Raw genomic sequence first — 72089 nt, forward strand, 5'->3', positions numbered from 1 at the left:
CGATAAATAGTACTAGGGTCGCCTTCTTAAAAGATTTCCATCATCTTACTTCACGACAAAGAATTCTTCGACTTAATATGATCCGAAGGAAACCGATGCTAGAGTTATGGAATCATGTGTAGGGACGGGTATTCTATATATGTATATATACACGTATGTAGTAGGATGATGTAGTAGAATTCTAGTAAGCTAATGGCCACAGTACCGTTATTAGCCCAAAAATATGAAGGGGCGGTGATTATGTCTACAATATATTTAAGGAGATTCAAGCCCACAATTGAAAAATCTGCGGATGTCAAAGTGGGAGATCTTAACAAGCCATTTCGGATCAACGGGGACTCATTTTAAGAGATGGAAGGGTAAAGTACTTTTCTACTTAAGTCTTCTCAATGTTTCTTATGTGTTAAGTGAAAAAAATCCAAATAAAGTAGACAACTCTTCCATGAATGATGAAGAACTTATTTCTCTTCAAGAAAAAATTTAAAAGTACGATGAAGATTCATACAAGTGTCGGTATTATTTACTTAATTGTCTATCAGATAATTTTTATGATTATTATGATAGAACTTACTCTACTGCAAAGAAAATTTGGAAAGCGTTGCAAAGTAAATATGATATCGAGGAGGCTGGAGCGAAAAAATATGCTGCTACTAGATTTTTTCATTTCCAAATGGTGAACAACAAATCAGTGGTAGACCAAGCTCAAGACTTTATAGTGATTGTTGGAGAGCTTAGGTCCGAGGAGATAAAAATTGGAGATAACCTTATTGTTTGTAGCATAATAGATAATCTTCCACCTTCATGGAAGGAATTTCAAAAAACTATGCGCCACAAACAAAAGGAAACCTCTCTTGAGACGTTGATTATGCGAATCCGCATGGAAGAAGAGGCAAGGGGCCAAGATGCACTTTTGCAAACGGAAGAAAGCAACTTACAACCCGTCACAAACAAGGTAAATTTAATTACTTCAAATAATGCTGCTCCTAATGCTAACAAAAATACCTCTATGAAGCCTAAGAAGAAAATATTCAAGAAATATAATGGTAGACCTCTCAAGAAAAATAATGGTGGTAACAACCAAGCACAAAATCAACAAGCACAAAATAGAGGACCATGCTTTGTGTGTGGCAAGAGTGGGCATATTGCTTGATTTTGCAAGTTTCGGAAACGTGGTCCTGCACCTCAGGCGAACGTTACCGAAGAGCCACTTGTGGCAGCGATAACAGACATAAATATGGTTGAAAATGTTGATGGATGGTGAGCTGATTCTGGTGCAAACCATCATGTCTGCTATGATAAAGATTGGTTCAAAGTGTATACTCCATTTGAGGAGCCCAAAACCATCATGCTTGGTAATTCTCACACTACTCAAGTGTTTGGAAAGGGAGATATCGAGTTGAGCTTTACCTCAGGAAGGGTGTTAACTTTAAAAGAGGTACTTTTTACTCCTTCCATGAGAAAAAATTTGATGTCTAGTTTTTTTCTTAATAAAGCAGGATTCAAACAAATTATTGAGTCTGATCAATATGTAATAGTGAAAAAAAGGTATTTTTGTGGGAAAGGGGTATGCTTGTGATGGGATGTTCAAGTTGAATGTTGAGATGAATAAAGTTACTAGTTCTGTTTACATGCTTTCTTCCACTAATTTTTGGCATGCTCGTTTGTGTCATATTAATAATCGTTATGTGGGAATCATGAGTAGTTTAGGATTAATCCCAATGATTAATAAGGATTTTGAAAAATGTGAAGCTTGTAGTAAAGCCAAAATCACAAAAAGACCTCATTTTCAAGTTGAAAGAAAAACTGAATTGTTAGAGTTAATTCATACTGATATTTGTGAACTTGGAGGAATTTTGACTCGTGGAGGAAATAAATATTTTATTACTTTTATTGATGATTTTTCTAAGTATACATATGTTTTCTGGATGAAAAATAAAAGTGATGCTTTTGAAAATTTTAAAAGTTATCTCCATGAAGTTGAAAATCAGTTTGGAAGAAAAATAAAAAGAATTAGAAGTGATAGAGGCCGTGAATATGAGTCTAATGAGTTTAATTGTTTAGTGAGATCATTGGGAATAAATCATGAAACTACTCCACCTTATTCTCCTGCGTCTAATGGTGTAGCGGAGAGAAAAAATAGAACTTTAGTTAAGTTGACAATTGTCATGCTTATTGAGTCTAGTGCACCTCTAAATTTTTGGAGTGAAGATATTTTAACTGCGTGTTATGTGTTGAATCGTGTGCCTCATAAAAAGACTAAATTAACACCATTTGAGTTATGAAAAGGTCACAAGCCAAATTTTGGATATCTAAGAGTTTGGGTTTGTCTAGCTTATGTAAGGTTAATGGATCCCAAAATAAGTAAATTGAGTAAAAAAGTTACTACTTGTGCTTTTTCTTGGTTATGCTTCAAATAGTACAGCTTATAGATTTTTTTAATCTGGAAGATAATATAATAATAGAATCAGGTGATGCTATTTTTCATGAAAATAAATTTTCATTTTATTCTAAAAATAGTGGGGGTCATAGGACTGAAGAAAATATTTTATCACTACCTAGTTCTTCTACTTCTGTTTTGAAAAATAAAGAAAGTGATGATTTTGAGTTAAGAAGAAGTAAAAGAGCTAGAGTAGAAAAAGATTTTGGTTTTGATTTTTATATTTTTAATGTTGGAGGTGACCTTCTCAATTTACAAGAAGGTTTATCTTCACATGATGCTATTTTTTAGAAAGAGGCTATAAATGATGAAATGGAATCACTTATTTCCAATAAAACTTGGAAGTTAGTTGATTTACCACCGGGTTATAAAACAATTGGGTGTAAATGGGTCCTTAGAAAAAAGTTAAAACCGGATGGCTCTGTTGATAAATATAAGGCTAGACTAGTTGTTAAAGGTTTTAAACAATTGGAAGGCCTAGAATTTTTTGATACTTTTTCTCCGGTAACTAGAATTACATCCATAAGGCTTTTAATTGCTACTGCTGCAATTTTTTATTTTCATATTCACCAAATGGATGTAAAAACTGCTTTTTTAAATGAGGACCTAAATGAGTAAATTTATATGGAACAACCTGAAGGTTTTGTTGAAGCAGGCCAAGAAAGCAAAGTATGTAAACTTACTAAATCCCTATATGGCTTGAAATAGGCACCAAAGCAATGGCATGAGAAATTTGATTCCTGCATGATTGAGAATGGTTTTAAAACAAACGAGTGTGATAAGTGCATCTATCATAAGTCTTGGAATAATTCACATGTTATTGTTTGCCTCTATGTTGATGATTTATTGATCTTTGGCTCTAACATGAATGTTATTGGTGAAACTAAAAATATTCTTAGAAGCCATTTTAACATGAAAGATCTTGGTGAGGCAAATTTTATTCTTGGAATAAAAATTACTAAAACATGTGATGGAATTTTCCTTGACCAGTCACATTATGTTGAGAAAATTTTGAAAAAAATATAACTTTCTTGATTGCAAGCATGTTGTAACTCCTTTTGATTCAAGTGTTCACTTGTTTCCTGTTCAAAGTGAAAATGATGTGATAAATCAAAAGGAATATGCTAGCTTAATTGGAAGTTTGAGATATGTGACTAATTGCACTAGGCCTGATATTGCGTATGCAGTTGGAGTACTTAGCAGGTTTACAAGCAAGCCAGGTAGTGAACATTGGCATGCCATAACGAGAGTTATGAAATATTTAGTGGGTACAAAAACTTATGGCTTGTTTTATAAAAAATATCCTGCTGTGCTTGAAGGCTTTTCTGATGCAGATTGGAACACTCTATCTGGTGATTCCTGTTCTACCACTGGTTATATTTTTACATTGGCAGGTGGTGCTATTTGTTGGAAATCAAAAAAGCAAACTATTATTGCTAACTCTACCATGGAGGCTGAATTAATTGCTTTAGCTTCAGCTAGTGAAGAAACGAATTGGTTAAGGGATTTATTATTTCAAATTCCTTATTTTGAAAAACCAATTCCTCTTATTTTAATTCACTGTGATAGCACCGCTGCGATTGGTAGAGTTCAAAACCGTTATTACAACGGTAAATCCAGACCTATAAGAAGAAAACACAGTACTGTGAGATCATATTTGACAAGTGGTACCACCAACGTTGATTATGTCAAATCTTGTGATAATCTTGCAGATCCACTAACCAAGGCCTTGGCAAGAGAAAAGGTCTGGAGCACATCAAGGGGGATGGGATTGAAGCCCATAAATTCATGAGTCGTATATGAGGAAACCCAACCTGGAGACTAGAGATCCTATAACCAGGTTCAATGGGAAAAACGAATCATATGATGACTTTTTGAGAAAATGCACTATTTTATTTATTCCCTCCCTATGGTGTGGGTGCATTATTCTGTAACAGTTTGTGGAGGTTGAGTTTATAAACTCATAATGAAATTCTGTAACTCGTATGAGTGGGGTGTTAAGTTACAGAAGCACCCTTGACAGATTTCACCTGTGTGAGTGTGGAAGTAGGCCGCTTCCTATGAGAATTGGGCTCGTTCTCAAAAGCACTCATGAAACCGGGATAGCACAAGGCCGTAATGTGTTGGCTGTGAAAGCTCATGTCAACACCTTGATTATTATGTGTGAGCAATAATTCTTTATTTCCCTTAAGCAGTCATAGTTCAAGTCTGAAACCACTACGGCTCTGGAGTAAATATTATTGTTTTACTAAGTGAAGGTTCAATGCAGAGCACACCTTCATTAAGCATAATAATCTACCTTCAACTGATATACTCTCTTATTTTTTTATTAAAATGAGTGGGGAATTGATGGCGTTTTAAAGAATTTTTATATTAAAATATATCGTATGCAAGTTCATTGGTCAAATGCAACATTCTGCATTCATTTCTCGTTGTGGTTAGTGGCCATAAAGAGGCAGAGAAATGTTTCATTTTCTCTCACGTTTTGGAGCCTGCCTTTACTCTTTATTCGCTCCAAATTGGCCTTTACTATTTATTCTTCCAACTATCTCATTACTCACCCACATTCATTCTCTTTATATGTGTAACTTATGTAACCTCTAAATAATAATTCTTACATTTATCTACCTACTTTACTATCCTATTCATGTCAAATTAATTCAAGGATGAATTTTTTAACTATAAATAGTTAGTCATCCTTAACTTGTGGGATGTAGAGAAAAATATATACTTTGGAGAGTTCTTGAAAGTGAGCAAACTAAAAGAGAGTTTATTAATTGAAGGAATGTGTTCTTCTTTTTGGTAGAGCTTTGAACTCAACATCTTGTCCAGAATTTGTTGAGTTGTACGACGTGATCGGGCTGTTATATCCTGAAGGGGACAAGTCAGAAAGATTACTGCTGGACCGGTAGATTTGTTGCAGTGGGCTTGAATCTCCTTAAAGAGAGCGAGATATTCGCGTCTCAGCCGAAGATATTTTATTTCTTCATTTTATTTTTCAATTATAATTGTAATTTTATTATATTATCACCAACAATATATATCAGCATACCTGTTGTAACGTGGGTGAGGTGCGACCCCACCTTTATGATACATATACAATATAATATACTACATATGCTAACATGATAATGTAGGAAATCATGTAAATATTAGTCCAAAACATCAGCAACGTGTCCTACTAGTTAAGCCATAAAATATTGCATGCATTAATTCCATTACTTATCCATTAAAGATTCTAGAACCTAGTACTATAGGGCATCATTCATGTTGCTGGAATGTTTCTTTTAATGCAACAAAAACTAAACCTTCCACCTAGCCACAAAAAGACAATGGTAATAAAGGTATTCTATTAACTCATATAATAATTGATCTAGGTGGTGGAACAGATAAGAACGGGATATTCTCTAATATATATAAACGGCCAATCTGTAAGAACACTGCAGTGTCAAGTGTACAAATAGCTAGGTAAATTGTATAAAAGGGTGGGACCAACAGGGCCAAATTTGGAAATATAAAGTTGCTCTCGAACCTTTGCACTCTGCCCATCTACTGTTGGAACTTCTTCCCTTAACCTCCTTAATTATTGAGTACACTTGCTCTTTGGAGATGGGACACATGTCCATATTACCAATGCACTATTGAATATAGATCATTTGTTTCCTTGTTTTTTGCCATTGTTTAAAAGTTTTGATTCCTCCCTAATTTATCATCTTCGTTTTTCTTTTTCGTATATATTTCCTCCGTCCCCAATTTAAGTATCTTAGTTTAAGTAGACACAAAATTTAAAAATAAAAGGAAATGTTTAAATTTTATGATCCTAAATTAAAAATATATATAATGTAGTCATGTACTAAAATATTCTTTAAATCTTGTGTTTTTAAACTTGTCAGATATGATATTTGAATTGTCAACTTACTAAATATACAAAGTGATACTTTTTTTGAGACAACTAAAAAGAAAGATAAGACACTTAAATTGTGACGGAGAGAGTACTACTTTTGAGTCCATTTCATTTTCTTTTATAAAAAACAAAGTGAAGGTCATGCCAATAAAACTGATAGGTAGAAAAAGGTAGTTGTATATGAATATAATTCCTTGTGAGATTTTCTATTTGTATCAAACAGGACAAATTGAATTTTGAAAAATCATATTCGTTGATTCACCAAGTAAATTGTGCAATAATATACGCTTTTTTTTTCAAATCAGAAATAGATAATATCATGTATTTATAATTCATCCTTCTGATATGTTTTTTGCTTATTTTAAAAATAAATTAATTATAGGAAAACAAATTGATTTCCTCTTTTGAGATCAAAAAATTAAATGTGAATTTGTTGAAATTCACTTGACAAATATGTGTGTAAGAGCTAATATTTTCCGGTCCTGTACATTGGAGAATTACTTCATGAGGCTCAAATTACAAGATTCATGCTAAATTATTGGGAAGAAAAAGAGATTCACAATAAAATTTATACACCATAAGTACAATTAAAATAAAATATCAACAACAAGAACAACAACAACTCAGTATGATTCTACAAGTAGGGTTTGGAGAGGATGGGTGTACGCAGACCTTACCCGTACCTTAAAGGACAAACACATATACAACAAAGAAAATCGTAATGTATTTAGTTATCATGTTTCTTTTGATTTAAATTTTAATTTACATATTTATATTTAGCTTAGATAACAGGCTAAAACCTCTTGTGTTGGACTATGTCACACTAGACTACTAGGTATTATGGTGAAAATGCTTTAATTAGCCAGGATTCACAAAGATGGTACTGAGGTCAGGTAGAGAATAACCCAGGCGGACTGTTCAAATTTAGGTGGTGGTCCTGTTTGTGTGCCCGCTGAGCCGAGGTGGCGTTAGGGCTGTTTTTGGACTTGTTCTAAATTGGACAACCCCTTTGCCAGGGTTATTAACCTAGTAAAAGTTCCTTTGTAGTGTCATCTCACCGTGCGATCCGTGACGATTGCCCTAACGCCACCTCGGCTAAATTTGAACAGTCTACCTGGGTTATTCTCTGTCTGACCTCAGTACCATATTTGGTGAATCCTAGCTAATTAAAGCATTTTCACCATAATACCTAGTAGTCTAGTGTGATATACTCCAACACAAGAGGTTTTAGCCTGTCATCTAGGCTAAATATAAATATGTAAATTAAAATTTAAATCAGAATAAAATAAAAGAAAATTACCTAGAAATGGAAGTTGTGCTCAGAGATAGAGATAATAAATAGCAAACTTTTATTAGAGAGTATTGCATGAAAGCCAAATACAATTCTTTCCATCTCAAAGACTTTCATCATATATGTTTGAGATTACAAAAGAAAATAGTTTAAAATGGATGAAACTCACTAGCATTAACGTTAATGTTAGTAGATGTATTTAATTTTTAAACTCCATTTTTAATTATAACTAAAATGATCATGATACATAAGGTACATTTTGTATATGTTGCTATATATAGCAGTAACAATTAGGATGTTATTAAAAGTTGTTTACAAAATACAAACCTTAAAGACGAGCTAAAGTGAATAACCAAATTAATCATATTGAGCTCTGTGCATCTTATAGGCATACTTTTCTAGTAAATAATATAAAATGTTATGCCTTATATTGCAAACTGCTTATTAATTCCAACTCATTAGCAAAATAACACTCATAACTACTTATTGACACCTACGTAATTTTATCATATTCCAATTTTTCAACCTTATATCCAGAGTACAAATTTTGTACCATTAATTCTCAAAACGGTAAAGTTCTTTTCTTGTGAGAAAATAATTTCTACCTTTATAAATAAGAAAATCTCATTTATATACTTCCACATATCATGTGTATAACTTAAAGCATATCCGGTAATAGTAATAATAGTAACTACTTGAAATCATACTTATCAAATATTTACTAAAAAGGAATTTACTTAAAGGAAAATATATATACCATATCAAAATAATATCTACCGGTATCAAGGTTGTCAAACTTACGGGTCTTACAATAATACTGTCATAAACCCTCTATAATCTCTTGAATGACTTAATCCCTTTAAGCTCATATGAATTTATTACGAGATGTAACACAAACCATCCCCCAATCATTTACTCCTTCAAAGCAAGTGCAGAATTTAAATACCTTGAAAACACTAAATAACAGTTAAGTAATAAATAAACAGATGCGGAAGAATAAACTTAACCATTGAAATTCAAAACCTGGTCTTAACTTGTACAAGAGCTTTTAAAAGGAATACATAGTTTGAAAATGAAATACAGACTCACCATTTAAATATATACTGTCTATAGAAAAGAAATAGACAGATTGCATAAGAACAGACTCTGGGCTACAGGTCCGGCTGTTAGCTCACTCAAACATCTCTGATGATAGCCTCAGGATCCGTCACGAGGTCTCGTACGTGTACCTGAATCAAACTCCGCACTCCACAAGAAGTGCACCAAGAGTAGCATGAGCACAACACTAGTACTCGTAGGCATCATAGGCCGACAATGATTAGATAACGCATATAAATAGTAAGAAATCAACAAGTAGAGCAGACAAGCAATCGAGTACAGTCACAAATCATTCTCTCATGTAGAAAGTCAACAGTAGTAATAATCACCTGTCACGACCCAATTTACGACCCGTGCGGGCACCTACCTTATTCTTATCTAGTATGCGAACCCTTACCAACCAACCCGTTATTAGGAATCGTTTTCAATTTAACAACTGGTAATTCTGAACAATAAGTAAGAAAGCATAGATGACACTCTTTATAAATTTAGAAATTACAACTTCCCCGGATCTAGTATTGACATATACAAGAGCTTCTGCAATACAGAGGAGTAAACTCAAAACAAAAGGACATAACTTCTGCCTTCGAATAAGATACATAGAAGTTGTAGGGAGATGTATGCCACTTCCGCTATCAAAACCTTCAAGCCATAACCTGAAACACATCTACACCCCGAAAAGGATGTAGCAGGAGTAGTATCAGTACACCACACGTATTGGTAAGCATCATAGGCCGACTAAGATTAGTTCACGCAATACGTTATAGAATCAATCAGAATAAACAGATAAGTAAAGTTGTAACACCTTTTCAAATCCTACCCATACTTAAACAGTTTCGACATAAACATACTCATATCCCTTTACCATTACCACATCAGCGCAACAACCGGAAGTAAGGACCAACAGGCAACAAATAGTTACATTCAAGACTAGTTAACTCACAACAATTAATAAAAGACAAACATCAAACCTCCATACCAACCGATACTCAGTGGAACCACTAATCCTTACCTTTTCCTCCACAATCTGACAGACTCGTAAATTTACAAATAGACACACAACACAACAGCCCACATCAGACATTAGTCAATAATCACTTATCAAATACAAGTAAAGCTAATTAAAAGCAATACAACCAACGACAGTATCTCAACCGTACTTCAAAACCTGAACCATGCTAAATGGAATCGCTCAAACTCCACCTTTTCTCATTAGTCAACGGAGCCATAAAGTTACACATAAACACAACCACCCATAGCCAAAATGACATCATCAAACAGGAATAACCATCAACCAATCACAGGAATATTATGAGTCCAATGCAATGCAATAATAATAGTATCACATCCGTACAAACATGCTAATGGTATTGTTTGCCCAATAGCAATGACCTGCAGAGGACCCATGATGTCCATGTACCACTCGCTCCGGAACTGACCTCGGATCACTAGCCCATAACTAGGCCACATCCTCACCCCCTGTCAAATGTGCCTTTATGTATGTATATCTCTGTATCTGATCACAATATGAATCTCAATGTATTTCCAGTCCAACAGTCAATATGGAACATGATCAGTCAATAATATCAATGTCAATAAATACGAAGCACCATGCCACAAGTCAGAACAAGTCTCAGATAAATTCACTCAACACAGCATGAATATTCAATGAAAACCCTTACAATTAACATACAAGTCACCCAGCCCATAGTACAGACTTTTAAAATGATCAATCAGTAAATACACGAACCCTACCTTCTAACTAAATCCCTACCAAAATATATACATAACACTTCTTTCTCCCTCAACATAACTACACACCTTGGTTCAATTTCTCATTTAATGGCGGCAAGCCCATAGTGTCCGTATCCATATTAACCTAAATAATATCCAACCAAACTCCATGTCTGAAGACCTAATCATGCTTTCTCCCGTCAGTTAAATAACGTACATACGACTCACTAATCAAAGTCTAACTCAAGTAAACCATAACCTACCTCGATCTCGAGCAGATTTCATGAACATCCATGGAATCTCCACTTTCCTGTTTCCAACTGGAAGCTATAACAGAGAAGTCTAGAAATATCATGAACCCAAGAACGAGAGTCAAATTTAAGCATACGTAGTAGTCTAGACTCCATAATTACTAGTCTTTATAATTTATAGGAAATAACCTTTCCCTTTATGTTCCTAATTCAATAAGTCAAGACTTAACCCATTCTCTAAATATTGGGGAATCATTATTCGTGTTTAGTTTATCATTCTAAAACAAGAAGCTATTTGAAGTTTTCGAAGGTACAAGATTTCTGGTCAAGATTACCCATTACACTTTGCTAGGGTGGAAACGATGATAAGGACCCCGTCTTTATTAATCCCATGAGATAAAGCTTAGCCAAAGAAGAATTTTCTTTGAAGGAGATAGCATGAAGAGTGTTTGAAGGTTACCTTTCTCAAGCCTCTAAGTGTTCTGTTCAGAAATCCTCCCAGGTGACGGCCTAGAATAAGGTTTTGTGGAAAAGTGGGATCAAATCCCAAAATAAGGTTTTTAAGCTAGGTCTGGTTCGCGTCGACCGCTGCAGCGATCTACGTATTTACTGCCGCGGACTCGCTGCAGTGGTGCCTCAATCGCTGCGGCGACACGGCTCTACCAGACCCCACACCGTTTAGTTCTAACCGACTCGACTATAGTTAACAATGAACGTACAATTTACCCGCGGACTAATCGTACCACAAATCAACTTGGTTTTAATACACGAGCTGAGAACGGTCTAATAACGACCAGATGGGTCGTTACATCACCATGCATCTCTATATCCTCCGATCATAGCTTAGGTGAAAGCTTCTAATCCCCAAGTCCGCCAAGTTTCTAAGTAATCACATAACAAGACAAGCAACAACTCAAGTAAATCACCAACAATGAACTCGATGAGATAATGCACTATGCAATGATATGAAGTACAATACAAATGGGATGCAAATGCAATACAAGTGCTATACAATGCCCCCAGGCCTCCTTTCCAAATCGTACACATATGCTAAGGGCAATGCCTCAAAGACATGACCCATGGGGGACCGGTGAAGTCCATGTACCCTCGTTCCGACAAATGACCTCAGACTCAAGCTCGTTCTCATTCTGGTAAAGATCTCAGATCCTGAGCACTCTCTCGCTCCGGTAAAGACTTCAGATCACGAGCATTTTCTCTCTTTTACGATCTCCGTCAAAGACCTTGGAGGCTACACTCTCTCACTTGCCGTCATTTCGAATCATAATCATATCAGATCACATCTGAAATATAGGATGTATGCCATGCATGGAATCAATCATCAATATCGTAATCTCTTAGAATCAGAAGACATATGCAATGGATACGAATCACAACTCAAATCTTTAATTTTATCCTTCTTTTTTCATGAGGTAAGTGAGATATAACAAACACATATGATAGAATCAAATAATGCATGCCAAGAATACTGATCACAATTCAAGTCATTACTTTCAACCTTCCCTTTCTATGAGATAAGTTAGAATCAAATGACAAAACTGAACAATCAACTAGCACACGTATCAACAAACATGTCGACAAGCCCACATAACAACATCCATACCAAACCAGTGAATTTATCACCACCACCATGCCCGAAGGCCTATCATGCTTTCCCTATTAATAACTACCATCTATATACGATTCTCTAATCGGAGTCTAAAAAAGGTAAGTCGTAACCTACCTTGGTGCCGAACAGGAGCCACGAACTATCCAATTTGAGCTTTCCCCTTCAAAATCGCCTCAAAATGATAAAAATGAATCAAGCAATTATTCTACATTAGATTACGAATCTAAGGACACCCATATTGTAATATTACCAGATCAAACCCAAAAATGACCTTAAAATGTGACCTCGAGCCTATGAGGGCAGAATCGGGAATTGATTGGAAAATTAGTTTTGCTCATAGTCTAGGAAGTCAAAATACCAAGTTTCATAGGAATCTAATCCCAAAATAGCATTAATTTCATCAATAATAAAAAACCTTCGAATATTGGAGAAACCCGCAATTTTCATATCAAGATTATTGAATCAAAAGGGAGATTCAAGCTTAGGAACTAGTTCCCCATTGGTTAAATGCTTAGAATCTAAGGAAATTACTCAACGCAAACCACATTAGATTGAAGAAGGTTCAAAAATCATATTAGGGTTCATAACCCAAATCCCCCAACTAAACATGATTTCTAATAGACATTCCTTAATTTAGGGATGATATAAACATAAAAGGAAGGTAGAAAACTTACCCCAAGGAAGAATCTCAAAATACTCCACAAAATTGCCCTACCAAGCTCTCTAAGTCTTCCATTTGTGAATGAATGAACTGAGCACGAATTGGGGAATAAAAGGGTTTTTCTGATTCTACGATTCCGTACCTGAGGACCATTCCTCACAGGTGCGGGCTGGCATCTACAGAAAGGCCCGCAGATGCGGCCTCCCCAGACCCCCAAATTCTCGCACTTGAGGACCAAACCCCAGAGGCCGGCCCACACATCACAACCGCAAATGCGGCACACCGGAAACAATTTTTTTTTTATTTTTTCACCAACTTCATCTCGAAACGCGAAACTCATCCAAGACCTCCCGGGTACAAACCAAACATCTTACCCACTCTAAAAACACGCTACGAACTCACCCGTGCAATTGAAATTCCCAAAAGAGGTCATCTTGACCTGGTCAATCCCTAAAAGCCCAAAACTAGAATTCTAAACAAAAGCCTAAAATACCCCCAAGTATTTCGGGAACCGAACCAACCACTCAACCAAGTTATAATCGACCTTCCGAACCTAATGGAACCGACGAAAATCCCAAAAATACTCATTTACCCAAAAGTCTACCACCTGTCAACACTTTTTCACTTATTCAACTTAGAAACTTCTAAAATCCTCAAAACCAACTATGATTCACATGATTACCTCGGGAACCGCTCCACCTATCGCGGCAAGTCACAAACACAGACAAGAGACTACGGGAAGCGTATTTTGGGGAAAATAATAAAATGCTCTAAACGGCCAAATGGGTCGTTACACCCCTCGAGTCCCGTGGTTCTAAAATAGTCATTTTATCGACTTATACCTGGCTTAAATTAATTTTTAGGATACATTATGCTTATGAGCTTAAGAGTGCGTATTTCCCACCTCTTTGATTTGTTTAAAAAATTGTTAAAAAAAATCATCTTATTTTATTAATGTGTGGTGTACTGGTAGCAGCGCTTTCCAGCCTTACCATGATTTTGATTTTGTATCTCGCACCTTTTGAGGTTTTATGGACCGTTCCGAGTTCCTCGCGCTAAACAAGCATCTAACGTACTTAAAGTTTATCCATCTTATTTCAAATCAGCTTAGAATATGGTAATTAATTTCTATAAAATGGTTTATCAGTAGCAACGCTTTCCAACTTCATCGTTGGTTATACTTGAATTAACTAGTTAGCTAATTTCCAATGAATTTGGGTCTGAAAACTCAACTCGTTCTTTTCAAGAAATTCTTTTATCTTTTTGATAACGGGTTTTGAAGTTATTCACAACCCATCTTGCTCCTTCTCACATATAATTAATTACTAATAACTGGACACGTGTATTGCACGTGTACCCTATGCTAATCCGTAAAAACAATTTATATATACAGTAGAGCCTCTCTAAATTAGTACAATTAGTACTCGGTAAATTAATAAACTCTCTAAAATAATGTTTTTCTCCGGTACTGACTTAAGCCAGTGAAAAAAATCACCGATTTCGATAAGATAATAAAATAATATATTTTCGGAAGACCCCTATATAAATATATGATCACATTAATATTATAAATTAATAATTCTTTAAAATTACAAAAATATCTAAGACAATTTAGTGAAATATGATTCTAGTGTTTTTGGTTTTTGTTAAAATTTAAATCTAGTTGAAGCTCATCTCTAACTTTTCTTATTGCATCCAAAAGTTCCGGTGTTGTCTTCTCGAATTGCACCAAAAATTGTGAAGAGTTCTAGACGCGATAAGTGCTTCCTTACGCGTAACTGGTTCCAAAGGGATTGTATCGTCTTCAACTTCATCATCAACATTGTTTTCTCTTATGGTATCCACAATTTCTTCTCAACTCTAGACCTCTGAACATGTATCATTTTCACCCGGGTAATCCAACAGGCTATTGACATTCATTTTATTGCAGTAACCGAGATCATTAATCATGACCTCAAGTTCATGAATGTCGTTTTCACAGTGGGTTCATTTAAATTTCTTGAGGCTTCATTCCCCGAAAACACTCTTTAAATTAATAAATATTAATTTATCGATTAAATAATACCTCTACAAAATAATAATATTTCATGGTCCCGACAATATTAATTTAGAGAGTTTCTACTATATATATATATATATATATATATATATATATATATATATATATATATATATATATTTGCTGGAATTGTTGATTTGTTCTATTCTTAAGTCATAACACTCAAAAATAAATACAACAAATGGGAAGTAATGAAGAGAAAATGAAAAGCCTGAAATTATTTTCTTTGTTGGTAACTAATCTCGTAGTTTCAAGTCCAAAACTGCACAAGCTTGCGTTTGGAGAAAAGCGCATTCGTAAATATCAACTTAGGATAAGAAAGCTTCCAATATGAACTGTGTATAGTTTTTACTATATAAGAATGTTCTCCAAAAAAAAAAAAAAAAAAAAAAAAAAAAAAAAAAAAAAAAGAGTAAACCAAATGTTATGTATAGTTTTTTGCAATAACATCAATTTACAAAACAAATTGTAAGTGATGGCTAATCAACTATAAAGCTAACTACAGTCTGCACAACCCCTGGATCTGAGAAAAAATTTCGATTCGACAAAGAATATGATCTCGTTTTGTTATTGTTGGAGCACGTCAATGTAAGCTGGTTACTTGTTTCCTCGGACTGCAAGAACAAAATCAAGTCGCCAAAAAATACACATAAAACTTGTCCATAAATGAAAAATACAGCAATATTTCTTTAAAAGAGAATTGCTTTCAGAAGTCTAAGCAACTAACAAGCAAAAAACCTTAAAATGTTGTCAAAAAGTATTTTTTATATGGAATTGGAAAATGAATGTTTCAGGTCACGAGAGTGAAAGAGCTTTATTCAGATTAGTGTTCATTGCATTATATATAGTGTGTTGGAATTGTTGATTTGTTGCTATTCTTAACACCCCAAATAAAGTACATTAAATGAGGAAATAATGTAGCGAAAATGAAAAGCTTGAAATTCTCTTCACATGTCTAACTTATCTAGGGGGAATAAATAAGGAAGCTTAAAATTTAGCAATTTAACTCATAGAGTAATGAAATGTAGAAAACACGACAAAAAATGGCGGAAAAGTTATAGCATTTCTTGTGAGATAGGAGTATCATATCTAATGTAGCTATAACTTGTCATTTAATGGGAAACTAATTAATCTTGTATATTATACCCTATTAAAAGCCTGAATATGGTACATATATTCTGATCATATGAACAACCAACATTACACATACTTCTATTTATTTTATTGTTATTGTTTTTATTAAAAAAAATTATGGGTTGGTATAGACCCCAAAGTATCGCCTTTCCGTGAACCCCTTCTTCAACAAGAATGCATAAGCCAGTAGTTTCACTCAAACAAGCAGGCATAGCAATAACACATTTGATGCATAACAGCTTGAATGAGCACCGTTAAAATTAAACTAATTTAATTCTATGAATTTGGCTAGCTGATTCAGAAACAAATAGCAACACACTTATCGCTTATAACCTGATTTGGTGCAACTTGAGATGAACTCAAAACTTTACCCAAACAAGCCAATAACCTTCAAATCCAATTAATTTACCTGTACAAATCCTTTGGCAGGACAGTGCCTTGGTGGCAAAATGCAAAGCCCAACTTTTTGGTTAAGCTCAGTTGGGCTTATAATAATGTGTTATGGACTAATGAAGGAGACTAAAGGTAGTATGATATATGGTATTTTATTTGTGACATTAATTTCATGGATTAGGAATATTGCTGTTACAATTTTCCCTAACACTCCATCCGGTCATTCAAGCTATGAGTATTTCAAGAAAGTGGTGGATTTTCATAAAATTGAGTCCACTGCTGGAGCTTTAAGTTTTAGCCATTTTAATAATGGTGAAGTATGGGTGTTTTTATTAAAATTGTTATAGCCTGTTTGGCCAAACTTCTTAAATCAGCTTATTTTGAAAAATGCTTTTCAAAAGAGTACTTTTGATGAAAAACAGTTTGTGTTTGGCCAATTAACTTAAAAAACACTTTTGAGTAGCAACTAGTGTTTGACCAAGCTTTAAAAAGTGCTTATAAGTGTAGTTTTCGCAAAAATGCTTTTCTAAAGAGTGTTTTTGGGCAACAGCTATTTTTTTAGCTTCTGAAAAATAGTTTCTGCTTTTCCTCAGAAGCACTTATTTTCTCTCAAAAGCTTGGCCAAACACATGACTTTTTTTAAAATAAGCACTTATTGGAAAAAAAAAAGTACTTTTGGAGAAAAATAAGCTTGGCCAAACAGGCTATTATATGTAGAAGTGTTAGCTACCACAGGTATATTATAAACAATGATTGAAATTGGTGGATTTGTTAACGAAAAAGGAGAGTTTGAAGGTGAAAATACCGCATCTATGGTTGATGCAGGATCAACAATAGTGGCATTAACTTTAGGAGTTTCACCTATAGCCACATTTGTAGAATCATCAGCACGGATCAAAGAAGGTGGCAGGACAGGAATAACGTCGATTGTCGTTGGATTTTATTTTCTGTTGTCTTTGTTCTTCACACCTTTGATTGCTAGTGTGCCACCATGGGCTATAGGTCCATTTTTTATAATGGTTGGGGTGTTGATGATGAAAGTTGTTAAGGGTATTGATTGGAACAATATTAAGCATGCAGTGCCAGCATTTGTTACTATGGTGTTAATGCCTTTGACGTACTCAATTTCCAATGGTTTTATTGGTGGAATTGGGATTTCCATTGCATTAAGTAGTTGATGAGAATGAGAAAAATGGTGGTGAAGGAGCAAAATTAAGTGTCAGCTACCAATGCAGATCAAAGTATTGAAATTGTTTGATATTTTTGTCGATGTAATTTAGTAGTAGTTCATTTGGGTTGGAAGTATTTCTTTTCTTTTTAATTTCATGTAGTGACTAGTGATTGTAGATGCACAAGCCACTGTGATAGATGGACCTTTCAAGGGCGCTTGTGCATCTTTGGTCTTTGTGGTATTTAGCTTTCCTGTTATAAAAATGCCAAGTATCAAGATTTTGATCATTTGTGCTTTGCGTTTTTTCTTATTATTAGTGAAGCGTCTAACTACTGTTTTCTGTTGTTTCACTTTATAGATAGGGTTTACCGTGCCTATTTGAGGTATAAGGGGAAAAACAGCAATCTTAACAAGCAAGTCATGCTTCCTTGAAACTGGACCTCAGTAAACAAAGTTAAACAAACATGTAACTAGACTCAAAACATATAATAGGCGTTTGGACATGATTGAAATCATTGATTTGAAATCAGGTTTGTTTGAAGTTGACATCAATTTAGATCTCAAAAGTTATACTTATTCTCATAAACATGAAATCCCACAATTTGTAAGAACTAACAAAACTTCTTCAATTCTTGTACAATCTTACCAAATGAACAAATCATAGTTCATAAACAAGGTAGCGTAATATCTTAAGGCGTTGCATTAAAAATCACATATTTTCATGTTCCTTTTATAGATAAATGCTTACAGTTACATGTTATAACAAGCTTTCAAATTCACATAGTTTTACAAAGATTCACTTGTCCATACATTAACAATAGTAATAACTAGTTATTCTTTAATATAATCCTTCTATATGGTACAAACAATCTCTTCACGTCAATCATGAATCTTTTTCTTGCAAAATTTATAGTTCTGGGTCTTTCTTTTTTGCCAAATATAAACTTATGAGTCAAGTATTAAATCTTATAAACATTGAAATCACAAACTAGAAAATGAAATCCTACCTTCTAGGTGAATTTGAGATTTAAAATAAAAAATTCAAATTGAAGTTGAAGTTATGTTCAAATGTCATAAACAAACATAGAAGTCCCGATTTGAAATCCAAATTGCATGGCCAAACGGGCCCTAGTCTCAAAGTATTGCAGCAGTCAAAATGATAATTTGTGAAGCGTTGTAGCATAACGGTTGCACATAAAGTGCAGCTTAAAAATGATTGTACAAAATATAAGACCCAGTTAGGCAACAGTTTAATGCTGTACAAAAACCGTTAATGAGAATCTGGACATAGCTTCTTTTTCATTCCTCTTGTATCTGCTCAAGAGTAGTTCTTTTGGCATTTGGACTTTCAGAGTTTGCGTACATCAAATATAGACTGCCGCTGACTTACAAGTTCAAAAAGACATTCATCTCCAGGATTCAGGCGATAAAGTGCAGTGACTATCTTCCATCCACTTGTCAAAACATCAAAACCTAGTCTGCAATGATAAACGGTAGGCCAGATTCTTTTATCCGTTCCTCAAAGCCAAATAATGCAACATTTACGCTTTCCCGTTTTCATCAAAAGGTCTCGCCAGGATTCTGGTAATACCTGCACATGCATAAAGGAGGTCTAAATTCAATGAGAGAAAAAAGGGATACACAAACTGGGAAACAATGAGTGTCTTAGCCAAGTAGAAGCACTCATTGCAACGTAGAGCGGAAAAGATTCTCCAAAGGCTAAGAAATATGCCTAAAATCACACTAGAAAAGAACGACCAGGGTGGTCAGGTGATTAAAAAACTGGAACTCGATAACATCATGTAATGTGAGTGCTGCTTCACATGGTGTTGAGTTGATGAAAGGACTAGAACTCAAAAAAAAAAACAATGTAAATGTTGGTCTAGCTTCACAAAAAAGTTAATGATCCTATATGACATCTTCCCCTCTAGATTAAAAACCAAAGAAGCAATATCTCTTATCTGCAAATAGAAACCTAACAAATGTCTGCACACGTACGAGTTGATGGAAATCAGCCAGTTGCTTTGATTAAAAAGAAGTATAGCAAAGAGAGGTCTTATTAACCAATTGATTCATCTATTTCGAGAAAATTATACTTCACGATTACTCAAAGACATCAGCAATCAGACATACTCATTAACTTCAGATTTAAAGAAATAATGCCATCATTGGTGTGTCCTGCTTCGCAGGCGCTTAACTTTTTTTTGGTTGATAACCGTGGTATCTAGGCCAGCTTGCGCGCACCTCGACTAATTCCACGTGATACCTGCCACCTCCCACCAGCAACATGAGGTATCTACCAAGGCTAGAATAGATGGGGAAAAATAAAAGGCACTAAACTTGAAACATATTTATAGTTGACCAAAGTATTATTAATAAGTTAAAGTATGTCCAGTGTGATTTCGAGACGCTTATTTTAAACGAACTAGAGCCTCAAAAAAGACAACAGTTTAAACCAAGTGTATGAGCTTGCAATAATCATTTTTATTATATATGTATTTTTCCTTTCAACACTTGAGTTATAGAGTAATCATCACTTCACTTCGATCTTCATGAATTTTCAATAACATTTTGCAGTGTTTCCAAAGGTGTCTTGACAAAAGCATCATTCCCTCTATGACATCTTATTAAACACAAAAGTTTGATGAAAAGAATGTCAAAGTGCATGCATCTTCGGCGGTAGACTCAAGACTCATATAAACTAAAGCAGTGTATATGCCAGTATTGATAAATATTCACAGAGAACGTATCAAATAGTAAGATTATTGCAATCCACCAAAATGACGGAAGGATAATATTTAAATAAGGTGTTACCTGAAAATCTGGACCCGGACCTCCAGATTACATGCATAGCTCACTTTTGATGACTTTTTTGTTGCCATTTGCCGCCTTTTCTCCTAAAACATGTACATCAGTAAATCACAAAGAAAGCAGGAAGAAGACGCTCGAAGGCAGTCAAAGCACAACACCAATATGCATATGGCAATGGGCAGTTACGAAAAATGACATCAAAGTTCAAATAAGTTGTAAAGATATATAAGAATGAATTTAAAAGCATACCAATTATCTGTCTAACAGGACAAAATGCCTCTGTTGCTATCTCCTCAAATTCTTTCTTCACTAGTCTTGTTTCCCTAGCTGCATGTGGCAAAACATTTAACATGTAGAAATTCAATAAAGTCACAAGATAAGGATGTCTACTAGACAATCAAGCACCAGACAGGCTTGGCTGGAGGTAATCAGGCATGGCGTGAGCTTACTAGAGCTGAAAAATTTCTGGTTGAAGTTCAGCTCTGTCAGGAAAAAAGAAGCTCAAGGTTGAGAAGTTTGATCAATAGAACCAGCAATTTCATGCCAAAAGCTCTAATTCCTAATTTGCAATTTAGCCAACCCACCAAAGAAAGGAGAGAATTTTGGTTTAGGGGGAGTATGCCACATCTAACTCCTAAATGAATGACCAAAATTGTGATTGAATCCCTTTTTATACAAAGTGTCAATTGCTTCATCATTGTACTAGTCTTAAACTTATCTCTCTTGCATCAGAGCCAGTATTGAGTTGATTCTAATCTCATGCAAGCCTCGGTGACTACGTTTGAGGTGCTATTGAAATACACCCTTTTCTTCTACAAAAGAGAATACAACAATAGAAAATGAATATTTTAGAAACAACCTTAGTACCAACTACCAATACAATCGTACCTTATCCTTAGACTCCCACTTTTGACTTATATCATCTTCTTCTTAAATTCAGACAAAAAAAGGTGACACAAAAGATGTGCTTTGGATATGTGATTGAATTCTATAAGAGGTAAATGTTTGTTCCATTTTGGAAGCAGCAAGATTGTCACGAAGGACTGAAAGGTAGGTTGATTAAGCCGGCGAGGGGGGGAGGTGAACCTCAGGGGCTTGTAAAGGGCACACGTGATAGGAAAGGCTCATCTATTGAGGATATGGTTAGTACAATCATTAAGGTAGGAATCATATCACAAGTTATCTCATATATTGGGAACTCTTACTTAGCGAATCCAAAAATTTCCAAGTAGATTTTTTTTTTAAAAAATTTCCAAAATAAACAAGAAATCCAGTACTTAAAATGAATTTCAATCATAAATTCAAATTGGAGAAGAATGTAAACTTAAAGGTGGTTGTTAACAACATTCAAAAACCTCTACAAATTTTGAGTTGCAAGAAATACGAGAAGTTTCTTAATTTCTTGAGATTCATATATTAGGACATAATCATTAAGAATATTATACCCAATACTTTTTTGATTCTTTTGACTTTCAACACGACCACTCAAACTCAAAGTGGGTTTGATTACTGCTTACTTTGAAAACAAGATATACTCAAAAGCCATTTGAATAGCGAACAAAATTGTCAGAAAGAAAAGGGTGGTGTAAGTGTTTCCCCATGAAATTCATAGGTGATTGCGCAGCCAAAAAAACAACAAGTGCTTCTTACACCAAAAAGAGGTACTGGGATGAAAATCTATGGAACATCATCGACTTAGATTTAATTGACAGTTGAAGAGTAACCCAAAAAGTTGTTGGACTAATGACAGGAAAGTTTCTATAAGAATAGACCGAACAGAGGCAGAGCAGAACGGAATGGACCAACAAGAAGTTAGGCGTTTTTAGAATTACCAAGAAGAAACACAGTGCCTTTTGGGAAATTACCAAGTAGTTCTTTTGGCATCTTTTGGATGAGAATCTTTGGAACATCATCGACTTACAAGTTGTTATAAGAATATACCGAACAGAGGCAGTGCCGACCAGAATGGACCAAAAAGAAGCTAGGCATTGTTAGAATTACCAAGAAGAGACACAATGCCTTTTGAGCAATTACCAAAAAAATACTGACTACTGAACCAGTCATTGGAAAGAGGAGTTGTCCAGCAGGAACGCCACCAAAAAGAGGTAAAAATAGTAAAACTTAAAAGAAGGAAAACGTTCGCAGAATCGACAGTGTTAGACACTAGTAGGTGAAAGCTACTTAACCAAGATCATGGAGACTCTGTTACCAAGTAAAGAGAAAACTTTCAATGAAATGGGATGTCAATAGATAAAAGAGCTCCTTATATAAGATAAGGAATGTTTCTTGAGGAATTCCGTATCACTGTGACATCACCATTAAGGATATTGTACATAATATTCTTAATCATTTTCCCGATGATCAAGAAAATCAAATTTACAACTTTAAATATAATTAGAATTACAAAATACCCCCAGTTGCTTTGAGGGAAACAATTCATTATGAAATAGATACTGCTGAACGTAGTGTTGAAGCTAAATCTTTGATGACGTCAAATATGGAAGGTAGAAACAACATTTTCACCGGAGAGAACTTGAGAAAGTCGGTGGAAAGAGTTGAAACTGAGAAAAAACATGAGAAAAGTAGATGGATAGGACAAAGAAAAGAAAACCAAAGAAGGGTTTTACTGATAAGTACTGGGAGAAGAGAGGAAAATCATTTTTGAAGTTGATGATTGAAGAATAAAATTTAGGGTCCTCCAACACATACGCTAAGGACAATAATGCAATTTGGTATACAATTAATCAACAAAAAGAACAAAAGGCTTAGTTGTGCTCATGATCCTACAAAGTTGAGCTTTATGGAATCTAAACGCGACCTGAGACTGCATTTGGCCAGCTCAACATAACGTGAGAAAAGTTGAGCTTCAATTGAGCCCTCATTGCCTCAACTACATAGCCCTAATATGTATATTCAAGACAACACAACAAAATAGACGTTATACACGCTGCTACACAACAAGTAGTACTTGTAGATGCAGAAGCAGATATAAAATTCAAAGCAGAGAATAGCGTGAATTCTGATATGTCACGAATAAACCTATGGCAACTCAAAAAAAGATGTATAGTTAAAAGGGTACTAAAATTAATGAAGTAACATTTTGCCCAGAAAGGTAACATAACCATGACTCTTCAATTTCTAGGATAGCGCCTCACTAAAATCGGCTACATGCATCTTATAAGGCCAAATCATGCTAACAATCAAAGAAGAAAAATAAATGTTGCTGATCTTTCCATTTTTAATGTAGCTCATCACTCAAATCAGATTTCTCTACATAACCCTATTTTTGCAAATCATGGTTATTAACATACAAAGCAGCTAAAAATAAAAGAAAAAATGCAGAACTAGAAATCGAAAACAATGAAGAAGAAAAAATTATACCGTCTGAAAACAGAGTAGACAGCAAGCAAAATTATTAATCTCTTCGTTGGGTCAGAATCAAAACCACCTTTTCTCACTTTCGTTTTAAGTTGCAGAGTTTTCTCTGTCGCACGGTTCGGAAAATAGCCTTTTTGTTCCTTTTATATATCCATCATGTAGTAAGGAATGGTTATTAGAAATAACAGATAGGCGCAGAGTTGTCTATCATGATCATGAGTCAATATTTAGTGGTATTACGAAAATCTCTATGTTATAAATTGTGGCACGCTCAATACACGTGCACAGCTTTTAAAATTTGTTTCAATGTTGAATATAAATTCTTTAAATCAATTAACTAAATGAATTTTTTTTAATTGAGAAAAAAATAATTTTCACTCGTAATTCTATTTTTTTAGAACGAGTTGAAAGCGTAAGCATTATTGGAGAAGACGAAGCATCAAATTAAGATTTATCGAGCTTCCGTAATAGAATGTGATTTTCATAAAGTTGGTCATTATGTGCCATAGATTGTATTAATCAAATCAGTAATGAATTGTACAAAATAAGATAAAACTTCATTGACAATCCAAATAGGGGAAGTGTCAAACCAAGTAACTTCACTACATAGTGATAATATAAACTTAGCTAACTTATGGCTAGCCGATTTTTTATGTTTTATTTTACTCCTTTCGGATAAAAAAGAGTGTCCACTTACCCTTTTTTTTAGGTTAAAAAAGAGTGTCCATTTACCAAATCAAGAAACAATTAACATTATTCTTCAAAAATTGCCCTTATTAAGTGTTAAGTGATCAAATCACAATACCTATTTAATTAGGGGTAGTTTAATCAAAATTACCCCTAACAAGATCAGCAAGTAGAGTAGAGCATGATTCATGCTGCATGAAATATCTAGTACTGAGCACTAGGTTTAAACACAAACATTTCAATCTTGTTTGGCATCTGCATCCTTCTCATAAAGTTCAAGGATACTGGACATTGATCACTCCCGTTGGATCCAAACGCACACGTAAGTATACGCGGTCGTACAAATAATATAGTGATTATATAGAATCGGATGTCGAACCCACAGAGACCTATGACCAATACTTTCACGAAAATGAACTATTGCTACTAATTATGCAAGTAAAAATAAAAGCTTTGGTTGTTTTGTAAACTAATACTATAATCTAAATAACTAATAATGTAACCAGAATTTGTGCTAAGAACGTATTTGAGTACTGCTTTTATCAAGATTTTAGAAGTATTCCAGGTTCGTAGTTTGTTCACCAATCCTATTGAGTCGTTCAAGTATCACACCTTAGCAACTTTGTTCACAATTATCAATTAACCGAATTATTAATCTCGTAGTGTTCTCCCGAACCACTACTCGTTGATTCAAGATAACTCGCCTCCTATATTCCTATGGTATTGACCTATCAAGAATGCAATAAGAGCACGACATGAAATTGATTGCGGTAACTAAGTATATTCCTATCCTAGTAACAAATCCTAGCCCAACTATAGGGATATTTAGATCACAATCTCGTTACTTATTCTCCACATTAACAACGTCTTTCCCAAGCACGTGTATCAATTATTAAATAGAACTCAACTGTTGCGCAAACAATCAAGCAATTAAGCACAGAAGTAAAGAAGCAATTGCATACGAACAAGCTACTAAGATTGAAATACTTTTCAAATGTCAATATTCATGGCTAAGCCACAACCCCAGAGTTACGGTGTTTAGTTACACATGATTCGAGAATGGAAGCAAGAATCCATGACTAACATAGGGTTTCAATGTAAAGAAAAATAATAGAAAAGGAATAAAACCTAGAAAGAGTTTCACAAGTCTCAAAATTCGTCCAAGCTGTCTTTCTAATGTTAAAAACAACTATTTATACAGTAGGGTAAATATAAGATAAGTTGGCCCAATCCCGATCCAAGGAGGACAACTGACGCCGCTTGTGCGCTGGCTATGCGTCGCATGGCCAGCGCATGATCTCCTCTGTGTGTTGCTTGTGCGGCGCATGGACAATGCATGGCATGTCTGAGATTCAGTGATAGGGTTTTTGTGCGCTGGATGTGCGACGCATGGCCAGCGCATGAGACCCTTCAGTGGTCGGATTCTGCCTTCAAGTGCTGGAAGTTCCTTCCCAACATTCAATCAACGTGCAAAGCCTCAGAATCAATCAAAAACTGCTCGAAATACCCTCCATTGGTCCTTATTGTACCTATTCATACAAGCATACCAACATAAGCTCTTATACAACAATTTGCATTCAAAACTGTGATTAAAGTGCTAAGAAGTGAAATGCAAATGACACTAAATATAGATATTTGTGCCAAATATGAACACCCCCACTTAGACTTTGCTCGCCCTCGAGCAACCACTTATCATACATTCCGTAGTACTTTACTTATCCATGCCATTCAAACAGGTCTACATCAGGATTCGGTGGATATGAAAGTTTCGGAATTGCATTAAAACATACACATTGAGCCACTTCTCTCAAAATTCATGCCAACTGCTTCAAAACAAAATTTTCTTACGCTTCCAAATATTAGCAACCAAACCTCTAAAGAAACGATATGTTTAAAAACATGCATATGACTCCAGACACCACTCAAAACACAAAGAGTCTGCTACTTGACCGAGTGGGAGTACTTCACCCATCTCCTATCAATTATGTGTCCTCACCCAAAAGAGAGTTGTCCATATTTCAAACAAAGTTCGCGACATATTTCAATGGACATAAGTTGAACACAAAATCGCTCACTCTCACAAAGAATATCCATTGCTCAAACATGACGAACCATAAGCTTGCCCGTAGTGTAACCGTTCTACAAATTAGAGTGAGATGAGTTTAGGATCACTTAGGACTTGTATGGTTGTAACGTAGGCTAAGGGACGGGTAGGATATATTTTGGAAATAGTGACTAACCTCCCTAAGAACTTTTAATACCTCACAACATAGTTTATTTAGCACCCTCCTTCATCAACCATGAATTTCAACCACACGCTACCAATTCTATCCCGTCAATCAATCATTTATTTTCTCAACTTTAAGTGCCATCCTATTTTCAACTAGCTAGTGGGACACAATATTAAGAAAACAAATCACTAACTGGACAATTTCTATTTTCTGTTTTCAGTTCTGTGTTTTTTTTTTCATACATACTTCCCACTACTAGCATTCAAAACACTCAAGCGCACCAATATCCTTCCTTTCAACTTCATTCAATGAACCCTCCCTTAGATTCGCATCCCAACTCCAATTCCACAATTCGCTATTAAAAGTGCCTAAGGAGTGAACAAGGATAAAAAATTGGTCAATAAGAACAAAGGGGGTAGGCTAATTGGCTGTTGTCAAAAGAAAGGCTAAAGGCTCAATGGGGTTGACTAAGGATATATAATTACACAAAAGGTAGGCACGCGACGTTTCGAAATTTGGCTAACAAAGAAATGCCTAGATCACTTCCTAAACTTCTTACTTAATTTCACTTCACGAACACACCGGGCAAGTTCTAGTCATCACTGTCAAGCATGGATCATACAAGACTTTCCTCACAACACATAATCAATACAAAACAGATTCATACAACTATCCAATCAAGCAACTATCACAAATTATGCCAAGTGGGTCATACATGAGTCAATACAATTCACTACAAAAATGTTTCAAGAGAGGTTTCTTCTTTTCGTGCATGCTTTTAAAAAGTCATCAAGAACAGCTCATAGTTTTCACATTCCACCACACCTGAGCATCTAGCATTCGAGTGGTCTAACAGGCTTGACTCCTATGACTCTATTTACCAAAACTAAACAAAAAATCTAACCCAGTTCAAAGGTCTCCCCTTAGGAAAGAACCAAGGCTATAAGAAAACTCAAGGGGGTGAATGGTGTGTGTCACTAATGAGGGACTCAAAAAGCTACAGATAAAATCTTAAACGATAAAACTCAATTTTGTTTTTTGACTCTAAGACTAAAACCAAAAAAAAAAAAAAACTACTAAAAAGAAACCTATAGCACTTGATCACCATCCTCAATCTCAAAAACTGTTAATACAAGGGACGTATTTCCCACCCCACACTTAAATCATACTTTGCCCTCGAAGCATATAGATGAGCAAATTTAAAAACAAAGCAAGGCAAGAAAATACTCCCTGAGGCCCACTAGGGCCTAGTCATCCTTCTCCTCATCCTCAGCCTCGCCATCAGACGGCTCGGCCTCTTCTTCCTCATCATCCTCAGCATCCTGTGCCTGGGTTTCTTCTTCACTCCCTTCCTCCATCTCGACTGCTAGAAGATCTGCGGAGCACAATCCCTCATCAACTGGCAGCTTGCCCTCCTCCCCAATGAGAACTCGTAAGTAAGTGGTGTGAGGGCACTCCGCAAACACACTAGAGAGTTCTAACTCAAATTGCTCACTCGCGATCATCGCAATCTTATAGATTTGTGCCAACACAGTAGACTGAGCCGATCTTTCTTAGGCTGGAGTCAAATTGAGTTTAGTGCACTGTTCGGGGGACTTGACATTAGAGATGTTGATCATATTATCCATGCACTCAAGCACCCTGTCATGCGAACTCTCCAAGTGAGGTGCCAACTTCCTGAAGTAGGCAGTAAAGGTATTCCCAAAGCTCAGCATGAGGGACTTTCCCTCTCTAATGTGTTGCATCTCCCTTAGCATCCAATAACCAATGTTGACATGTTGCCCCGTCAAGAAGAAGTATACAATGGCTACTCTCTCCTTTAGCACAGTCGTGAAATGATCAAGTGGTATGATACGGTAGTTGAGCAGCCTGAGCCACACTCGGGCCTCCTTCAGAAAATCACGCATCAGCATTGTCTTGTTCAACCTGGGGTCCTCTCTATATCTGGCCCACTTGGACTTGGAATCTTTCCCACATAAAGTCTCCCGAATGGCCTTGTAATTAGGCCTTTTGATGAATTCAAGTAGTGGTCCAATGGGACAATCAGGGACCCCTAAATGTGTACACAAGGTGGAGGCTGTTAGCGGCACATACTCACCCCTTACTTTTACCGACGGCTGCATCTCACTGTCCTCTGTTCTGGCAAACTAAAGATTGGCATACATCTCCAACACCATGTCAATGCTCACGGGTCCCGAATTCTCAAAGACACCCTGCCAGCCCATTTCCATTATTTGATTGTAGATCCCCTGAATTTTTTTCTTCAAGGACACTTTGTTAACGGCCATTTCATGAATGTACCCATCCTTCAAAGGAACTCTTTGTACCATTTTTTCGCACTCCCAATCATTATAAGATAGGGACGAGGCCTCAGAGGAGACGCCCAAGGAATGGGGACTACCGGTTGCTTGCTACTACGGGTTGTTGCCCCTTTCTTGGTGGCAATGGCCTTGCCCACTCTGGGTCTCATTGATCCTTGCGGGGCACCCGCCTCATCAACTTTGCCTTTTCCTTTAGTTATGGTTGTACCTGTAGAGATTCACAACACAACCATCCAACATTGTTAGCAAATTTAACCCAAATGGGGTCGTGAAACGACCCCACACTTATTGCACACACTTTACTTTATCGTCCACAAGTTAAGCCCAAGTGTGGGGTCATGAAACACCCCACACTTACTACAAACTATGGTGCAAAAAAAAATTGAAACAGAGAAGTTAACTAATCTTGAGACTAAAGCGAACAAAGTTAACGAAACAAAAGAAAAAAAAACTATTCTACAAAACAAGGAAAATCATGTTGTTTTCGACTTATGGGCATTAATGGTGACGCCCCAAGGTTTCAACTGCTGTTTCAAGTTCAATTGCTACTCAAGACTTCACAAAAATCACAAGAAACTTGGTTTAGTAATTTTTTCAAACACCTTGTGAGCATAGAAATATCCCTTTGAGTTTTGCAACAATGGAGGGTGGAAGAACCCTTCATTTTGTTTGGGATTCATTATTCTCTCATCAAACAACAATATCAAACACAACAATACAAAATCCCCACCCCAATTTTCCCAATCCCATAACCCTAGTTCATCATTCTTACCATCAATAAAAAGGGGGAAAAGGGAATGGGTTTTCATGGAAAAACTATGCAGATTGATTACCTTTGTTGAGATGTGAGATAATGCACGCGAATTCCGTGAGGATGGAGAATATTTGGGGAGGGTTTTTAGGGGTTAGGGGGTTAGGGACGAGTTTAGAGAGAGAGAGAGTGTTTGTGAGAAGTGGGGGGAATTGGGGGTTTGGTCCGTGTTTTAAATCTTTAAAAGAATTCGAACTGGGTCGACCTGTGCGCTGGTCATGCGTCGCATAAGTAATGCACAATACCCCCACCTCTGAAGTTTGTACTTAGAAAAAAAAATTCTCTGATTGCCATCATGCGCTGATCATGCGTTGCATGTCCAGCGCACAAAGAGCCCATTCCTGAACTTTTTACTTAGCCAAATTTTTGGCTGTGAGTACATCTCATCCGCTAATCATACGACGCACGACCAGTGCACAAAACACCCCTTTTTGAATCTTTTACTTGGCCAAATTTTTGGCTCTGAGTGTAGCTCATGCGCTGATCATGCGACACACGACTAGCGCACAAAACACCCCTTTCTGAACTTTTACTTAGCCAAATTTTTGGCCTGCTCACCTGTTGTGCGACTTTTGTCCGACGCATAGATAAAACACATTAACAAACCTGCACTCGATTCTTACTGTTTTTCATTCGTTTCGAGTTCCCGTTCCTTCCTTAGCCCTGCAACATGAACAAACATGGCATATATGCTACAAAAGTTGGGTTTCCTCCCAACCAGTGCCTTAGTTAAGGTCGTGGCACGACAATTTTTATACTTTTCTTTTATTTTGAATTGTTACATTACACACTCGGGTTGCCTCCCTGGAAGTGCTTGAGTTAACGTCGCGGCACGACGTAGATCCTTTCCTACTCATCATTAAGGAGAACTTACTCCTTCTCCTTGTCAAAGTTACCGCCCCAACATCGCTTGAGACGCTGCCCATTCACCAAGAACTTGCGCACCCCATCCATGGTTTGTATCTCGACCGCACTATGGGGTGTGATTCTAGTCACCATAAATGGTCCAGACCAACTGTTACACCTCGGCAAAACTTTCCGTTGACGTACAGTGGATAGACCAACGAAGGGACGAAGTATACGATGTTTCAATAAGTAAGAAATAGCATTCGATGACCCTAATTGAGATTGCAAAGACATTCGAGGCACGGGAAGAAAGTTTGCCAAGAAAGACAAGGTATATGTTATGTATCGGAAGAGATTTACGAGTAACAAGTTAATGATGGCTTAATGATGTTTTGCAGAAGAGTTATAATGTCCCTTAGATTGTGAATGAGGTTTTAAACAAGTATTAAGAAGGTTCCATAAGGATTGGAGATCAAACGAGTCAACAAGAATGAATTTCGGAAAGTTGGGCAACATACGGTCCAACATACTGGCCGTATGTTCTGCCCAGAATGGGACCTTCACTAGACCAAACATACGGCCAGACATACGGCCAGTATAAAAGATACAGACTGTATGTTCTTGTCAGGACAGATTTTAAAAGTTGATATAAGGACCCAATCTCATTTAATTCATTTCATTCTTTCACTCCACACTTCAAGAATACTCTAGAGAGCTCTCCACACTTCTTCCACAAGAACCCAAGAGAAATTTATGATCAACTTCATCAAACCAACAAAATCAAGTGTAAGAAACTCATTGAAGTTCATCCAAGCCAAGGAATTCCATTGGAGGTGAATTAGGGTTTTGGCTCAAGTAAAGTATTTCCACTCAAGGCTCATTTTCACACTATCTACGGTAAGTTTTATGATCATTCCATGTTGTTTAAGTTAATGAGAGGTTGAAAGACTTGGATTGTAGAAGGAGATAGAAAATGGGTCATGAATGTGAGAATAGTGGCATTTGAGTAGTAGTTTGAAATGAGTCATGAATATTGATATGTTGTAATTATAAGTATGTTATAAATGACATTTAGAACATGGGATAAGCATTATATGTGAGAAAACGTAATAGTGAACTATGACCATGATTATGGAGGAATTGAAGTGAAATTGTGAAATGTGGATAATGTAGAAGAATGAAATTGTTGGTTATGATGTTGTGAATGTTATTATAGACGTTTGGGAGTTGACATATGATATGAGGAAAGTTGTATAAACAAAGGAAATGCTGCCCAATTTTCTCTAGTATTAGTAAGCACGTTCATATAATCGATTAGGTAATGTTGATGCGAATTCTCTTGAAGGTAGAAACGCAAGCATTGAAGGAGAACGATCAAGCGATAGAGTAGCTAAACGAAAAGGTATGTAAGGATAGTCCCTTCCTTCCAAGGCATGACTCCTATGGCATGAATTCCCCTATTTTCCCATGACTTTCTTACATCCTGGAAATTATGAGTCTATGGTTATAAAGAGCCTCACATGAGATAGAGAAACGAGATATGTTATGAGCATGATAGTGATGATGACAAGTTAAGTCTAAAGATCCTAAAGCCAATGATTCTAACTATGATCCATTGATGTTGTTTATTGCATACACTCACCTTATATTCTAATTCCTTCAAGGTGAGGCAGAATGCTTATGAATGCTCCATAATGGAATCGGGGGTTCACGACCTTATGTCACCCCCATAAAGTATAGTTGTCTTTGAGTTCCTATGTATGTATTATGATAAGAGTATGACAAGATTATGATAAGCCTATGAGAAGTACATAATGATGATATTACACCGCGCCTATATGGCCGGGCAGACACCGCTAAAGCGGGCAGCATATACACCATGTCTAGATAGCATGGGCAGACACCACTAGTGGGCGGCATGAGATGGTTACCCCGAACGCGGGCTAATGATGATCACAGCGTACCTATATGGTCGGGTAGCTTATATAGATATGCATACATGATATGATGATGTTTATGAAATGAGTTAGCATGTTTCATTTCTATCTAATTGACAGACAGTCACGAGTTGTTCTTCATTTGATATCTCCCTATTTCATTGATTTATTATTGTTGTTGTGCCTTACATACTCAGTACAATGCTCGTACTGACGTCCTTTTCTTTGGACGCTATGTTCATGCCCACAGGTAGACAGGGAAGTGATCCAGATTCATAGGAGCTACCAGCAGACTTGATAGCACTCCATTGTTCCGGAGGTGCCATTGCTTATGATTTTGTGGATACATATTTTGGGCACGACGGGGTCCCGTCCCGTCCATACGTCTAGTACTCCAGTAGAGGCTCGTAGATACGTATGTGTGGGTAGTATGGTCTCACGATTCCCTCATTGTATATATTTTATTTTGATACCCAAAGGGCTTATGTATATAAAGGTAAATATGTTTCAAAATGGAAATGGCTTTCCTATGATTTTGAGTATGAAAATGATGAATGAATGCAGGATGAGTGCGATGGGTAATAGTATGAGCGGTGCTCGGTGGTTAGCCCCGGGTACCCGTCATGGCCCCTAGTCGGGTCGTGACACCAACGAGACTTAAGCTTTCCCAGAAACAACCTCAGCCTCGAGTTAAAGAGTAGTACCTGCTGCCCTGGCGCGAACTCACGATGTTGGATATGCTTGTCGTGCCATCGCTTAGTCTTCTCCTTGTGTAGCTTCGCATTCTCATATGCCCCCGTCTGAATTTATCAAGCTCGTGTAATTGGAGCAACCTCTTTTCTCCCGCCAGATTCATATCAAGATTGAGCTTTTTGATTGCCCAATATGCTTTGTGCTCTAATTCAACCGACAGATGGTACACTTTCCTATAAACTAACCTGTAAGGAGACGCTCCGATGGGGGTTTTATATGCTGTGCGATACGCTGACAAGGCGTCATCCAACTTCATTTCCCAGTCCTTCCTATGAACATTCACAATTTTCTCTAAAATTTGCTTCACTTCTCTATTCGAGACCTCTACTTGTTGGCATGTGTGTGGGTGGTAAGATGTAGAGACTTTATGCTTCACCCCATACTTTGCCAGAAAGTTCTTCAACAAACTATTGCAGAAGTGAGCACCACTATCACTAATCATCGCCCGTGGGGTTCCAAACCTTACGAGTATGTTCTTTCGCACAAGATTCACCACCACCTTCGCATCATTGGTTGGAAGAGGGACTGCCTCTACCTATTTTGAAACATAGTCGACAGCAAGCAGAATGTACTTGTTATCGAAGGACAGTGGGAAGGGACCCATAAAATCAATGCCCCAGATGTCAAATATCTCTACCTCCAATATGTTTGTGAAAGGCATCTTATGCCTCTTAGAGATGTTTCCCATTCGTTAACATATGTCGCAACTTCTAGCAAATGCATGAGCATCTTTGAAAAGAGTGGGCCAATAGAAGCCAGATTGTAATACCTTAGCCGCAGTACGATCACCCTGAAAGTGTCCCCCGTATGGGGAAGAATGAAAACTCTCCAACACTTGACTCACCTCGGTCTGTGGAATGCATCTTCGTACTAACTGATTAGTCCCTTGGTTGAATAAATACGGCTCATCCATATATAAAACCGAGAGTCATGATACAACTTCTTTCTCTGCTGTGAGGTGGCTTCTGGGGGGTACGCCCCACTTACTATCAAGTTCACAATATCAGCATACCATGGGACTTCGGCAGCAGGAATAGCAAATAGCTTCTCATCAGGGAACGACTCTCGAATTTGGACATCCTCCACAAAATGATTATGGTTGTCCAATCTAGACAAGTGGTCTGCGACTTGGTTCTCAACTCCCTTACGATCTTTAATCTCAATATCAAATTCCTGCAAAAGAAGAATCCATCGAATCAACCTGCGTTTAGCATCCTTCTTGCTGAACAAGTAGCGAATGGATGCATGGTCTGTATAGACAATAACATGTGTCCCAACAAGATAGGACTGAAACTTATCAAATGCATAAACCACAGCTAGAAGCTCCGTGTCTATTGCAGTGTAATTCATTTAGACAGCGTCTAACATCTTACTAGCATAGTAGATAGAATGAGAAACTTTCTCTCGTCTCTGTCCCAACACAGCCCCACAACATTGTCGCTTGCATCACACATCAACTTGAATGGCAAGTTCCAGTCAGGTGCAATGATTATTGGTGCAGTTACCAATCTCTTCTTTAGACCTTCAAAGTCCTTGATACACGTATCATCAAATAGGAATTTCACCTCCTTTTCAAGTAACCTGCACATCGGACTCAAGATCTTCGAAAAATCCGTTATGAAGCGTTTGTAGAATCCTGCATGCCCGAGGAAACTATGCCCATCCTTGACTGACACGGGGGGTGGAAGCTTCTCAATGACTTCCACTTTAGCACGATCAACCTCCAGCCCTCTCTTTTAAACATTGTGCCTAAGGACGATGCCTTCTCGGACCATAAAGTGACATTTTTCCCAATTTAAGACCTGGTTAGTCTCTTCACATCTTGCAAGTACTTGGTCTAGATTCTTCAACCACACCTTAAAAGAGTTCCCGAATATTGAAAAATCATCCATGAACACTTCTACAAAGTCCTCAACCATCTCTAAAAAGATAGCCATCATACACCATTGGAAAGTCGCGGGTGCATTACACAACCCAAATGGCATGCGTTTAAAAGCATATGTACCATATGGGCATGTAAACGTGGTCTTATCCTGATCCTTCGGAGCAATAGCTATTTTATTGTAGCCAGAATACCCATCTAGAAAACAATAAAACTCTTGCCCGGCTAACCTGTCTAGCATTTGATCAATGAAGGGAATGGGATAGTGATCCTTTCTGGTTTCCTCGTTCAACTTGCGATAATCCATGCAGATTCTCCATCCAGTGATTGTTCTAGTAGGAATGAGCTTGTTTTTATCATTTTTCACAACTGTCATCCCTCCTTTCTTCGGGACACACTGCACCGGGCTTACCCACTTGCTATCCGAAATAGGAAAAATAATGCCGGAATCTAGCCACTTGATTACCTCTTTCTTGACAACCTCCTTCATCACAAGATTCAATCTCCGTTGATACTGTGCGCTAGGCTTATGATCATCCTCCATGAGTATCTTGTGCATGCATAGCGCGGGGCTAATTCCCTGAATATCAGATATTTGCCACCCCAATGCCCTTTTGTGAGACTTTAATACTTCCAGACAAATACTAACCTCTTCGGTGGTCAACTCTGCTGCTAATATCACTGGCAAGGTATCACCCTCACCTAAGAATGCATATTTAAAATGGGCGGGCAAGGGCTTCAATTCCAACTTCGGAGGCTCTTCAATTGATAACTTCGGAGTTACTCCCATTTTTTGGCCTAAAGGCTCAAACTCGCTTGCACGAATATAAATACTCGCCATATCCAAAATCTGCACCATCTCAAACGTCGCTGAGTCACCAAAAATATCATCCCCCACCAAGGATCTCTCCAATGGATCATGTGAAGTGATGAGTGGCCTTCGGGCATCATCATTCGGAACAGTAATGGCGGATAGCTCCTCATAGATTGCAGGCATCTTCAGAGCTTGGACATTGAAGACTTCAACTTTATCATGTACTCTCATGGTGAGCTTCCCAACAGCTACATTAATAAGTGCTCTCCCTGTAGCCAAGAATGGACGCCCTAAAATAAATGGGACTTCTGGGTCTGGCTCGAAGTCCAAAATCATGAAGTTTGCAGGAATTATCAACGACCCCACTTGCACCAATACATCTTCAATAATGCCTTTGGGTCTTGCTAACGATTTGTCTGCCAGCTGAAGAACTATAGTGATTGGTCTGGGTACTCCCAAACCTAGCTTCCTGAAGATAGATGAAGGCATGAAATTTGTACTTGCACCGAGATCACATAGTGCTCGAGCAAGAACCTGCTTCCCAATAGAAATCTCAATCATGAAACTTTCGGGATCCTTCAATTTAGTGGGCAACCTGCTTTGAATCCGTGAAGTGCACTCCTCAGTAAGTGCAACAGTGGCATACTCTGTGAATCGGCTCTTGTTTGCAACAATATCTTTGATGTACTTAGCATACTTTGGAATACCCTGCAGTATATCAACCAACGAGACATTCACGTGTACCTGTTTAAGCAAATCAAGAAACTTCTTGTAAGTAGCCTCTTCTTTCTGTCTTGCCAAACATTGAGGGAATGGAGGTGGTGGCTTTGAAACCACGGGCTGTGGCTGCTTTGCCACTGGTGTCTTGACTACCCTCTCTTCTTCAATCATCTCCTCGGTAATCTTCTCTTTTTACTCGACTGGTTTTCTTCGGAGCCACTTCCTCTAGTTCTCTCCCATTTCGAAGACTCACAGCATTACAAGGCTTGGGATTCACATCCGTATCACTTGGCAGTCCTCCAGGTGGTCTAGTATTTTATGCACCAGCTATCTATCCCATCTGCCTCTCTAAATTTTGCACAGCCAAATCGCGATTCTGATTATCTGCTATCAACTTCTACTGGTCTATCATCATCTTATGCATATCACCCATCATCTTTTTCATCATCTCTTCCATACTGTTCGTGGGTGCTCGAGGAGCAGGTGCTGGCTGATAGTTGTGTTTCTAATTACCTGGATTGTCACTCCACTTGAAATTTGAGTGATTCCTCCAATTTGGGTTGTAGGAATTCCCGTATTGATTGTTGTTTCCTTGCCCCTTGCTTGCATTACCCACAAAGTATATTGATGTGGGATTTGCAGGGCATTCATCACTTATGTTGGGTATCCAGACTATCAATAAATATGTGTGCCAGAACTTCATTCGTCTGATGGTGGCGAGGGAAATCTCTGAGAAGACCTTTGAACCTCTCCCACGCTTGATACAAATTTTCCCCACTTTTCTGCCTGAATGACATGATCTCTCTTCGGAGTCGAGCTGTCTTTGCAGGTGGAAAGAACCTTGTCAAGAATTTCGTCGCCAAATCATCCATGAAGTGATAGAATTTGCGGGCTCTGCTAATAACCAGTTACTTGTATTCCCCAATAGAGGAAAGGGGAACAGTGTCAGCCGCACATATTCTTTGGTGACCCTTCCAATAGAGAGAGTATCCACAATCTGCAAAAAAGTATGGATGTGACCCTGAGGATCCTCAGGGGACATCCCCATGAATTGCCCACTAGAGTGAAGTAGCTGAATCATGGGATGCTTCAGCTCAAAGTGCCCTTCGATTGTGGTCTTGACAATGCTCGAAGTTACATCTGCCACACGAGGCACTGCAACCTCTCTCACTTTCACTTGTGGATTATTAGCCATGACCACAGGTAACTCTGCTAAATCCTGCGGGTTCTGCAATAAATTCAAATCTCCCTTGCGCCGATTGAAAGTATGTTCAACTCAAGATTGAATTCCTCAAGATTGTTTTGACTCGCAGTCCTTCGCATTCGAGTAAAGTACCTGGAATCAAATAGCAGCTAAGATCAAGACGTTAATACTTGGATAAACAAAGCAATTCAATTTATTACGGCAAAAATAATTGATTTCTAAGTCCCCGGCAACGGCGCCAATAACTTGTTGGATCCAAATGCACACGGAAGTATACGCGGTTGTACAAGTAATATAGTGATTATATAGAATCGGATGTTGAACCCACAGAGACTTATGACCAATAATTTCACGAAAATGAACTATTGCTACTAATTATGCAAGTAAAGAATAAAAGCTTTGGTTGTTTTGTAAACTAATGCTATAATGTAACCAGAATTTGTGCTAAGAACGTATTTGAGTACTGCTTTTATCAAGATTTTAGAAGTATTCCAAGGTCGTGGTTTGTTCACCAATCCCATTGAGTCGTTCAAGTATCAGACCTTAGCAACTTTGTTTATAATTGTCAATTAACCGGATTATTAATCTCGTAGTGTTCTTCCGAACCACTACTCGCCGATTCAGGATAACTCGCCTCTTATATTCCTATTGTATTGACCTATCAAGAATGCAATAAGAGCATGGCATGAAATTGATTGCGGTAACTAAGTATATTCCTATCCTAGTCACAAATCCTAGCCCAACTATAGGGATATTCAGATTACAATCTCGTTACTTCTTCTCCACATTAACGTCTTTCCCAAGCACGTGTATCAATTAGTATAGAACTCAACTGTTGCGCAAACAATCAATCAATTAAGCACATAAGTAAAGAAGCAATTGCATACGAACAAGCTACTAAGATTGAAATACTTTTCAAACGTCAATATTCATGGATAAGCCACAACCCAGAGTTACGATGTTTAGTTACACATGATTCAAGAATGGAAACAAGAATTCATGATTAACATAGGGTTTCAATGTAAAGAAAAATAATAGAAAAGGAATAAAACCTAAAAAGAGTTTCACAAGTCTCAAAATTCGTCCAAGCCGTCTTTCTAATTTTAAAAATGACTATTTATACGCTAGGGTCAATATAAGATAAATTGGCCCAATCCCGATCCAAGTAGGACAACTGACGCCGCTTGTGCGCTGGCTATGTGTCGCATGGCCAGTGTCTGATCTCCTCTGTGTGTTGCTTGTGCGGCGCATGGCCAATGCATAGCCTGTCTGAGATTCAGAGATGGGGTTTTCGTGCGTTGGCTATGCGACGCATGGCCAGCGCATGAGACTCTTCAGTGGTCGGATTCTGCCTTTAAGTACTGAACTTCCTTCCCAACATTCAATCAACGTGCAAAGCCTCGGAATCAATCAAACACTGCTCGGAATACCCTCCATTGGTCCTTGTTGTGCCTATTCATACAAGCATACCAACATAAGCTCCTATACAACAATTTGCATTCAAACTGCGATTAAAGTTCTAAGAAGTGAAATGCAAATGACACTAAATCTAGATATTTGTGCCAAATATCAACTCCCACAATAAAATACCATTGATACAACATATTAAGCTTTAGATACTCGGCATAAAAGGCACTAACAGGCATGAAGAAGAAAAACACACACAGTTAATGATAATAATGTGAGCTGCATGTGAAATTTCAGTACATGTTTCCTATACATTAAACTTTAATTCCATTCCTACCAGGTCATAAGTTAGTATCACACAGTAAAAATCCGATAAAATGCTACTGGTAGGAAACATAAGATCCTACTGCTCATTTCAGTTGTTGGATTAGGCCTAAATATGAAGAACTAAAATATGCTTAAGTGTTACAATTATGATGATAATTGAGTAATAACTATTTGATGTCACAAATTCACTTCTTTTTGGCAATTTCTTGGCAGCCATTAGGTTCATGTATTGTTTCAATTTGAGATTAACTTACCATCGAATTCGATCCCTCATCCATGCATGTCGCATGAAACAATCCTGTCTTTCAATTGCTCAGAGACAATAAAGTAATCTATTCTCATCCTTTTCCCACGATACTGCAAGTAACGTTATCATCACTCATCAGGACCATCAGTCCCTACAAAGGACCAAAGAACAAGAACAAATAACTTGATGGTAGTGGACAAACTACATTTATTAAAACGTGTTTCCATGGAAAGTCTTCTGAGTTATGAATATAGTACTTTAAATCACTTACTTCCCAATAGGATTTACTGACCACGAGAAGCCACATTCCATATCCATGTCCTTGTCCTTGTGAAGAAATCTATATGCATGTACAGGCTTTCCTCTGAGAAATATGATTAACATTTTTTTTTTAAATGAAGTAATGATTTCATTAAAAGAAGGCCAAAAAGAAGTCCATATAACAAGGAGTAAACAAAAAAATAGAAAGGATTATCACATAACAGTACACAACCAGTCAATGGAATGATAATATACAGGTTTTATGCCATGAAAATATAACTTGAAAGAAATTGATTCATAAGACTAAATATCTGCATCTTACAAGTTCCAATTCAATATAATCTACTTTCCTAGTATTTCACTTGCTCATTGTTAACTAGCTTTGTTTTCTGCATCAATTTTTAAGCTTTTCCCAAGTGATCATTTCTTCTCAAATTAATCTTGCATCAGCTTACATCATATAGCCACACGAGATTTTGAACAACATTATGCAATCATGTGAGCTACTTTCATGCTTCTAACACCAACCATCATTTACATTTGATTTAGATCGCCGGTTAAATTATCAATTTGTAAAACACACATCTAAAAGTTCCCAAAAAAAAAGTTTGAAATCTACACGGAAGAAGGTGATAAATTTCCAACAAATCATTCAAATTCATCAGTGCTCACCGCCACTGCCCCACCCACCACCCCCACCCCCGCCACCCCCCGGATTATATAGTCTGAAATATGAAAAATCTAAAGGCATCTGATGCACTTGACCCTAACTTCAGTTGAGATGAAGTTTTCAGAACATTTCTAGATAGAATTGTTACATTTGTTACTCTGTAGTACTAAAAGAAGAATTAGTAATGTCTAGCATCAGCAAAGAGCGAAGAGGAGAAAAAGAATTGCAGATTTAATGTCATAGTGTTACAAATATACCAACAGAAAAGAAGAAATATAATCCCTAAAAAGTGATAACCACTTTCCATTATCAAAAAAGTGCACTAGTAGAAGCTATTAGTCATTTCACATAGTATCACAACAATCATAACTGACAACAAACCACTAGCTCATGTGGCGCAAACATATATGACATTAATAATTAGGTTGCTTCTCTTCTTATAGAAAAACCCTTTCAGACTGACGGATCTGTCGTTTTTTCAGTAAAGACTTCTATTTCACAAACACTCTATTCATCTAAAATCATAGGCTATTCATATCGAAGATTACAGCTCATATTACTAGTGGTAATATTGTTTATACAGACAACAGAAAAGTATCAAATACTAGAAACACATGAAATTATTTTACAAACTACGTTTGTTTTCAGCCAGAGATTACTACGGGTCCGGCTTGATTCAACAATTGGATTACTAGCATTATAAGGTTATTAGTGATAACATCCCGTCTCCTGAGGTTATAGGTCATTTTGCCAAGTTCCTTTGACGTGGTTCTCTTAAGTGCCCTAATAGACTCAACTTGTTCACCAGCGGTCAGTTCAACTGGAGCATTCCCTTTCCAATTTAAAGTTATTTCCTGGAACTCTCAACCTTGTTGACATGACAACCGACGCGACTATAAACAAATTCCTGACATGCCAGGACTCTAGTCTCTCCTCTCTCACCTACAATAAAATTATGCCTCCCTCTAATCCCATAAAACCCTTTTTTTTGGGAAAATAGTAATGTTGTATTTCTCAGCATTAAGGACATGCTAGGGACCTCCAAAAAGAGATACAAAGAAGCATCAGTAATTACAAAGAACCTAAAAGACCCAAAATACCCCTTTTTTCTACCTCCAAAAACATTAACAAAAACACATACACTGCCAAAGGTAGTGGGGATAATCACAATTGAGTTGTAACGATATTCACTTTCTTTTTATAAGGATAACCTATATCTGTGTGGCATGATTGAAGGAATTGAAGCGAATAAACAGAACTGTACCTTACATGAAGATCACCACACCAAATCATTTATCTGAAGTTGTGAGAACAAAGTGTAGCATTCTTTTATCCCATTTTCTTCTCCTCTGAAATGAAGATTCCTCGTCTTTCCAGCTATGTGTTTAATATTCGGAATGACTCAAATTCAGCCAAAATAACTCAACTATCTGGTTCATGCTTAGAACCTAAGAATACAAACATTTCGAGAAAATGATCAAAATAGTCCTTAATGTATGGACTTAGGATTGCTTTGGTCCCTGATATATACAACTTATGGAAATGGTCCTTTAAGTATATTAAAAACATATCACTTTAGTCTTTGACCCTACATACCTAACAACACCAAACAAAAATCTGTCAAACTTAACAGAAGCTTATGTACTTTTCAGCTTCTTCCATCAGCCAAAGGTCAAAAGTTCTCTTTCCAACCAAACCAGAAAGATTATAACAGTACTAACATAAAGAAAAATGTGTGTCATTTTCATTTGTCTAGTTCCCAGTTCTGTCCTGCACTCCCAGGGACACACCTTACACTAGCCAATAAATCTTTTTGAATGATCTCTACATATCAATTTACGTTCCTTACATAAGAGAATGTGACTGATAAAAATAACTTTTAACATATGACTTCACCATTTAAATCCAAAAGGCAGCATATACACAACTTTTAGTTGCTGCCTAAGATATTCTAAACAACACCAGAAAGGGAATTGCACATCAGAAAGGGAATTGCACATGGTTTGATTAATTTAACTAAAACTACTCTTATACGACACTAGCTTCCTTTCTTCTGTCCTTCAAAAAGATATTGTGATACCAGCTTTAATCCTTCATCATCTGATAGCAAAAATCTTCATTGCGAGGAAAAAAAGGAGCAACAAATTCAGCAAAATATCAAGATACCAGCAGCAACTGACTTGAAAAGCAACAACATAATATTACCACCATAAGAACCATTGTTGCAGCAGCACCATCTGTCCTTTTCACAAAAAAAACAAAAGGCATTTGCACTATGGTCATTGAACAAAAAATAGCAGCACCACCATATGTCCTCAAAACAAGCAATACTTTTTGTCCTTCACAAAAAACAAAAAGGTGCTGCACCATGTTTAGCCCAACAAAAAATAATTGCAACACCACACTAAATATCAAAATAATCTTGGGTTGGTCCAGGATTTGCTCTTCTAACCTGCAAGTGTACCATAAGTTATTTTTGTATCATAAAACTACATAATAGAGAGCCAAATCAAATATTACGGCAAGAAATTTACCGGTAATTTTTCGGGAACTGATGAAGTAGGAGGCATCCAAAAAGCTGTCTCATATACACCCACTTCAGACTGTACATAGTTTTTTAATTTACAGGTTCTTATGTTATGGCCAGGCTTGTGACAGAAGCTACAATTAACAGATATTTGCTTTTTCTTCATTCTTGTTCTACTTGATCCCGCTTCATCTTGTTCTCGTCTCCTCAATTTCTGATCTCTTCCCCTCTTGTTTTGTCTTACAAGTATCGGAGGCAAAGGAGGAACCTTATTTGATTTAGGCCACAATTGTGATCCATTAATCGGAAAGATGGTTTTTTCATAAATTCTTCTATATGTGTCAACTTTATAGCAATCATCAACATAATCAAGAACATCATCTTTTTTAGCCCAAATAGCCGATATTGCATGTTTGCAAGGAATTCCTGTTATAGTCCATTTTCTACAACTACAGTTTCTGTTTTGTAGGTCCACAGCCCAATTGTCGGCAATCGATGCTCCAAGAATCTCATAATTGCACTGATTCGATTTGATTGGAATAAATGCAGCTGCCGCAGATTCATTCTTGTGCAATATGTCCTTAATCCGAGGGCAAATATCACCTGAATTCCATCTTTCCACTTTATCCCTATTCGCTTGGAATCTAGCCATAAGAAGATATCTTAACTTCTCCAACAAAGTTATGATAGGCTTGTCTCGAGCATCAAGAATCATACTGTTAAAACATTCACACATATTATTCAACAAAACATCACATTTAGCGCCTGAAGAGAAATGTGATTTAGACCATTCAGTGGGTGGTTTTTCATTCAACCATGCAGCGGCTTCTGCATCCAATTCATGCATCTTCTCCATACATATTTTAAAGAACTTCACAGTTGTAGCCTTTGCAGTAGCCCAAACTGCCATCTTGAGGGACAAACCAAAAAATCCAGCCTTCTTAAAATTGTTATGGAGGTGTCTCACACAAAATCTATGACCAACATATGGCAAAATCTATGACCAACATATGGCAAAATCTCATTAAATGCTTCAATAAGACCTTTTTGTTTGTCAGACATAAAGGTCCAACTTTCTTGATCGTCAATCTCTAAGTCACCAGCCAAGTGTTTTAAAAACCATGACCATGTCTCCTTGGTTTCCTTTTCAACAACGGCATATGCTACTGGAAATATGTTATTGTTAGCATCGAGACCCACTGCTGCTAATAACTGATTCCCATACATTGGGCCCTTCAACCAACACCCATCTATACCTACTATTTTGCGACATCCAACCTTAAATGCCTCTTTACAAGCAGCAAAACATAAATAGATTCTTTGAAATCTATATGGCTTATTAGGCATCTCATTGTCGGTAAACTTCATATAAATTGAAGTGCCCGGATTTGACCTGTCAATCTCATTAACATAGTCCCAAAGAATGGCAAACTGATCTTTTAGATTTCCATCAAGTAATGCAGTTGCCTTTTTCATAGCCGTTCTAGCTTGAGTTAAAGTAACATGAGCTTTAAGCTCGACACTAACAGTATCTCTAAACTTGGATATCTTCCATCCCCTATTTTGTTTAATTCTATCAAGATAGGTCCTTGCAATGAATGAAGAAGTTATTGTCTTGTTATGATGGTGCCAATTTCAACAACTGTGTGAGGGCCTATAAGTTTTTATCTGAAATATGTTATCCCTGTGCATTCTTGATGCCATTATTACCCAGTTGCAATCGTCATGTATGCACTTCGCTTTCATCCTATCTTTATCATTCTTTTTCCACTTAATATACCTCCCTTCTTTTACCTCATGAGTTGTTACAACATTTTTGAACTCCTTCTTACTTTCAAAGGTATATTCCAAAGCCAAAACTGGATTTTTTCCATCGGTCTTTGCATTGTGCTTTGGAAAATCAAAGCTTTCATTGTCGGAATCACTATCCAAACTCTTGTTGTCTTCAGAGTTCACGCAATCAGGATCCCCATCTTCGTGTAACATCTGCTTCTGAATTTCAGCACTAATAAGCTCTCTACCATCCTCAAAGCTATGTTTGTAGTATCCTTGTTTATCAATCATCACGTCGTCATTGGAGAATTCATTTTCAGAATCCTCAAAATCATCCCTGGAAGATATGTTTTCCCTTTCGAGCTCTTTGTCAATAGGTCCAACAACATCTTCATTCTCTGGAATGTGACTAGTTCTGCAACCAAGCTCAACTGGATCATCTATTCCAAAATAAGAGTCCAAATGTTCAAAATATAACTCAATTACTCTGTCTTTGGGGATGAATTTTTCATGGTATGAGCTTCAACCTCCGTAGAGACTAATCTCCATTTGTTACCAAGCTTCCCGCATTTATGCCAAAATGTTATTGAATCATTCCGGTGACCACATAATTCGACCATCTTTTTCAAGTCAGTAAGATTGAAATTCTTCACTTCAACATAATCAAAGTAGTCAATGACAACCAGCATACTGTTTGGTTGGCTGATGTTTCATCAATCCTTTATGATAAACTTTGATACTGAAAAAAGACGCCTCAGACACAGGATCTGCAAATAAAAGATTACATATTTTAAGAAGTCAGAGCCACATTGTAGATGTTACAAAACATGTATATTTAAACAACACCAACTTCTAAATATTTTGAATCCACAACCCAGATTTCGAATCCACAACCCAGTATATTTAAACAACACCACTTCTATATTTAAAAGGATTGGAGACAACAGTAGTAACAACCCAGATTTTGAGTACCAAATAGGTTGGTCTTTGTATTGCTTCAACTAAAAACAAAATAAATTCTTACCGTAGTATGGGCTTGATCCTCTATCGTTTCTTTTGATTAACATTGTTTAACAATGGAGAAACTTCTCTTGTGTTGACTGATTTTACAAGACCATGAAAGAGATGGAGAAGGGTTTTTGCCGGGAAGGAGGGACTTTCCACCTTTTTTGGAACTAACCAGGAAGGCAAAATGCTTTTGTTTTAGAATTTTGATATCTCACGTGGGTTGCACATGAGGAGGCTTCTGTTAAGTTTGACAGATTTTTGTTTGGTGTTGTTAGGTATGTAGGGCCAAAGACTAAAGTGATATGTTTTTAATATACTTAAAGGATCATTTCCATAAGTTGTATATATCAGGGACCAAAGCAATCCTAAGTCCATACATTAAGGACTATTTTGATCATTTTCTCCAAACATTTCTCAAGCACATAAAGACAAACAGGGAAGAGAGAGAGAGGGAGAGGGTGTTGGTGAAACATTTTCAAGACTGGAGCTTGTAGAAGCTAAAATATCACACTCATAAGACACAAACACCAATAGAAATCTTCTTTACGTTTAAATAGTTCACGGCAGACTGAAATACCAGCATTACTCAATATGAATAAGACTGTAGAAATGTTCATCAATGCGTAACCATAGTCAGGTTGGCTAGTCCCCAGTGCTTCAATTATTTTCTTCATTACCCCTTTCAACAAGGGTTAAGAATAAAAGGTATCAACTAGATTGGAAGGTTATCTATTATTCAAAAAAAGAAAGAAAATTAGCAACCCCTTTACTCAACTTGATGAAAAGTATCCTAAATGTCACGTCCCAAAATACCCGCTAGATGTGATTGACACCCAGCAAACACCACCCGCTAGGCGAACCATATATCATACCCTTAATCATTTACGAAAACACAAAGAAAATAAGTACAAGTCCAACGACATTATTACTAATGAAAGCCAACCAACGCTAAGATAAAAGAATCAGTAGCCCAAATTCCACACTAAGACCATGGAGCATCTAACAGAATTACATGAGTTTGAATGTCAGGCATGTAAACCCAAATATAAAAGAAATAACTAGAAGTAAACTAGATAAAGCTGAAATGGCTGCCTCCACGAATAATGCGGTGGCTCACCTCAGTAACAGAATCCACTCACGAAATCTTCAACCACCAACCTCATTCTCAGCGACAGTATCTGCATGAACATGCAGGTAAGGAGTGAGTTCTACATAAATATAACCCAGTAAGACCCTCGACCCGCCACTTTAAATACCCCTGGAATAAGTGTTAAAAAATACAAACACACAACAAGCACAAAAATATTATGCACATGAATATATCATTATACAATACCAACCAAGGTCCAAACCACTATTCATCAAGTATATAATATATCTCAACACAACTTACACTAAGGACCTGTCATAAACGGCAGTTAAAGAATTAATCAATACCATGAATCCACGGCAACATACACAATGTGCCAAATATGTCAGGAAGCATACACAATGCTAAGAAAAACATACACAATGCTAAGGGAAGCATATACAATGCCCCAATATCATCAAGAAGCATACACAATACCAAGGGAAGCATACACAATGCCCCAATATCATGGCTCACAGCAGTATCACATCACAAAATAATTTATGAAATAAAGTATATGCGGCTGGCATTAAGGACCGCCGATTCTGCCAAGCACACGCTCGCCCCAACACACGGACCAGGCAGACAAAACATATTTTTAAAACGGGTTTTGAAAAACAAGTACCCAAAGCTTAAAGTCTCACTTACCTCTAATTCACAATCCAAGCACCTCTTCCAATAATTCAAAACCATGCTCTCGAAAATTCGAATCACCTCAAACTACACCAAAACGAGTTTAAAATAGTCAAAACCGTTTAGACGAGCATCCTCTAAATTTTCAAAGCAAGTCAACAATCAAAGTCTAACTCCCAGCCCCACTAATCAAATTATGTACCCATATTAATGTGAAATGCAGTACTTCTAGTAATGGGGAAAAATGCCGAAACAGTGGCTTCAAGATGTTGCAAAATAGCTCTGAAATTGCATTCTTAATATATTGTTTCTCATGTCAACGAACCACTGCTATCTCATAGTATAATTCTACATTCAATCATTATTAATATAACCATATAACCCTTTCATTATTACCCAATCATCAATTATGATTTTTGACTCCTAATAAAGATATAGTAGTAATTGAAACTGGAAGAAATAAAGTATTTTTCCATAGCAGCTTTCAACATCTAAACTTCTATGACTAATTTCCACTAACCCACCAATCATTGTCACCTAATTTTATTTCCAATCCATCATCCTGTCATTGAATAATGATTATGCCACCAACTACCCTAATTTTCTACTCCTTAAATCACTAAAACGTGATCAGCAACCAAAATAAGAGAATGGGTTTCGCCCATCCTTTTAATTTCATTTTTTTATTTTTATTTTTAGGCTAAATTACCAAATAACCCTTATTTAAAATTGGGTTATTACACTAAATTTCTCAACTTTCTTAACGTATCAATAATCGAAGTGTCTAAAACTAAAATACCCTTTTTTTCTAACACAATGGCAAAGCAATTAGACCACTAATTATAACACTTAGCAGCAGCATAAAACAAAGGCATAATTGAAGAACCTGTATGGCAATAACATCAGGGTCAAGACTTTCAATGAACTCTGCACAGTTGTTCTTAATTTGAAGAAGAAAGCTATTAGCATTCCAATTTCCATGCCAACACTTTCTTGTTCTCACAAGCACTCTCAGAAATTGTTTGTTCGCCAACTTTCTCTGAAGAAGAGACAGAATAAAATCCATCTTTTTCAATTGGTAACAAAAAGGTGATATTCCGTTTTGAGCAAACTAAAATAATGTGGATAGATGATGTAAATTCTAATTCATAATCAACAGACATGCAAACTGGTATATCTTCTTACAGCTAAGACTTATTGGAAGAAAAGAAGGTGAATATCTCATACTCCTTCCGTCCCAAAAAGATGGTTATCTTTTGACTTGCCACAAAATTTAAAAAATAAAGGAAGACTTTTGAAATGTGTGGTTCAAAACAAGGCTTAGATATTTGTGTGACTGTAAATCATCTCATAAAGTTAAATTCTAAATATAGAAAGGGGACAATCTTTTTGGGATAGAGGAAGTACTTTATAGTATATAAAAAAAATAAAGAAAAACACTTATTTTAAAGAGCTTCTAATTTATTAGTTTCGGTTTTTCACATGATCTCCTCTTATCGATAGACTAAAAAATCTAACAGAGTATTGTAATTTCAATCTCATTTTCAAATTAAATGTTGTATTCATGTGTTCCTTCGCATCCAATTGTCTACATTGTCTCTCTCTAATAAATTACTTTTCCTCGTACTTCTTCTCTATAAAAATTTTGGTATATTTTTTTAATTTTAACAATATGTCACTTCAAATTAGTTACTACCATCTTACCTTAATAAAAGGCAAGGTTCGGTAAATTTAGAAGGACATGAATTTAAGTCGTTAAAATAATTTTTGTAGAAATGTAAGATGAGGGTTCACACAATAAATTCATGAGGCCCTATCCTTCCCAAACCCTGCGCATAACAAGAACTTGTGCTTTTATCTAACATGTTACGAATTTCTTTGACATATAAAATCTGTTCTGATTTCGTTGGGCTAGACCAATGTATCCTCGTTCTATAAACTCAAAGACTACATCTATTCAATACTTATTTTATATAAGAAAGACAAAAGATGGACCTATCCTCATACTTAAGGACCATACATGAATAATTATGTTGAAAGTTAACTAAGTTGGGTAAGATTCTATTATCCCAGACCAATTCTGTTAACAACTGTCGCATCAACTTTAGGAGTTTCACCTATAGCCACATTTGTAAAATCATCAGCAGGGATTAAAGAAGGTGGTCGAACAAGGATAACAACGATCTTCGTTGGATTTTATTTTCTATTGTCTTTGTTCTTCACACCTTTGATTGCAAGTGTGCCAACATGGGCTATTGGTCCATCTTTGGTTATGGTTGGCGTGTTGATGATGAAAGTTGTTAAGGATATTGATTGGAACAATATTAAGCATGCATTGTCTGCTTTTGTGACTAAGGTGTTAATGTCTTTGACGTACTCGATTTCTAATGGTATTATTGGTGGAATTGGGGTGTATATTGCTCTAAATTTGTATGATAGCATGGTGTGTTGGTTCAAGTGGTTGATGAGAATGAGAAAAATGGTGGTGAAGGAGCAAAATCAAGTGTCAGCTACCAATGCAGATCAGAGTATTGAAATTGTTTGATATTTTTGTCGATGTAATTTAGTAGTAGTTCATTTGGGTTGGAAGTAGTTCTTTTCTTTTTGATTTCATGTAGTGACTAGTGATTGTAGATGCACAATCCGCTGTGATAGGCAAGGTGTGACAGATGGACCTTTCAAGGGCGTTTGTGCATCTTTGGTCTTTGTGACATTTAGCTTTCCTGTTATAAAAATGCCAAGTATCAAGAATTTGATAATTTGTACATTGTGCTTTTTCTTATCGTTAGTGAAGTGTCTAACTGCAAGTTTTTCTATTATTTCGCTTTATAGATAGGGTTACCGTGCCTATTTGAGTTATAAGGGAAAACAACAATCTTAACAAGCAAGTCATGCTACCTTGAAATTGGACCGCCGAGGACAAAGTTAAACAAACATGTAACTAGACTCAAAAGATATAGTAGGCGTTTGGACATGATTGAAATCAGGTTAGTTTGAAGTTGAAATTTTAGTTTTAATATGCAATTTAGATCTCAAAAGTTATACTTATTCTCGTAAACATGATATTCCGACAATTTGTAAAAACTGTCAAAATTTCTTCAATTCTTATACAATCTTATCAAATGAGCAAATCATAGTTCATAAACAAGGTATCATAATATCATAAGGCGCCGCATTAACAAATTAGCTATTTTCATGTTCCTTTTATGGATAAATTCTTACGAATACATGTTATAACAAGCTTTCAAATTCACATATTTTTACAAAGATCCACTCGTCCATATATTAGAAATAGTAATAACTAGTTATTGTTTAATATAATCTGTCCACATCGTACAAACAATCTCTTCACGTCAAGCATTAATCTTTTTCTTGCAAAACTTAAAATTAGGGGTCCTTTTTTTTTTTTTTTGCCAAATATAAACTTATGAGTCAAGTATTTAATTTTATAAAATTTGAAATCACAAACTAGAAATTGAAATCCTACCTTTTAGGTGAATTCGGGACTTAAAATAAAAAATTCAAATTGAAGTTGAAGTTTTGTTCAAATGTCATAAACAAACATAGAAATTCTTATTTGAAATCCAAATTGCATGGCCAAACGGGCCCTAGTCTCAAAGTAAAATGATAATTTGTGAAGAGTTGTAAAATAACGGTTGTGCATAAAGTGACACTTCAAAATGATTGTACAACATATAAGGCCCAGCCAAGCAACAATTTAATGTTGTACAAAAAGCATTAATGAGAATCTGGGCATAACTCCTTTTTCAGTCCTCTTGTATCTGCTCAAGGGTAGTTCTTTTGGCATCTTACTTTTGGACTTTCAGAGTTTGCGTACATCAAATATACATTGCCACTAACTTACAAGTTCAAAAAGACATTCATCTCCGAGATTCAAGCCATAAAGTGCAGTGACTATCTTCCATCCGCTTGTCAAAATATCAAAACCTGGTTTGCAATGATAAACGGTAGGCCAGATTCTATTATCCGGTCCTCAGAGCCAAATAATCCAACATTTATGCTTTCTTGTTTTCATCAAAAGGTCTCGCCAGGATTCTAGTAATAGCTGCACAGGCATAAAGGAGGTCTAAATTCAACGAGAGAAAAAAGGGATACACAAACTGGAGACAATGAGTATCTCAGCCAAGTAGAAGCACTTCATTGCAACGTAAAGCGGACTAGATTCTCCAAAGGCTAAGCAATATGCCTGAAATCGCACTAGAAAAGAACGACTAGGGTGATCAGGTGTGAGTGCCGCTTCACATGGTGTTCAGGTGATGAAAGGACTAGAACTCTAAAAAAACAATGTAAATGTGGGTCTTGCTTCACAAAAAAATTAATGATCCTATATGACATCTTCCAACCAAAGAAGCAATATCTCTTATTTGCAAAGAGAAACCTAACAAATGTCTGCACACGTATGAGTTGATGAAATTCAGCCAGTTGCTTTGATTAAAAGAAGTATAACAAAGAGAGGTCTTAATAACCAATTGATTCATCTATTTGGAGAAAATTATACCTCGCGATTACTCGAGGACATCCATAATCAGACATACTCATTAACTTTAGATTTAAAGAAATAATGCCATCATTGGAATGTCCTGCTTCGTAAATGCTAAACCTTTTTTTTTTTTGTTATTGATGATAACCGTGGTATCTGGCCCAACTTGCGTGCACCTCGACTAATTTCACGGGATACCTGCACCTCCCACCAGCAACATGAGGTAACTCTATCCACCAAGGCTAGAACAGATGGGAAAAAATAAAAGGTGCTAAACCTAAAACATAGTTATACTCGATCAAAGTATTATTAATAAGTTAATATATGTCCAGTGTGATTTCGAGAGGCTTATTTTAAACAAACTAGAGCCTCAAAAAAGACAAAAGTTTAATCCAAGTGTCTGAGCTTGAAATCATCATTTATATTATATATGTATTTTTCCTTTCAACACTTGAGATCTTCATGAATTTTCAAGAACATTTTGCAGTGTTACCGAAGGTGTCCTGACAAAAGCATCATTCCCTCTATAACATCTTATTAAACACAAAAGTTTGATGAAAAAAATGTCAAAGTGCATGAATCTTCAGCGGTAAGCTCAAGACTCATATAAACTCAAGCAGTGTATATGCCAATATTGAGAAATATTCATAGAGAACTCATCAAATAGTAAGATTATAGCAATCCATCGGAATGAAGGAACGATGAAATATTTGAACAAGGCGTTACCTGAAAATCTCGACCCTCGACCTCAAGTCGACATGCATAGCTGACTGCGTGATGGGGTGGTGTGTCTCCTAATTCCGCAGACTCACTTTTGATGACTTTTTTGTTGCCATTTGCTGCCTTTTCTCCTTAATCATGTACATCATTACATCAAAAGAAAGTAGCAAGAAGATGCTCAAAGGCAATCAAAGCACAACATAAACATGCAAATGGCAATAGGCAGTTACGAAAAATGAAATCATAGAACAAATAAGTTTTAAACGTATATAAGAATGATTTGAAAAGCATACCACTTATCTGTCTAACAGGACAAAATGCCTCTGCTGCTGTCTCCTCAAATTATTTCTTGACTAGCCTTGCTTCCCTAGCCGCATGTGGAAAAAACATTTACCATGTTGAAATTCAATAAAGTCACAAGATAAGGATGTCTACTAGACAATCAAGCACCGGACAGGCTTGACCAAAAGTAATCAGGCATGGTGTAAGCTTAATAGAGCTGAAAATTCTGGCTGAAGTTCAGCTCTGTCAGAAAGAAAGAAGCTCAAGCTTGAAAAGTTTGATCAATAGATTCAGCAATTTCATGCCAAAAACTCTAATTCCTACTTTGTAATTTAGCCAACCCACCAAAGAAAGGAGAGCATTTTGGTTTAGGGGGAGTATGCCACATCTAACTCTAAAATGAATGCCCGAAATTGTGATTGAATCCCTTTTTATACCAAGTGTCAACTGCATCATCATTGTATTGGTCTTAAACTTATCTCTCTTGCTTCAGAGCCAGTATTGAGTTGATTCTAATCTCATGGAAAACCTCGGTGACTACGTTTGAGGTGCTACTGAAATACACCCTTTTTTTCTACATACAAGAATACAACAATAGAAAATGAGCATTTTAGAAACAACCTTAGTACCAACTACCAACACAATCATACCTTATGCTAAGGACTCCACTTTTGACTTATATCATCTTCTCCCAAAATCCAGGCCAAAAAGGGTGACACAAAAGATGTGCTTTTGATATGTGATTGGATACTATAAGAGGTAAATGTTTGTTTCTATTTAGAAGCAGCAAATTTGTCACGAAGGGCTGAAAGGACGGTAGATGTAAGCTGGTGAAGGGGAGAGGTGAACCTCAGGGGCTTGTAAGGAGCACATGTGATAGGAAAGGCTCGTCTCTTGAGGATATGATTAGTACAATTGCTAAAGTAGGAATCATATCACAAGTTATCTCATATATTGGGAACTCTTAAGTAGTGAATCCATAAATTTCCGAGTAGAATATTATTCTTTGAATTTTCCAAATAAAAAAAGAAAGTCATTACTCAAATGAATCTCAATCACAATTTCAAATTCGAGAAGAAAGAAAACTTAAAGATGGTTGTTACCAACATTCGAAAACCTCTTACAATTTTGAATTACACGAAATAAGAGAAGTTTCTTAATTTCTTGAGATTCAAATATTAGGACATAATCATTAAGAATATTATACACGATATGTTATAGATTCTTTTGAATTTCAACACGACAACTCAAAATCAGAGTGGGTTTGATTACTGCTTAGTTTGAAAAAAAGACATATTCAAATATCCTTAGAATAGCGAACAACATTGTCAGAAAGAAAAGGATGGTGCAAGTATTTCCCCATCAAATTCATTGGTGATTGCACAGTACAAAAAAAATGACAAGTGCTTCTTACACCAAAAAGAGGTACTGGGATGAAAATCTGTAGAACATCATCGACTAAGATTAATTGACAATTGAAGAGTAATGATATGCTCAAATTACACCTATTAAATGATGTAAAGCGGACGGTGTCAAATATAGTAATCCAACTAGGTTGGGGTCAAATCCCACAGGGAATATGGTGTGAAAATGTTACTAAACAAGTACAGTACTTTCTTGCAGTCTAGTTTCGTATTCCGTTGACTTGTAAAAGATTGTTGTTTATTAACTAATTGCTTTGAATGTAATGAATATGAATAAAGAAACCAAGGTTGTGTCCCCCTTTAGATAAAATGTATGCTATGGTTATTGATCTAGATATACTTCTAATGGATCGTTGTAAGAATGCACTTAACCTCTAATTGAATCCATAATAATTCCTAATAGTTAAGGACTATTTCTCTTTATGATTTTTCCAAATAAAAAAGAGTTGATATGAAGAACGGTTAATATGTGTCAAGTAAATTCCTCTTATTTCTAAGTGAATCTATTAAACGAGGGTTAACGCCCCGAGTTCTTGTTACTTCTTCTTACCGAACCCTAGCTTATTTTCCCAAGTAAATTAAGGTTTATGGCTTAAGCTAATGTTTCAACCATCAATTAACAATGAATAATGGAGAATAAGTAAACCCTAACAACTCATTATGCATATATCAATCTCAATTTCCAATCACATAAGACCCATATTTGGGTTCACAACCTTAGTAGAGAAATTAGCTACTCATAATGAAGAATGAATAACAAAATAATAAAGAATTCATATTGCTTACTATTGATGAAACTAAGATGAAAGTAAAAGTCTTGATCTCCAAAAACTCCAAAAACAATGAAGTATTTAATGCTCTAGGTCAAAAGACAAGTCTAACAACTGATAATGAAATAAAACCCTACAAGGAACTATTTATAAGGTCCCAAAAACGTGAAGTTACACTTGGAAAAATTGCCCATGACGGCATCAAATACTGTCCATATAATAAGATACGGATCGTATAAAAATTATACGATCACTTGGTCTCTTTTCTTTACTTCAAATCACAAACACAGGGTACAACCCGTATATAAATATACAGTCCATAAAATTTGGCCATATTTTACCATCCTCAAACTTGACGTTCTGCCTCAACTTCATCCACTAAATACGAGCTGGAATACGACCCGTATAACAAAATAAAGTCCATATTTCTTGTCTATAATTTAGCATCTCCAACTTCAACATCCTGTTGCCATTATCCTTAATCACGACCAGGAATACGGATGGTATAAATTAATACGGTCCGTAATTCCTCACCATTTTGTGCCAATTATGCAACTTCACTGGTTTTGTCCTTCAACTCATCGATTACTTGAAACATAATAAAAACATATCAAAACAACACAAACTTGCTTAAAAACAAGTAAAACTTATAGTAAAAAAGCATCATATGTGCCGTAATTCACGGCAAATCAAGACCCCCAACTTAAAGTTTTTGTTTGTCCTCAAGTAAGTAATACAACACAAACGACTTAACTAAACTTAGATACAACAGAGTAAAAATGTCTACAATGGTTTTGGCTAAGAACTACCGGCATGTATCTCTTTCACAACTGACCCTCTCAATTTCACAATTTCAAACAAGATGTATCACTCAAAACATGTTACAATTCACAATGAAGCTTCAATCCATGACATCAAGTTATTGGAACTATCAATGCATATACAAACGCTACATTGGGTAATCACTTGTTTTCACAATTTCTTTCAACCCTTATGCCCTCACGAAGATCAAAGAACGTCACTCACACATATGTACAAGGATAAACGGGAAAAAGACAAAGAAGAAGAGAAACGCTCACACTCACAAAGAAGTTCATGTACTACAAATGCAAATGCCATATGCTTGCCCTTATTTTCAATGCTTTCAACTTTGGACTGTTCGATTGTGATCACACTTGGACTTTTTCAAGCTTGTAATGTAGGCTTAGGGATGGGTACGATACATATTTGGATATTAGTGACTCACCCTCCTTGAACACTACATTTTACTTTCTATGATATGCCTTTCCGTGATATGCCTGCCTTTCTCCCTCTTTTCACTTCTTCAACTTCGAGGTGTTTCAACAAATTACTATTACTAACTATCTTTTTGTGCAATGATTTTTTGATTTTCTCTTTTTGTTTTTTTTCTATAGCAACTATATACAAACACAACCACATCGAATCCTTTACTAGGTCACTCACACCACCCCCAACTAAAGATTGTAGCCTCTTTCTCACACATGTTTCACCCCTAACTTAGGCTTTTCGGCCTTTTTCTACTCTTCTATAGCGTCAAGGAGGGAACGAGTGCAAAGATAGAATTATTTCAAACAAGGGTATGGGTTATTTAATGGCTAGCCAAGGAAAAGGTTAAAGGCTCAAAGGGGGGAACTAGGGAATATATATATATATGAACGGGTTAGGCTTATAAGGCAATCAGGGCTTCAAATTCACAAAAAGAAAGCCTAAGATCATTTCAACACCCAAAGTGTCCTTAGTAATCAAGCATGACCAACGGGGCAAGTTCTGGATTGTAAGTATAAAACATGAACACATACTAACGACGCACACACACATTGGCATAAGGATTGTTTTATTGATTACCCAAGCAAACACTCGTCACACATAATATCCCAATACTTAAAATGTCATAAAAAGAAGCATATATGTCAATACACTAACACATTCCGAGCATATACATCAATTATTCGGAGAGGGGTCATTTTTCATCAAAAACACAAAATCACATATGCATAGCAACAAGTTCATCAACCACTACCATCTAAGTCATAATTACTCTGTTTTACCTAAACAACCTAAACATGCCAGTTTCAACAGAAATAAACTCCTCGAGAAAAGAATTCTGGCAAAGATAAGCTAAGGGGGTCCTAAACACATATACATAAATATATAGCTCCAGTATCCCCACCCCCAACTAAAAAACTCTGTACTATCCCTAATGCATCAAAATAAGCATGATTAAGGTAAGGGGTACCTGGGAGAACTGGGCGCTGTGATCATCTCGGGACGGTGTCCCCTCTACAGACAGAGTTGCAGCACCAGCCTCAGTAATAGCAGTCTCTTCAGCAGCAGGGACATCCGTCGGTGGGTGACTAGAAGAAGTACCAACAGGATCAGGGTAATTATCAAACAGAGAATTATGCACTGCGATCTGGAACCCCTCATCCTCCTGGCGGCGCAACCTCCGAGTTACCTTTACTGGATCCTCAGCGGATGGGTCCACATCGTCCTATTTTCTCTTTCCTTTCTGGACCATGGACATGTCCTCATCATCCTCATCTAACAAGTTCTCAACCTGGATCAGATCGTCCAAGTCAACATCTGTCGTTGGAACGGGATCTTCCAACACAACCTGCTCTAGCGCCTTAAGCACCTCCACCTCAGTTTTCAACTTGGCAAGCTCCGTCCATAGTGATCTTAAATCACCTCCGGGGGCTTCCCTCTCTGCCGCAGCCAGTCTCGTCTCAAACCCCATAAAGACTCGTTGGAGAAAGAAATGAGACTTCTCAGTTTCAGCCAGTATTGATTGGGTGGCTATTTTGATATGCTTTGCCACATATGACCTGAATTACTCCATAATAATGCTAACCTGCTTCTCGGTCTTTCTTTTTTTGATGGCTACATCACGAAAATGATCTATGGTCAATGACAAGGGATCAGCCCCTCGATGTGCTGTCAGTGGGGGTATAGCTGAAGAAGTAGCACCCGCTGAAGAAGCAGGTGCGACTGTAGTCGGTCGTGCAATATTAGTAGCAGAAGTAGCAGTAGCAGACACCAGAGCAGTAGCAGTAGCAGTGGCAGAAGTGGACACCAGAACAGTGTCAGTAGCCACCGGGGTAGTAGTGGAAGGTGCCTCAGTGGTGGCATCCCCAGTGGCCCCAAGACTCGACTCAGGCTGAGTCTCGTCATTATCAGCAGACAACTCTAGATCTTCAGTCGCATCATTCTTGTTCTTTCTCCAGTCACCAATACGGGTGGCCTTAATGCAGTGATCCCGGTCGGGAATGCTCATCATAAGGGCTCTCCGACATAGTTCCGTAATGAGGCATGGGAATATCAGGGAGGTGGACGGCTACACTGCTCTCTGTCTAATCTCATCACTAATCAGACGCCTCAAATTCATAGGATACCAAGACATCATTGCTGAGACTGTCACAAACTAGGCACTAGTGAGGGTGTTGTCATTCTGCATCGGTAGCACCCTGTATCTTACTAAATTCCACCAAAACTTGGCTTCAAAGGTGAGAGAACTCTTGACAATCTTTTGATTCGAACTTGTCACCCAACCTGGAGTACCCCGCACTATTACAGCGGCCACCCACTGTAGCAAACCTATCATCCTTCCTCTCTCTTTTGTCCATGAATTCAGCCTCATTGGTCGGCTCCGCATAGCCATTACCAAAATAGACCCTGTTTATGGCCTTACTGGAAATGTCGACCTTGACATTGCGGACCGTAATACTCTCAAGTAGTGGTACTTTGTGCATGGGCACACTTGGTTGTTTCATCAGAAGTAACACAACCCTATAATTGGTATAGAACTCCTACACAAGCACTGGACAATAGTCGCCAGGAGGGTTGCCAAATGCTGCGAGCCGGTACAACTGGACTGCCTCAGTAGTGTGAGGGTAGACGGATAGGCCCTCAAAAGTCAGTCGCCACTCTTCCTAGATATTTCTTCGCATCTTGCCCCCTCTCTTTGTCAGAGCTATCCCTGCCTCATACAGTTCCTTGGCTCCCTTGAGCCCGAACCTTAAAGCCTCCTCATCCAGTTGTTTAGTCCTAATTGCCAATTTTCAGCCCTCTTCGTCACCACTTGGAGCCGAAGGACTAGTAGGAGTAGTAGAAGGCTTGTTTGAGCCACTTGCTTGTTCAGTCTCCTCTGTCTTCGCATCACCTGAAGCAGATGATGAAGATTCCCTCTCTTCAAATTGGGAGGAATCCGAATCAAAAGCCGATGGTGTCATGGTCGAGGGATCAGATGTGGTAGCCCCCCTATCTTTCTTTTGCGGCATAACCTCTTCCTCTTCTTTAGACTGGGAGGGGGAGTCATGCAATCTGTGTTACGTCAGCCCTGTCTCGACCTCAGCCCCTTCCAGCTCGTTTGGGCCCACTACCTCTCCTTACGGCGTGTTTTGTATACAAATCTGTAAGAGAGGCATTGTTAGTATCGGGCCATAAAGAAACAATACAAAGGAAAGACAAAATCTTGTATATATATATATATATATATATATTTAGGTGGTCGTAAAAGAAATATACGGGCCGTATAAAGTTATACATTCCATATAAGCTGGTCGTAATGTTTTCATCTTTGACATACGATCACAGATACGATCCGTATAATTAAATACGGTCCGTATTTAAGAATATATGTCTGAGGCAGAAACATATCAATTTTCTATCTTAGAAATACAATCAGAAATACAATCCGTATTTAAGCTTATATTTCTAGGACAGAAATTGCTCTTCTTGGCCAACTACAATATGGCCCAAGATACGGTCCGTATAGTATTATATGCTCTGTATCTTAGGTCGTTTTTCCTTATCGACCCCAAATTTTTTCTAAGTACAATTTTTCTTCGGATAAGCTCAAACACCACACGCACACACACCATTTAAATGGTTTCACTTCCTATGGGGATTGGGTTACTTAGACTTCACCCATTTTTTACAATTTTAGGATCATTGGCATTCAATTGAGCAATTGGCAGGCATAACAATTTTGGAATCCAAATTTGAATTCGTCAATTGAAATGCTCTCCAACCCCAAGGGTCTTTAACCAAATTAATTTGCTCATCCCCCCTTAAAAGATCATCAATCGTGATTTTTTTTCCAATTAAAAACCCTAGGTTCAACAACACCCATCACCCCATCAATTACATTATACCATAATGTGCAAATTAAAAGGGATTAGAGCATCAACATACCTATGTGATGATAAACTTGTGAATACACTTGATGAGAACTAAGAAAAAAATTCAACAACTGTGTGAGCAGAGCAGAGGGTTCCTCGACTTGGGTGTTTGCAATTTGTGGAGATTTGGTTGGTGTGTTGTGATGGATTTATGGAGTATTATGGTGGTAAAGTTGTGGGTGATCGTGGGTGTAATGGAAAGTTGTGGGAGTGAATGTGGTGTGTAGTGGGGAAGGGGAAAGGCGTGAGTGTTTTAATGTTTAAAACCCTCTGCTCGATTTTTTTTTTGAAATAAAGGTACAATACGGCCCGTATTTTTGAATACGGTCCGTAATTTTATTTCCTTTTTCTTGTGAACCACTGTTTTGTAACCTGCATAAATACGGACAGTATGACCAGCCGTATTTTGAGATACGGCCCCTAAAGTTGGCCGTATTTATGCATATAACAAAACAGTGTTCCCTTTATATTTTTCTTACCTTTCACGCCCGCAGGTACGGTCCGGATTTTTAGACGAGCCGTACTTCTCGATCGTATTTAGTGGATATTCCAAAATAGTGAGTGACTTTTTTGTGCATCACTTTTAAGACCCAAAAGTAAGGTCCGTATAAATTATTACGGCCCGTATTTCTACTTCTCACACTTAAGTTTTCCTGCATTATCATCCTACACCAAAGCAAACGTCAAACCACACAAAGGCTACTAACACTACATAAAGCAAAATACAAGAATTTAAAACCTTGGGTTGCCTCCCAAGCAGCGTTTAATTTAATGTCGCGGCACGACGGTGTTACCGTTTTACTCCGGGTTAGGAGTGTAGCCATGCTTTAGCCTATGTCTGTCAATGATCCTATCTTCATCAATGCACCAATGGTAGTGCTTCACTTCCATTGAGCCATTGGGTGAAAAACTCACCAATTCGAAAGGTCCGGATCATCTGGATTTCAATTTGCCCTGAAAAAGCTTCGGCCTTGAGTTATATTGCAGGACAAAATCACCCTTGTGAAAGCCCCGCTTGAGGGTGATATGGAGTGGCCACCCGATGATCAACACCATACTTTGCTAGCAATACGGCAAACGCCTTGTTATAGAAGTGCGTACCTCCATCATTAATAAGACCCTGTGGGGTGCCAAATCAGGTGAATATGTTCTTTTTAAGAAAGTTAATAACACTCGTTCCCTCATTATTGGGTAAAACCACTGCTTCTACCTACTTTGAGACATAATCAACAGCCACCAGAACTCATAAAGGGCCCCATTCAGTCCATACCCCAAACATCAAAGAGTTCAACTTCCATCACATAATTCATAGGCATCTTATTCCTTTTAGAAATCTCCCCTTGATGTTGGCAATGATCACAGGATTTCACAATTAAGTTTGAGTCATGATAAAGCGTTGGCCAGTAATACCCATACTCGAGAACTTTAGCTGCAGTCCGATTTCCACTATGATGACCCCGACAGGGGAGTCATGGCAGGCTTTCAGAATATCCATCACTTCCGACTCTGAGACACAACGCCGAATGATACAGTCAGCGCATGTCTGAAACAAGGATGGCTCATTCCAATAATACCGACGAGTCCCTCAAGAGCTTCTTCTTTTTATATGTCTTGATTTCATCTGGAATAAGACTCGTCACCAAAAAGTTGGCGATATCTGTATACCATGGTGCCATCTCAGACGACACCGCTAGAACTGTCACGACCCAACCAGAGGGCCATGACGAGCACCCGGAGCTAACCTACTGAGCACCTCTTAACATACTTCTCAGAATCATATCTAGTAGACCACAAACAATAACTTATAAATATCATATTCTGCAAGGGCATGAGATCAAAAGATAAATGCATATCTAGATAAACGTCATCAACTATGCCCATATGTACAAGCTGATAAGGCTGCCAAAAATGATATACAAAGATATGAACCGATGAGGTTACAAAACATCTAACTATATACATTTGTCTACAAGCCTCTACATGAAATGCATAGAATCATAAAGACGGGACAGGACCCCCGCCGTGCCCACATATGTACTTAAAAGAACAATACCAATAAGCTGCAACTTCGAAGCAAATGGATCGCTCCTGTGCAATCGCTGATGAAGCACCTAGGGATCCGATCCATCTTCTTGCCTACCTACGGGCATGAACGCAACGTCCACAAATAAAAAGACGTTAGTACGAATAATGTACCAAGTATGTAAGGCATGAATAACAACATAATGAAAATAAGGAAGAACCATGAGATAGGAGAAATAACCTGTACATCTGATTGCCTCTTAAGGTGGATGTCATGCATGCTTAACCTTTTAAAAAAAAAATTTCATACATATATAATATAAGTGTTAGTGTTGCGGAATATACAGCCCGGCATCCCGCGTCCGAGGTAACATCATAACGTACCCTCCGATTATCATTATGGAATCATTATCATCGCCAGATCTCACCTTGAAGGAACAACCACCATAAGGTGAGATTAACAACAATGAATAAAATCAATAATCATGGAACAACTCAATAATATCATAAGAATATCCAGAACTATAAGCTTTGTTATCTTCAGAAATGGAATCATCATCATCATGAAGAACATTTATCAATAATATCATAAGAACCTTGAGAATCATGAGCTTCTAGCATTTTTAGGAGTAAGGATATTATGCATATCGTGTGTAAGTTCACAACAAAGGAATCATGCCTTAAGGAAGAAAAGGGTTAGCCTTAACATACCTTTAAGTCTCGTTAACTAATTAATGTTCTCCTCCCAAGCTCGCAAATCTACATTTAAGAGGATTCATACTAAGGTTAAGTCTTGGAAACACTCATAAGTTCAAACTCGAATAACTAATGGGCTAGCGAAATTTGGGCAGCACTTCCCCTATTTTATCGACTTCCACCAAATTCCAAAACAGCTCCCAACAACAATAACGACATCGACCATACCAAAAACAATGTCAACAATTCCATATTTAAGAAATTATATAAAATTTACACCTAAAACAATCCAAAACATCCTTCCAAATTCCATTCATAATCAACAACTACAACACAATGTCTCATAACTTGCATACAACACTTCCTCATCATCATTATTATCCCTCATAGCAAGATTATAATCATAACATACTAATAATTCTAGCTCAAGTTAATTTACAACTCAAAATATCATCAAATTCATATTTGAACTTTTCCTCCAATTTCTTCTCCACAAATCTTAACATAATTACCAAATAAACTAATAAGCATGGAACTAAGATGAAATCTTACCTCAAAATTCAAGAACACTTTAATTCCAAGGTTACTCCACCTTAAGAAATACTCACCCAAGCATCATCAAGAAGAGAAGACAAGTGTAGACCTCACTTGGAAACCCTAGCCACTTAAATCTTCACTTTGATCTTTGATTTAGGCTTGGAAGTATGTTGGAATATGTTTGGAGAGGTTTTTAGGGCTTTCTAGGACTTGGGGTTATGTTAAAATGAAATAAAATGAAGAGGGGATTATAATTATAACATTCTGGAAACTCACCGCCTCAGTTTTTACGGCCACAAATTACTGGCCGTAATTCAAATTAAGGTTAAATTACTAGCGTAATTCAAATTACGATCAAATTACTGGTCATAATTCAAATCGTAAAATTTTATACAGATCATAACTTTCACTGTATTTCTCAGATTTGCAATCTGTAAATTGCATTGAAAGATAACTTCCTGAACTTCAAATTTCACAGGTCATGCATTCCATAACTCCTCATATTCTAGGAGATATACATCCCTCAAGTTGGACAAAATATCCTGTCCAGAATTCTGCCAAATATTTCCAAAGTTTTGACAAACTTAATTTCTTCGATTCGCTTGATCTCAGAACCTTTAAATATTTATCTAACACTTATTAAAAGTCTTCCTTAACCTTATAGGGGTATCATAGCCTCTATGGACTCACGTTAGTTTGCTTACAACAACGCAAAAATTTACGAGGTGTAACATCATTCCCCCTTAGAAACATTTGTCCTCGAATGTTAAACTCTTAAGAATTCTATAAAATTTTTGGCAGAGTTTCCCCTGTAACTATAGTACTATCAACCTGTCACAACAACCCACAATATACAACGCCTCATAGGACCACAATAATATTAACAATAATGGCCCCACACGACCAAAAAATCACAAAGAGAAAGCATTATGCACCTGAAGACAGTGATGTCTCTGTCTAAACCTACTTTGAAAGTGGAAACAAATGTGGATACCTGCTTTAGCTTTCCAAGTCATTTCTTCTTTATTCCTATTCCTCCAAATGACCTTTACTGAAGCTACATCTTTAGTCCTCAATCTCCGATGCTGCCTATCTAGAATAGCAATGGGAACCTCTTCGTAAGATAATTGCTCGGTAGCTTGAACATCCTCTACGGGTTCAACTCTAGAAGGATCTCCAATACACTTGAGAAACATTGATACGTGGAAAACCGGATGGTCTGACTCTAAACCTGAATGTAGATCTAACTCATAGGCCACCTGGCTCACTCTGCGAATAATCTTGTAAGATCCAATATACCGAGGACTAGGCTTACCCTTTTTGCCAAACCTTATCCCCTTCGTAGGTGAGACCTTCAAGAATACTCGATCATCAACTTGGAACTCTAAGTCTCATCGGCGATTATCTGCATAAGACTTCTGGCAGCTCTGAGCTGCCAATAATCGGTCCTGAATAAGCTTGACCTTCTCCACAGCCTGTTGGATCAATTCTGGTCCTACTAACTTAGTCTCCCACTTCGAACTATCCAATTGGCGATCTACACTTCCGCCCATATAAGGCCTCATATAGGGCCATTTGGATACTAGAGTGATAACTATTGTTATAAGTGAACTCAATGAGTGGCAAATGATCATCCCAATTACCCTTGAAATCCAGCACACGTGCTCGTAACATATCCCCGAGAGTCTAAATGGTACGTTCTGCTTGTCCATCCGTTAGGGGGTGAAATGCTGTGCTAAGACTCACCTGAGTCCCCAAACCCTCTTAGAAGGACTTTCAGAAGTTAGCTGTAAACTGTGCACCTCTGTCGGAGATAATGGACACTGGAACACCATGGAGTCATACTATCTCCTTGATATAAAGCCTTGCATAATCTTCAGCTGAGTACGTAGTTCTAACCTGTAGAAAATGAGTTGATTTGGTATGTCTATCAACAATCACCCATATGGAATCATACTTACACAGAGAACGAGGCAAGCCTGTAATGAAATCCATATTAATTACTTCCCATTTTCAAGTCGGAATCTCAATAGCTTGCAACAATCCACCGGGCTTTTGATATTCAATCTTTACCTGCTGACAGTTAGGACATTGAGCTATGAACTTTGCTATGTCTTTCTTTATTTCGTCCCACCAATAAATTGACTTAATATCATGATACATCTTTGTCGCTCCTGGATGAACATAATAACGGGAATAATAAGCTTCTCCCAAGATCTGCCGATGTAACCCTGCAACATCAGGAACACATAATTTGCCTCGATAGCTTATAACTCCATCTGCAGAAATCTCAAATGGTGACTTTCTCTTTTGAGGAGATGTATCTCTATAATGAACTAACATGGGATCCTCATACTGGCGCTCTTTCACCTCAACTACTAAAAATGAGATAGCTGAATCCTGGATAGTGACTCCTATATCGCTCGAGTCCAATAATCGAACTCCTAGGCTAGCTAACTCCCTTTTACCTGACTGAACATCACATAAACTACCTATGGATTTGCGGCTAAGTGTAACGACCCGTTTGATCGTTATAGTTCTTTTTACACTTTTATCTACTCCCGAGCATTGATTAGCTCCCTTTTTGACCCGAGGGACCGTTGACATGCTTCTCGAGGTATGTAGACTGGATTCAGGTAACTTTGGTGAAAATATAGGCTTAAAATGAAAGTGGTTGACCCGAAGTTGGCTTTTGGGTAAACGAACCTTTTTCGTAATTTTGTCAGAGGTTTGGATAGTCGTTTAGAACTTGTGTGTGCATTTGATTTGACTCCCAATGCATTCAGATGCATTTCGGGACATTGGATGGGAAATGGAAATTAAGGCATTGGTAGTTGACTCGGTCAACGAGACCGTCGTTAAGAATTCTGAGGCTACAAGCGCGTTCATAGTGCATTTTTATGTGGGACTAGGTATCTGGTATGTGAACAGATGGCTTCGGGAGTTAGTCAAAAAATTGGATCGAAGCGAAAAACTTAGGCCAAGTTTCTGGTGTCTGGTGCCCACTTTGGCGGCACCGGCACCGCAGCAGCGGCACCGCTGTGGCGGTGACCCTGCCACTGAAGTGGTACCAGCCATTTTGGCTTGACCACTGAAGCGGTCAGGTGGCCGCTGGGGCCGCGCCACTGGGGCGGTCCAGTTACCGCTACAACAGTGATGGGTAGTGACTATGCATTTAATGAGTCTTAGACCCTCATTATTTCATATCTCGATATTGGGGCTTGGGAAGTCCATTCTTGGAGATAAATTGAAGGAAATCTTGGATTTAAAACCTTGTCTAATCCTTTACTTCTCTTTAATCACAATCATCTTAGACTTTTCCCTTTCCTTTTCAATCCTTTAGAAATGGAATTTGAAGGAGGGTTCTGGGAGATTTTTCTCAAAGAATATACTTGATAAATTGATGATGGTAATGTTAAAATGTGATGAATCTAAGCTTTGTAATCATATATCTTTCACTTTTAAGTAATCATAGATCTTTCACTTTTACTAGAAATAAGATTTAGGGATAATTCTTGAGCTAAATCAACAATTAATGATGGGGTTATTATTAACTAGGATTCAATTTGGTATTTTACTCGTGAATTTTTTGTTTCGCCCTTATGGGCCCGTTTCCCCAATTTCTAGGGTTAAAATGGACCTAATTAATATCATAGCAATATTAGTATCATTATTCATGATTTCTAATTTATAATTTGATTATGCTTAGACTACTTTGGTTCTGAGCTTCAGAGGAAGGGCAAGGTAATAGAGTAACTTGTTGGTGTTACAATTCGGCAGTCCAGTTAGGTTATGGTTTACCTTTGGTAGGACATAGTATAGTCAATCACATATTTAGTTTATGATGTCGGAGACAGCATGTGAACCTTCGGGTGTGAAGTTGGGATGGATATCGCCTTAGGTTGGGCCCTGATGTGTGTTGGGACTAGCCACCCCGTTATATATGTATGTGTCACGACCCAGCTAGGGGCCGCGATGGGTACCCAGGGCTAACCGCCGAGCACCATTCGCTCTGTTACTCATCTTACTCATTTAATGCCCTTTTTATCACATTTATACTCAAAGCATGGGAAAAATCATATTTCATATGAAAACATGAATACCTTTATATATATATCTATATATATATATATATATATATATATATATATATATATATATATATATGTGCCTTTAGGCTATCAAAATAATAAATGTACATATATCTGTAACAGCACCTCGTGAGACCATCTAACCCACACTGCGCATCTATGAGCCTCTACTGACATACTATACATATACACGGAACAAGACTCCGTCGTGCCCAAAATACACATACATATACAAAAAGAGTAATCATGAGCACCTCCGGACAATGGAGTGCTCTCAATCAGCTGACAGCTACTAAGACTCCGGATCGAGCTCGCCTCTCTGTCTACCTGTGGGCATGAACACAATGTCCAAAGAAAACGGACATCAGTATGAATGTTGTACTGAGTATGAGAGGCATAAACAATAACAGTACATCAAGGAAATAAGGGAGGTATCAAAGATGGAGCAACTGTATCTAGCTGTGAATCATATAAGAAGTAATGCATGCTGACTTACTTTTATACTCATCATCATCTCATGTATGCATAACATGTATATATATGAACTGCCCGACCATATAGGTACAGTGTGATAATCAGTAACATTAGCTCGCATCCAGGCCTCCTGCGTCCGGGGTATCATCTCATGCCGCCCACTAGTGGTGTCTGCCCATGCCATCTGGCCATGGTGTATAGCTGCACGCCTTGGCGGTGACTGCCCGGCCAAATAGGCGCGGTGTAATATCATCATCATATGCTCATCATGGTATGCTTATCATAACATGCTTATCATAGTACATGCATAAGACTCAAGAACAACTATACTCTATCGGGGTGACGTAAGGTCGTGATCCCCCGATGTCATTATGGAACAACCATTAACATCCTGCCTCACCTTGAAGGAATTAGCATATAAGGCGAGTGTGAGCAACTAATAGCATCATTAACATTATGGGATCATCACATCATGTATATTAGGATCTCTATACTTTACTCATTACCTTGTATTGCTAATTATGGACATAGACTAATACTTTCCGGAGCTTAGGAGATTCGTGAATAAGAAAGAGAGTCATGCTATAAGATTCATGCCATAGAAAGAAAGGACTAGCCTCACATACCTTTGTCGTTTAGCTAATCTATCGTTCACTTGTTCTCCTTCGATATCACGTCGCTACCTTCACGAGAGAATCTGAATTAACACTAGTTAATCGACTATAAAAACGTGTCGCTATTTCTAGGGAAAATTGGGCAGCACTTCCTTTGTTTCTACTACTTTTCCCATATTTCATTTCAACTCCCAACATTTACAACAACACTCACAATATTGCAATCAACAATCATCATTTATATACTTTAAGCAAAATCCACCATTTCTCTCCAATTTCTCCACATTTAGTGGTTATAGCTTGTTATCGCGGTTTGTCACATATAATACTTATTTCATGGCTTAAACATCATTTAAAACATATTCATAATCATAGCATATCAACATTCATGATTCCACTCAACTACCATTCAATTGTGACAGTATTCTCTCATTTGAGACACATCTTCTATGCTTTTCTACAATTCGAGCATCTTAGCTCTCCAATACCTTAAACAACATGATAAAGTCATGAAACGTACCTTGGATGGTGATGGAACAAACCTATAGTGGAATCCTTCCTTTTGCACCAAAGCCCTACTTTACCTCTTTTGGGATTTCTTAGTTTGGATGAACTTCACTTGAGTTTCACACACTTTGTTTCATGGTTTTAATGTTGTTGATCATTGATTTCCTTGGTATTCTTATGGTTGAAGTGTTTGGAGGGTTCTAGAGCTTTCTTGAGTTGGAGAGATGAGAAATGAAATAAGATGGAATGAAAAAATGGTCCCTTATATGAATTTAAAAGCTGGCCGACCAACTTTATACGGACCAACATACGGTCCGTACTATTTATACGAACCGTATGTGTGGACGTGTATTTGGTCCAATGGCTGGTGGCCTCCTCGGCCAATTATATGGTCCCATATACTGCTGGTACAATTTATACGGTCCGTAGGTTGGACCGTATAATGCCCAGTGGTTCCATTTTCATTCTCGTCGACTCGTTTGATCTCCGATCCTTATGGAACCTTCTTGAAACTTGTTTAACACTTTAATACCAACCTAAGGGATGTTATAAATTGTCTCTAAGACATAATTTTACCATTACCGAATCATTGCTCGTTATTCTTATCCGATACACACTATGTGACTCGCTTTCCTTAACAACTTCCTTTCCTTACCTCGTATGCTTTTGAATTCTCATTTAGGGTCATCAAATACTATTTCTTACTCATCAAACATGGCATACCATATGACCTTCATCTAACCTATTCACTGTACATGTATGGGGAATTTTCCAAGGCGTAACAGTTTGATTGTTTAACTGTGTTGGCTTGATGCCATGTGTAGTTGGTAGATAGTGAATGTCGCTTGTTGTCCTGATTTAGGATAGGATTGACATACCCACTGTTGGTATTGCTATGTGATATATTGTTGGCGTACCCCGTTGAGGTACTTGTGATATTGAGCTTACTTGTTGATGATTGACATATGAATTGCATGCATTCTCCAATATTATCATGCATAGCCGATATCCGGTGATGATCCGGTATCGTTGATTGAGCAAACCTAATATTTGATAAACTCTTTTACTTGAGTGATTGTGAAAAAGGCCGATGTCTGAAGATCCATTCCGGAATCATTGTTTATATGAAACTGAGCCTTGATAAAGTCTTTTACTTGAGTGATTGTAAGGAGACCGATGTCTGAGGTTCAATTCCGGAATCATTGATTTATGAAACTGATATTTGACAACTTTTTGAGTGATTGGGAGGAGGCCGATGTCCGATGGTTATATTTGGGCATCTTTGTGCATGGCCGTTTTTTATGTTATCTCGGATTCGATTGTAGTGCATAGGCTCTGCGGGTCCCCCAGAGCGGTGCCAGTGAGACTCCTCCTGTGAGCAATTAGCTAGGGTACTGTCTCTTTGGCAAATATCCGGGACGGGTGGCACTTAGACTTCGCCAGTCATACTGGGTTGTGCTGCCGAGACGTCGATATTTCTGTTCGGAGTACATGTGTACATCTCATTGCATAGCATGGCATGGCATCACATTCATACCAGTACATCATTGCATTGCATTATGACTTGAGTGAGATGTCGTGATGACTGTATTGTGACGATTGTGCTGTTGATTCTATATTGTTGATTGTTAAAGGGTTAGATATACTAAGACTTGTTATATTAGGGTTAGATACTTACATAGGTATTGACGTATACCCGGTTATGATTATATTGTCTCATGCTTGATTGGTTTACTTGTTTATTTGCATTATTTTCTAAATTGTGTTAACTATGCTTAGTCGGCCTATGATGCCCACCAATACTGTTATTTGTACTGACCTTCACTTGCGGCATTCTTTTGTGAATGTAGAGTATCAGGCCGAATCTACTTCTCTGACTCGTGGCTGATCAACTCCTCAGCTTCTACTTGAGTTTTCTAGGGTGAGCATGGCATCCGCTGACCTCGAAGACTCTTCTATTGTTTGTCTTACTTTTCTTTCAAGACATAATTTGAGACATTTTATGTATTATTATTCAGACCAGAGTTATTCGGATTTAGATGCTCTTGTATGACCAGACCAGATACTGGGGTGGATTCATTGACTTTCACACTTATCTATATTATATTGTGAG

At 37.2% G+C, this 72089-nt stretch overlaps 1 protein-coding gene, 2 long non-coding RNA genes, 1 other non-coding gene and 1 pseudogene across 4 annotated transcripts; 2 read left to right on the top strand and 3 right to left on the bottom strand.

Annotated features, from left to right (window-relative positions):
- Nucleotides 1-3689: 3689 nt before the first annotated feature.
- On the top strand, nt 3690-50682 carry LOC132619816 (adenine/guanine permease AZG2-like; annotated as a pseudogene).
- On the bottom strand, nt 18901-24146 carry LOC132617389 (uncharacterized). The gene is made up of 4 exons (XR_009573720.1): nt 23953-24146; nt 20821-20898; nt 20575-20657; nt 18901-19351 (listed from the first exon to the last, which is right to left on the bottom strand). It is a non-coding gene; the product is annotated as an uncharacterized LOC132617389 (long non-coding RNA).
- Nucleotides 34897-44545, bottom strand: LOC132617348 (uncharacterized). The gene is made up of 2 exons (XM_060332341.1): nt 43839-44545; nt 34897-35223 (listed from the first exon to the last, which is right to left on the bottom strand). The coding sequence occupies exons 1-2, from the start codon at nt 44502-44504 to the stop codon at nt 34897-34899; spliced, it is 993 nt and encodes a 330-aa protein (XP_060188324.1). The 5' UTR covers nt 44505-44545.
- Nucleotides 37660-37766, top strand: LOC132620635 (small nucleolar RNA R71). The gene has a single exon (XR_009575072.1). It is a non-coding gene; the product is annotated as a small nucleolar RNA R71 (small nucleolar RNA).
- Nucleotides 39054-40398, bottom strand: LOC132619133 (uncharacterized). The gene is made up of 2 exons (XR_009574525.1): nt 40144-40398; nt 39054-39607 (listed from the first exon to the last, which is right to left on the bottom strand). It is a non-coding gene; the product is annotated as an uncharacterized LOC132619133 (long non-coding RNA).
- Nucleotides 50683-72089: the final 21407 nt, after the last annotated feature.

This window comes from Lycium barbarum, chromosome 11 (genome assembly GCF_019175385.1).
Source record: "Lycium barbarum isolate Lr01 chromosome 11, ASM1917538v2, whole genome shotgun sequence".
NCBI classification, from domain to species: Eukaryota; Viridiplantae; Streptophyta; class Magnoliopsida; order Solanales; family Solanaceae; genus Lycium; species Lycium barbarum.

Bases quoted from the DNA above. Each gene is read 5' to 3' on its own strand.
- LOC132617348 (XM_060332341.1), bottom strand. From the start codon at position 44,504: ATGGCAGTTTGGGCTACTGCAAAGGCTACAACTGTGAAGTTCTTTAAA. The intron at 35,224-43,838 runs GTAAGACAAAAC...GTCATTGAGAAG, and splicing joins CTCCTTTGCCTCCGATACTT to CTTCCACCCCCCGTGTCAGT.